Source organism: Lactuca saligna, chromosome 8 (genome assembly GCF_052625555.1).
Source record: "Lactuca saligna cultivar CGN05327 chromosome 8, ASM5262555v1, whole genome shotgun sequence".
Classification (NCBI taxonomy): domain Eukaryota; kingdom Viridiplantae; phylum Streptophyta; class Magnoliopsida; order Asterales; family Asteraceae; genus Lactuca; species Lactuca saligna.
Genome location: NC_136424.1, coordinates 13,476,506 through 13,548,594, shown reverse-complemented (window position 1 = coordinate 13,548,594; position 72,089 = coordinate 13,476,506). Strand labels below are relative to the sequence as shown.

General features: G+C 34.6%; 3 protein-coding genes, 1 non-coding gene and 1 pseudogene across 4 annotated transcripts; 4 read left to right on the top strand and 1 right to left on the bottom strand.

Annotated features, from left to right (window-relative positions):
* The first annotated feature begins 34,731 nt into the window (after positions 1-34,731).
* Positions 34,732-38,570, top strand: LOC145008587 (coronatine-insensitive protein 1-like). Its single transcript, XM_078967174.1, has 3 exons — positions 34,732-35,501; positions 36,004-36,475; positions 37,514-38,570. Exons 1-3 carry the CDS (start codon positions 35,017-35,019, stop codon positions 38,330-38,332), a joined length of 1,776 nt encoding a protein of 591 aa, XP_078823300.1. The 5' UTR covers positions 34,732-35,016; the 3' UTR covers positions 38,333-38,570.
* A 314-nt stretch (positions 38,571-38,884) lies between these two features.
* On the bottom strand, positions 38,885-41,800 carry LOC145010718 (laccase-4-like). Its single transcript, XM_078969231.1, has 4 exons — positions 41,584-41,800; positions 41,109-41,505; positions 39,982-41,028; positions 38,885-39,424 (listed from the first exon to the last, which is right to left on the bottom strand). The coding sequence occupies exons 1-4, from the start codon at positions 41,674-41,676 to the stop codon at positions 39,294-39,296; spliced, it is 1,668 nt and encodes a 555-aa protein (XP_078825357.1). The 5' UTR covers positions 41,677-41,800; the 3' UTR covers positions 38,885-39,293.
* On the top strand, positions 38,916-38,988 carry TRNAR-CCU (transfer RNA arginine (anticodon CCU)). The gene has a single exon. It is a non-coding gene; the product is annotated as a tRNA-Arg (tRNA).
* Positions 41,801-59,279: 17,479 nt separating the features above from the next.
* On the top strand, positions 59,280-62,800 carry LOC145011724 (separase-like). Its single transcript, XM_078970454.1, has 8 exons — positions 59,280-60,019; positions 60,351-60,406; positions 60,636-60,709; positions 61,300-61,402; positions 61,513-61,623; positions 61,727-61,981; positions 62,095-62,440; positions 62,532-62,800. Exons 3-6 carry the CDS (start codon positions 60,699-60,701, stop codon positions 61,760-61,762), a joined length of 261 nt encoding a protein of 86 aa, XP_078826580.1. The 5' UTR covers positions 59,280-60,019; positions 60,351-60,406; positions 60,636-60,698; the 3' UTR covers positions 61,763-61,981; positions 62,095-62,440; positions 62,532-62,800.
* Positions 62,801-64,642: 1,842 nt separating this feature from the next.
* Positions 64,643-66,093, top strand: LOC145009410 (uncharacterized; annotated as a pseudogene).
* Positions 66,094-72,089: the final 5,996 nt, after the last annotated feature.

The window sequence follows — 72,089 nt, the reverse complement described above, 5'->3', positions numbered from 1 at the left end:
TATTTTGGGAACAAATTCCGCAACACTTTTATATAAAATATTACTCTGATTTTCAAACAAGCATAAACAAAATCACTACTAGAAAAATAGCCTTTTACGACGCTCATTGCGCGTCGTAAAACGCTCAGACGACACACAAATGCGCATCAAGGAAGGCCCTGTCATAAAGAGAGACGACGCGCATTTACGACACGCATTTATGACGCGCATTTACGACGCACGTTTATGATACGCAATGCGTATCAAGGAAGGCCCTGTCATAAAGGAAGACGACACGCATTTGCGTGTTGTAACCTTACGACGTGCGTGTTTATGACACACAATGCGTATCAACGAAGCCCCTGTCAAAAAGGCCATGTCATAAATGAAGATGACACACATTTTTGCGTATCATAATTTTAAATGTTAAAAAACGTATTATTTATAGATTTACTAATTTTCAAATTAAATTTGAATTTAATGTCTCATAACAGAAAATAAAATACTATATACAAAAAATACAATCCATTGCATAAAATTTATTGTCATACAAATAATCATTCAAATAGTAGACAAATATGTGTACATTATTATTAAGAGGTTTTCCCTAACTATATAACCTAGTACTACATTGTTATTTCCTTAGTTAATTTGTGTACATTATTGTAAGCAAGTGTGTATTGAAGCACCTTCCATGTAGTAGTACCCCCTTGACCAATGCTAGTATCAGAAAATAAAGCACCTTTCTGCACAAAAAACAACAATCAGTCAACAAAGAGTAAACATGTGACAACCCGGAATTTCCATTCTGTATAAACAATAACACTTCAATAGAAGTTATATCAGTCACAGTAAACTTTCAGACTTTTCCGTATAAGTTTGAGTAATTTAGGGTTTACACTTCAGGAAATATCAGGAGAGTGAATGCACTACAGTTTTGTGCAACACTGTTATTCCAACACTCTATTATATTAGAGATCATTTCAGGAATAAAATATTTTCTGCCAAAAATATTAGGACTATAAGTAGAACTCTGAACCAAATTCATTCATTATTTGCATTTCTAACTAGAGAAAAGTCATTTTCTCTCTCACAGATATTCGGGTTTTTACACCAAAACGTGAGTAACTCTTTCAAGTAGTGTTAGAAAGCTTTATATGTGTTTATAACATGATTTAGAAGGCTAAATCACTAGATTTAGGAGTTTACTCCCCAAGGTGTTCTTGGGCGGTAAACTCCCGAAACAAAGCCTAGACCGTCCCTTGTGTTATGCTACTACCTTAGACTCATATATATATATATATATATATATATATATATATATATATATATATATATATATTAGGGACTCATATATATATATATATATATATATATATATATATATATATATATATATATATATATATTAGGGACAAGAAAAAAAACCAAGAAACTCAAACACATGGGAGTTCACGGCCCAAGATGATCTTGGACCGTGAACTCTAATAAATTGGACCAAAGGGTGCTTTTAAGGCACCTAAAGCTCTAGACATTTGCATAGAATTGTTCCCAATTAATTGAAGGACCCAAAACACTTTGCAAAGTGAGTTTACGGCCATGACATGGTTCTTGGGCAGTAAACATGATTAAAGGGCACCAAAGTGTGCTTAATGCCTTAGGTAAAAGTCTAGGACCTATCCTACATATGCAAGAGACTTGAAAGCATCAAAAACACTTTTCGTTAAGAGTTTACGGCCGCAAACTCTAAATGAAATGGCCTAAGGGCCATAAACTCCTCAAAAGAGTGTTTTTATACCTTAAACCCTTCCAAGAATTGAACCACCGAGTTGGAATAATTCTAGGGATCATTTAGAACTTCAAAACACAAAATACCACCAATGTTGGGAGTTTACGACCGTAAAATCAAGAGTTTACAACCGTAAACTCCATGTGTGATGGTATATGGAGAGTAAACTCATATATGGGGTCCTTTGGAACCCTAAACCCAAGTACCTTGTCCCATAAGGGCTTAGATGCAATCCTTAGGGCTTAAAACACTTATATAAAGTGTTTATTATGTTCTAGGATGTCTTAACATTATCAATTAGTAATTTAAGACTAATTGAGTGCATATATGTGTTATTATATGTTCATTAGGATCGTAGTGTGTGTACAAGTCCTCACTTGACACCTAACAATCCTACACCGTCCAGTTCATCTAAACTACCATCTACAGGTGAGTTCATACCCCTAATCAATGTTTTAAATGATTTTAAATGCTTTAATGGGGGAATACAAGTAGAAAACATGTTATTAAATCATTTATATGTATTTTATAACTGTGTTTTCATTCAACAGATTTCACATACTAAAAAATGTGATGCATGAAATGGTTTTATATCTTAAAATAACTTGATAACAAAAGTATTGGTTTTGAAATGTTTATTAACATGACACCAAGTCACTCTTAATTATTACTCAAAACTCCTAGATACCTTGCAAAACCATTACGTTTACCTTCTTGAACAACCAACTACCTTTCAGTAAATTATCATAGGGATAATTTGAAGATATCAAACATTATTCCTATTACAAGGAATCACACAAGAGTTAGTTCATTCATGAGTCTACACCATTACATTACCTGATACATGGGTACATATACATATGCTTACCTGATACATGAACATGTTTACATATACTTACCTGATACATGAACACACTTACATGAATACCATACATGAACATTGTTACATAGATGCATTATCCTGTATTCATTTACCTGGATACTCGTATCTTGACTCGCGAAGATGATATATTAGTACTTTCTGTGTAAATTATCTTTCCTATCCCGGTACAATGGGATATCTAGGCGGGACTAACTATTCTGAATCCCACTGATTAGCACTAGTGGTTGATGACCATCTACGGAGGTCTTAGGTTACTACATATACTAGGTAGATTGGTATCGGAACTAACCATTCCTCCATCCTGCTGTTGCAACAGAGGATGAGATGAAAATCTTCGGATGATCATTAGGTTACTATTTATATTAGGTAGATCGATATCGGGACTAACCCTTCCACCCATCTGCTGCTGCTACAGAGGACAAGTGGACAATCTTTGGATGTTCATTAGGTTATACTTTTCGCTTATTGCGATGTTGTGTTACTCATAGTACCCAGTGACAACACTTATATTAGTACATTTTCCTGTTTACTTTATTTTGTGATACTTTCACATAAACGATGAGTTAGACTAAGTACTTTAGTACTAGTTAATAAAAGGAAAAACTATCATTTTACTTACAAAACATTCGAGTCTGGGTTGAAGACTACATTTCATAATAATAGAAAATAAGGGATTTTCTAGGGCTTTTCATACTTATATCAACATTTTCATTTAAAGATTTACATGACTTTTAAAAAAGCTTTTCAAAGCAAGTCAATGACACTTAAATACTTATGAATTCACCAGATTTAAAGCTGATACTCTCTTTCAAAATAACTTGTATTCTTAGGTCATCAGTAGACAGGTACGGTGGCCAGGTTTTGAGAAGACGGAGCAGACAAGTCTCGTCTTTTATTTTGATTATATTTTTGGTGTCTTATTACAATGAAAGAACACATATGTATTAAAATGTTAGTTATAATGCAATGGATGATGTTGTTGCTTGTTTACTTCTTTACACTGTTGTGATACTGTACATGACGTCCTCCACCCCTGAACGTTTCCGCCGTTCGTGGTTTTGGGGTGTGACAAAACATTCTTAAAAATACTATATGAACCTTCTCAAGTGATGCACATGGACCAAGAATACCCTGAATTACAATTTACAATTTACAACAAAAACAAGAACTGATTGAGTGAACCTAGAAGAATAAAATGCTAGGTCAACTTAGCTAAGTATTGAATCCATATGTAATGAATACAATCACAAATGCAAGTGATTAATGTCATTAATGGAATAATTTGTTGCCCTTGTCTTACCTTTATTAGTACCATATATCATGTCTCATTTCACCTCCAAAATCAACAAATTCAAATATCCATGATTTGGACCTAAGAACATGGGAATACAAAGATACAAATAATATTTAATAACATTGTCCCAAATATAAACACTAAGAGATGGTGATAGAAGAGAGCGAAAAATGTTATCATATCTCACGAGGGATGTCTTTCTTCCAACATGTGTTTGTTATTCAACTTGTAACTTATTCGTATGCGCATAATGATTGCTTTCTACCATAACAATCAACATTCATCATGTAAACGATATTTAAAAAAAAACACACAAACATTTCATTCCATGATGATTTATTTATAAGTTACCTTGCCATGTTGAGTGTTGGTAACTCGTAATTTTTGTGTTATTGAGCCGTTACCATTTGCAGGAAGAGAGTTACTGCTAGCAGGTTCCAAATGCAACTAAAGAATTTAAAAAATAACTTTTTTTACCAAAATTTGTTATAAAATAATAAATAAATAAACATACTAGGTGAATATGTCTAATAAATCCGTCATTGGTGAAGGTGATGAAAGGCTGCCTAATGGAGTAACTGAAGTTTTCATATTATTATTATTATCTTGATTTATTGATAATCTATCATTATGTAGTGTACATGAACCATTTTGATGAGTAGCTAAATAAACATACCACAGGGTTCCGGGTTTCATGTCAAATTAAAAAGACTTCACCAACCTGTGTGTTGCCTGTAAACACAACAGGGTATTGCCTGTAAACACAACAGGGTGCTCTTCTTCTATAGTAGTGTTTAATAGCTAAAAACATTAAAAAAAAATGATTATTACTAATGTATCAGGATTCTATAATCTATAGTAGTGTTTAATAGCAATAAAGATACATGATCAAAATTAATTACCTCATGGAGACATACACTTGAATGCAAAAAGTGTAAGAATAACCTCAACAGAAGATGCTAAATCGAGAATATTGAAATCAAAGAGAAGGTAGGAATTAAAATATAATAGAAAAAATTCTATAATCGAGTAGATTTTTCAGAATGTGTGTGTGTGAGAGAGAGAGAGAGAGGGAGAGGGGGAGAGAGAGAGAGAGAGAGAAAGAGAACTGATCACCAAGTTGTGCTGCAAGAACTAAGACAATCCCCTATAAACTAGAAGAGTTTGGACTTCAGCAGCAGTTGACTAAGAAAATAAAGAGAAATCAATAAAAAAAGATGTTTTTTAATATTATGTGAATAAATGAAATAAGGTGAATACCCGAATTTTTCCTTCTGGTGGCAACTGTTGCAAGCAGTTAGCGAAAGCTCCATTATCGCCATACTGAGAAGTGTCTTTCTTTGCAGATGCAGATAGTGTAGTAGCCGCTACATCCGCGGTGTCGTTTTCCTGTTAAATTACAAAAATACCCTTGTTTGTTATTTGGACTTTAGGAAAACTGCAATTAATAAAAAGATGAAAGTTTTACCTTTGATGTGTAAGGTTAAAAGGGTACTTGTTGATTGGAAAATTGGAATGAATGTTGTTGCCAAAAATAATACAAACAATATGTTATCCGTGGTACTTGTTTGTTTGGAAAAGGTATTGAAAAGTTCATAGGTTATTCAATTTATAATTTGAAAAGTACCAAATCTGTTAAAGTCAAATTTGAAACTTTTTTTTAGGGGAATTAGATCTTGAAAATGGAGATATGTAGCAATATATCAGATCGAAAACAACACTTCCATGCAAAAGCTGCAATTACAGATTCCTCTACATCTGGGGCATTTCCAATCAGCCAATGCTGCAGCTTCTTCCGCATTCTCTCCATATCTGATTCAACGGAAAAAATCAACAAAATCCAAACCCTAAATCCCCTCAAAATAGCTTTCTTTCTCAATATATATATATATATATATATATATATATATATATATATATATATATATATATATATTTTAAAATTATATATTTTTGAGAAAGAAAGGTATAATTATTGTTGAAATTCATCTTCTGCAAGATAACAGAGGACCTGTTCTCGAGAGTATTGGGGCAAGAACTGTTAGACAAATTGATACCACAAAGGAACATATTCGGTTGGTTGGGCTATCTGCAATGCTTCCCAATTATGATGATGTTGCGTTATTTATGCGAGTTGAATTAGAGAAAGGCCTGTTTTATTTTGACAATAGTTACAGACCTTGCCCACTTGCTCAACAGTATATTGGAATTACAGTAAAGAAGCCATTGTAGAGATTTTAGTTGATGAATGATATCTGTTATGAAAAGGTGATTGGAGTGGCTGGAAAGCATCATGTGCTTATATTTGAAAAGAGGATGGGCCCAGTTAGCCGAGAAAGCCTTGAACTTGTGAAAAATGATAAACAACAGGATTTGGAGTGTCCAAACCCCACTACGCCAATTTTACGGGATTAAAAATGACATTCTGATGAAACTGGAAAAGAAGGATCTGGCATGGGAAAGATATTATGATCTATCATCATAGGAGCTGGGAGAGCTTGTTCGATCCCCCAAATTCGGGTGAAATCTTCACAAGTGCATTCACCAATTCCCAAAGCTTAATCTTGCAGGACATGTTCAACCAATCACCCGCACCATCTTGAGGGTGGAACTCACTATCACTCCTGATTTTCAATGGGAAGACAGGATGTGAGTAGTTCAATTGCTGTTGCATATAAATAAATATCACAAACAAACAAACTACTCTCTCAATACCTTGGCTAATAATATTACCAACTTTTTTTTGAATATTTAGTTATATCTTAACAGCAAAGCCTCCATTTGTAGCACCCTTATTTTGTACACCAGCACATCAAACCAAATTAACAACACTTATAATCAGATTATTGAAGCAATAAGAGATGAAATACAACTTGTTATTAAAGAAAAACAAACAACTTGCCTTGGTCTATATGAAGTCATTGGTTGATTCCGCATGAAGTTTCTACTGCGAATAGGAGCTTTTCTAGCAGCTTCAACTGCTAGAGGGAATTGGTTACCCCGAAAGCTAGATCTCCTCTGAGAAAGAACACCCTGATAATTTATAATTATAAACAAAAAGGGTCAATCATCATTGACAAAAGCATTTCTTTCATGACTAAAAAATATGCTATGTTAATATGTTATGAGTTTTATGACATGACAAACACCTGTCTAACGGAGGATCTTGTGTCCATATAGCAGTGTAACTTCATAGATTTATCTTCAACATCATTGTTTGTAAAATTATGATTCTTATTCTGCATCAAATCAAATTAGAATCACAAAACAGTAAATTTAGGAGAAATCTGAAAGAGGAGATGCTTACAGGAACTCTTTGTTTCTTGGTTTTATTGGTGCGGGTGTCGGATCCAGTCTTGGTCATTTTAATGACACCATATTGAGGGTGGAACTCACTATCACTCCTGATTTTCAATGGGTATATGGAACCATTTGTATCCTTCATCACAATCAACTTCCCACCAAAACCAAAAGTAACCAAGGCATGAGGAGGTTGACCTGTAGATGACCACATATTAAGATCCATGATGTGAGTAGTTCAATTGGTTTTGAACTCCATACCCCTTCTCTTCAACCTGATAAGTGAATATCATAAAGTAGTACCCAAGAACAAATTATTAATCTTGTTTTGCTGTAAATAATGGAAATGATAAAAGTTAGGTTCCAAGAAAACATACAAAGCTGAAGCATTTCCTCATGGTTTCACCGGAAGCAAACTGCACCCATAAATAAAACATAAATCGTATGTTGTTTATATTATAAACAAATAAAGACTAAAATAAAGGCATCAAAGTGAATAAAAAAGGGGAAATTGAAAAGTAGGAGTAGTTGATACCATAAAGTCAGATTGCTGCTGCTAATCTACTACAACACCCACTTCTGACTTAGGTCTGTGACCATGAATGGAAGAAAATGCAATTACAAAAGTCCCACGGCTCCACCACTAATTTTTAGACTGTTTGCCATGGATGCAGGATGCAATATGAATACCTAAAAATATACCTAAATCAAACACTCCTATGTCCCAATTGTCAGAAGCCTTTTTTGGCTACAAATAGTGCACCACCTGTTACTTTTAAGAAATCGGTTGCACAGCAACACCAATAGCATCGGGATTCAATGAAGAAATATCATTCATCAAACAACACAAACACATATGTGGCGTATAAAGAGAGCGTGAAGATTTGTCCATGGGAAACCACTAAAAAAATAGAAAAACAGATGATAGTGACATCAAGCAGCAGCAACCTTCTTCTTTTAACACCCCATATCAAATGTCCTCAAGAAATAATAAATCTGGGAGTGGGATAAGAACAAATGGTTTTGAGACTGATGTGGCATATAAAATTTGGAATAGAACCAGAGATTTGACTGTAGTTGAAACTCGAAATATGCTAATGAAGAAAGCCCAAAAGGAGATTCGCAGATGGCTTTGAGAAAATCTAGGTTAAATTTGGAAGAAGGTAAAAAAAAAAATCAAAAGCGAATGGCTAGAGCTTAACAAGTTTGTCTCAAAACAAACAAAAGTCCTGCCTGAATAGCTTCCCATATGGCATAACCGTATGGTCGAATAACCATGGTACCACGAACATGGTCGTAATCAGCGAGCTCATCCTCGGAAATGACATCGAGGTACCACACATTGAAATCTTGGGAACGAGGCATTATGCAGCGATGGTCGACGATTGAAAATCGATGATCGGTGTGAGCAAGAGTCGATCAAAACCAGGGAATCGATTCAACATGGAGAACATATTGAGGGAGGGTTATGTTATACGAACTCGAAACCCTAGTTCAAGCAATATTCGATTTTGTGGCCTTATGAATGTAAAGTGTTCGATATCTTGTGAGAAATGAAGCGATAGAGATCGATCTATGGAGGATGTGGGTCGTTCTTTGAGGGATTAAAAAACCCTGGTTTCCTAGACTTTGTGAGGATAGGGTTTTCTAGTTTTTAGATTCCTGCAAGGTATTAAGGAGTGGCGGAGAAGTGGATCGGAAAGAAGAGAGAAGGAGGGAGAGGGAAGAGTAGACTGCAAAGATGAAAGATAGAAAGAAGGTAGAATACGGGTTTTTAAAATTTTGGGGATTTCATTTCCCCCTCTACTAAATGCGCATTTCATTAAAATTATAAAGCAACATGTACAGAGGACGCACGTTTAAAATAAAGTGCCCTCCGTGTTTTTAATTTCTTTTCTAGAGACACTAATTTAAGGGCACACAATAATGCGTGACATAAATCCTTAAATTTTTTGAAGAGATGACACTTTTTTAATATCACGCTCTTTTGCGTAACATAAATCAATGAGTGTCGTGGTTTGCGCGTCGTAAAAGGGTCTTTTTCTTGTAGTGAATCAGTCTTTTCTGGCTGTGAAATTGGGGATGTCACAGTATCCGTCGATTAAGGCATCGAGTCATCGACTGTCGTAGTGTCGCACACACACCACTCATCTTCTGGTCCTCCGGTTGTCTCACACCACTTGTTGTCATTACTCCAGTTTATGACTTTATATTTATGACTTTATGTTGAATAATTAAGACTTTATCACTTCATTTTATTTGTATTTTTTTAATTTTGATTTTAAAATGTGTTGCTTATTAAATGAGTTATACGGGCTGGGTTCGACCCACGAACCCATATACTTATACAGGTTGGGTTGGGTTGGGTTGATGTTTTCAACCCACCAACCCGTGACCCGCCAACTCGAACCCAACCCAATTATCAGGCCTAATTTTGACCCAGTCTTTCAGCCTCCAAGTCCCTTTGCCGTGTTGAGTGAACTTAACCCCTATTATGAGCATCTTGAGCTTGTAGTGGTGTTTTGTGTGCCAAATGAGAAGTTAATGCATCAAACGGGTCAAGGAAGGAAACAAACGTGTAGATCTAGGATTATCATCTTCTTGGGAATCTCCAAAAGGTATAAAGCTTCTACCTTTTGTTTGGATTGTTTAGATCTTGTTTTGGTTGCTTTTTGGTGTTCTTCTTCTCCCAAAAGTCCCAATTTTGTGCATGCTTTGTTTTGGACATATTGAGATGTCCTTTCAGACCTTAGGATGGGTCCTAAGGCATAAAAATGAGGTTCCAATTTTTAGAAATGTCCCATGTATTTGGTAGAAAGGTCTTAATAGATTAAGAAATTATATTAAGATCATTTAGACATCTAATGTCATTAAGTTTGAGACTTTATGACTCTAATGTGCCTTTGGACCATGGATCTGAAGTTTAGGCTTAAGTGCTTAAGCAATTAAGCACTTATCATGATTTTGGTCTTTATGAGGGTACACCCCGTGTAAGTTGTTATACGCCCTGCATACGGAGTCAACCACCCTGATGGTGGTCAATGAGAGGCGAAGTACACCCAGCATACGTCCTCTGTTTGGATTTGGGACTTGGGCTTCGGGTATTTGGTCATCTGTTCGGCTTTGATACTTAGGCCCTAATGAACTAATTAGATAAGTGTGTTTTGGGCTAATTAGATTATCGGGCCTTTGGCTAAGGCCCAACAAGGAGTTGGGCCCAATTTTCCAAATTGGGCTAAGTGTGGATCTTGAAGTAATTTGGGTCTTTTGGATCAAAATTTGGGTTTGGTTTGCGTTTGGCTGTGTAGGACCATCTAGGATTTTATGGTTGGGATTTTGGCTTGTTGGATATTCTTGGGTGAAGGCCATGAAAGGGGTTAGGAACAATTTGGAAAATTTGGCCATCATCAGACTTAAGGAGTTTATTTGATATTGGGCCTTTTGTCATCTACTTTAGGCCTTAGCTTTGCGCCAAGATTAAGGAAGGGTAAAAAGGTCTTTTACCTAAATTAGACTCATCGTTTGATTCAGTGGCTAGTTGTTGATGGATTGTCACTTTGGTATCTGTTAGAGTGTGTGTGATACTGGATCTGCAGTCGGAGATTATTCATGGAATCAGTTGCTGATGGGGTGTTGTTTTGATGCTGGCAATCCGAGGATCTGGTAGCCAGTAACGAGAGATCGTTTGTGTCTTCGGTGGTGCGAGGTGATTTTTCCTCACTATACTTGTGGGTTGAAGGCACCAAGGCCGACCCTTTGGATTGTTATCCTGTTTATAGTATGCTTATATGTTGTTATGATCTGTTACGTCGGTATCCGAGTAGATAGGATGTTGCTATGTTGTTATGATCTATTATATTGGTATCCTGGTAGTTAAGATGATGTTATGCTTATTGATCCGTATGATCTGTGCTTTCTTGTTGACTGATTATGTGTTTATGAGTTATGTATATGTCGTCATGTGTGTGTGTGGTTTGGTTGAGGCGGTCATGTTGTGTGTTGGAGGCTAATAGACCTAGGATGGCCCATATAGACTGAAGGCCTGTGAGGTAATCTAGTCATGTCGAAGGCTCGGGAGCGGTCTGGATAGGTTGTAGGCCCTGCAAGGCGGTCCAATGATGCCGAAGGCTCGGGAGCGGTCCGGATAGGTTATAAGCCCTACGTGGCGGTCCAGTCAGGCTGAAGGCTCGGTATGTATGTTGTTATATGTATATGTTATATGGTTGGGTATTGGTACTTTGGGGGAACTCACTAAGCTTCGTGCTTACAGTTTTGGTTTATGGTTTCAGGTACTTCAGTGGATCGTGGCAAGGTGAAGGCATGACCGTACACATCCTCGCATTTTGGACTTATGATTTCTGGGAAACTCTAATAATGTAAACATTTTGAAAACTATGTTGAGAAAGGTTTTGATTTTAAAATAATGTTTTGAAATTAATGAGTTTTATAAACACTTCCATAGGAAAAGGATTGTTTTGAAAAGTTTAAATTTTATGAAAATTTCATGGATGTTACACACGTCAAGGAGGAGATTCGTCAAGTTTATTCCTCGAGCGCCTCTCGTCCTTTGCGCGTTTTATAATCACTTGTTGATTATAAAAGGGGGAGAATGAAAAGATGGTATTCGAAGCTTCTCATGTATTCGTTTGCGGTTTTGAAGACCGATGTTACTTCGAGGGGGAGTTGGTCTTGATCGCGCGAGCTCGTTTGGAAACTAAAGCGGGACATCCAATCTTAACTTTGAGGGGGAGAATGTTAGGGTGCAAAGTTCTCATTAGATGTGGAGTGTAGGCTTACCCTCTTGTATATATAAATGAGTTGAGTCTTTACTATAATTAGGAAGTAACTCCCATTATGTAAGAGACCCATTTGGAAAGTTAGTTTAGTGAGAGAAAAACAAACCCACTTGTATTATTACTATTCTAATAGAGCTTAAACATGATTATTTACTCATTGTGCTCTTGATTCTTGCATGATTCACTTGATCTTTACTATTCTGCACATGTCATCATAATTAGGATCACTAAACACACCCCTTTTTACTTCGTAAAAATATTATTAAAAAATTCAATTTCATTTTCCTTTAAAAAGATTATCATTTCCTCAGTTTGAGTTCTAACACATGCAAAAGTATGCCCGAATCCCTCAAATCAAGGCTCTGATACCAACTTGTAACAACCCATAAAACAGTGATAAATTTTTTCATTAAAAGACTATTGATTTCATTCATTAATTGTTTCAAATACCATCACCAATTATAATTTCCAAGATATCATAGTAAAATTATTCAAAATATAGAAATCACGAGGGGAGGATACCGTGCCATCACGTCGGGCCCTTCCCTTTCGAACCGGAAGTACATGAAACCATAAACATATAGTGTAAGAATAAATCTTAATGAGTTCCTCAAAGTACCACATACCAATCATACAACTGGGCTTAACCCTGGGTATATTCGAACCCAATATACATCTATAGGCCCGGCCATGGGGCCTCGCCCTAGGGTGTATTTCAACCAGATCAACACATATATGCCCCGCCCTTGGGTATCTTTCAACACAATCATACAATAGTGGGCCCTATCCTGGATTTATTTCAACCCGAACATATGATAGCGGACCCACCCTGGGGTCTATTTCAACTCGAACATGCAAACACATATAGGTCACATAATAGATATCATCCTACATAACACAATGATGGGCCAACATTGGTGCCTTCGACCCATGGATATAGTGAGAAAACTCACATCTCAGATGGATAAAAAGCTGAAACAACATACTGCTCCAAAACCAACTATACTGGTCACTTTTATAAATAACAATCACCAAAAATCAGAATACAACTCAAAATACTCATAGGTCATACTTGGTTAAAATCCTGGTCAAACTCAAAGTCAACCAAGTCAACCAGGTCAACTCGGTGAGTACGCTAGGAATACTCAACATGTATGCAGAGCGTACTATGCGGTTGACAATGAGTCGAGGTGCTGACCATGTATGCGCAACATACCCTTTGATACGTCTAGCGTACACGGCTGCCAACCTTTCTTCCCATTAAGAGCTTAATCCTTAAGTTCTTTCATCCAAAATCAAGATCTAGCCCTTGAATGATATCCTTAACCATAAGGTTTCCAACTTTATGATCTTGCATGGCTATTAAGTGCTCGAACTAAAAACCCTAACTTCCCAACTCATTAAGACAACCTAGATCATGCATGGAAGAAAAACAATATTCTAAGATCACATTTTTATGACTTATCACACCCTAAAACATTTGAAAGGAAACTCAAAGGTCTTGTAGTATTCCATACTCACAAGGATCAAGATTTGTGACAAAAATGTGCCAACTTTAAGCTAGAACTAGATCTTAATGAAATATTCATCAAGGTTGGAGCCTTATACCTCCAGAAGATGCAAAAGGGAGAGCAGTTGCTGAATCCAAAGTCTTGAGTGAAGCACCATAACTTCAAGGTTCTTATTTCACTACCAAGAGCACCAAAATGGCACAAAAATGACTCTCCAAGTTTCAAAATACACTCATACACTTTTAAGGTATCGAAATGAGGGCAAAGAGGGATGGATACTGGAGTTAAGAGAGAATATGAGGATATAATGATGTTTAAATAGGGTCCAAACCCAAAAAACTAGGGTTTACACCCTGGCCACGCACACCCAATGTACGCATACATGGCCCAATATTACAAAAATATCATTAGGGACTAACTTTTCAAACAATTCACAAATCATTGGTCAATTTGGAATACTTAAAAATCAAGATGTTACAAATAATATAATTTACAAATTATTTAATTGAATAATCCAAAGTAAATAGTTACCGAGGTCGAATCTTCTAAGAGCGTGTTGTCAAATTTGGTGTTTCAAGTACTTTATAATTAAAAAGAACAACTAATCTAAAACTAAAACAGGATGTTTAATTTCGAAAAACTTGAGACTAAAAACAAATTAAATAATTTTTACCTTGCAATAGTTGAAAATAAAATCAAACGAATAACAAGTGGAATAAGATTAATAATAGGTGGAATAAAATAATTTACGGGGCAATAAATATAAAAGTATAATTATACAAATAAAATAATTTATTTTATTTTTTCCTTGAATTGTAATGGATAAAATAGCATAGATATAATTCCAGTTTAAATATTAAAATATAAGTTTAAATCGTTAGGCACTAGGCATATCATAAGTCATTATAATTATGTATGTTACTATATTAGTTTATAATTACAATAACAGGTTCAATACAAATATGATACATATATGCCTTCCCATTGAAAAAGTGTAATAAAACAAGAATATTAAAAATGATTCAAACAAACAATAAAGTAGAACTATTCTAATAAATAGATGTTTTATAGTTAACTATATATCAAGTAATGTAAAACAAAACTGGACAATCAAACCCTCATATTTATAATTTATTTGCGTCACAATAAAGGCTTTTACAAAATCATTATTATTAAAAATCTACTAGATTTTTGTGTTTGGAAAAATCTGTTTTCTAAACCTTTTTTTATAGTAATGTAATACCCTCTTGAATGACCATTTATATTCGAAGTACTTAGATCGTTTTCCAACATTTGCCACAAGTTGACATGGTCAGATGGTAACACGCACATCCAAACATGAAACATCTGTGTTAATCGAAGGGAAAATGACTCACGACGATAGCAAATTTTTTGATTTTTTATTTTTTTAATCGATAAACGGAAACATGCTCACAATATTCCAGTTTTAATGTTAAAATATAAGTTTAAATCGTAGGCATATCATACGACTTTATAATTATGTATGTTACTATATTAGTCTCTAATTACAGTAACAAGTTCAATACAAATATGAGATGCACAATTGATGTGTTCGGCAAAACTAGTTGGTAATTTGTAGTGGGTAGCAGGTAGCTTGTAGCTTTTAACGTTTTGTTAAACGCTACATGAAATAACATTTAGATTTGAAACGTTTTGTTTAAGCTAAACACTAGAAACTTGTAGTGTCGAACGATGTTTTCTGTCCAAATATAACGTTCTGTCAAACGCTAAAAGCTAGAAGGTTTCAAATACTCACAAACGATTTGTGCCGAACATACCAATATATGTCTAACAATTGAAAAAATGTAATAAAACAAGAATATTAAAAATGATTCAAAGAGACAATAAAGTAGAACTATTCTAATAAATAGATTTTATAGTTCACTATATGTCAATTAATATAAAACAAAACCAGACAATCAAACCCCCATATTTATACTTTATTTGCGTCCCAACAAAGGCTTTTACAAAATCATTATTATTAAAATTCTACTAGATTTTGTGTTTGGAAAACTCTATTTTCTAAACCTCTTCTTATAGTAGTATAGTACCCTCTTAAATGACCATTTAAATTCAAAGTACTTGGATCGTTTTCCAATATTTGCCACAAGTTGACATGGTCGGACGGTAAGACGTACACCTAAACATGTAACATATGTGTTAATCGAAGAGAAAATGACTCAGGACGGTAACAAACTTTTGATTTTGTTAACGTTTGATTAATTTTTTTTTTTACATCATTTACCATTTAACTTGTTGTCATTGTCATGATATACCATTATGATCGGTTAACATAAGTTTAACCGGTCAAAATTAATTTTCTGGCAAAGCCTATGAGTTTTCTGGCCAAACATAAAATTTTCGATGAACAATATGATTTTTCCGGGCAATTTGAAAACACACATAAACACAAATATGAAATCTAGGTTTTTTAGGGTGTGTTCCTTATAATTGATTTCAAAATCAAGGTTCGAAGAACTCACAATAATCTAGATCCGAACCCAAAACCTGAAAATCAAACCCCCTATAATCTAGGGTTCGTTCATTACAAACGATTTCAGAAGAAATTTCTTGAAGCTCTTACCCATAAACGATTTCAGATGTGTTGTGTAAAAAAATTGTCATCATCTATTTTTATTTATGGATATCACGACTTATGAACACAAAAAACTCAAACCTTCAATTTCAAGGGTTGTGTTTTTTGGGTTTTCAAGAACAAGAAGAAACGGTTCGATCATTGCAGCTTTTTGGTGGGTATTCTTGAAGCTCGAAGACTTATAAACACACATAAACACACACACACACTCGTCGATTTCTGGGTTTGTTCTTGAAAAACACAAACAAGATGCCATATTTTGCTTTGATTTCTAATGAACTAGATGTGTCTGTGTTTTCTTGAAATCATTTTTATATAAAATCGTTTGGATCTTTAAAGATGTATGTTCCAACCAAAATGTTTTTGGATAAGTGAAGACGAAGAACACACAAACATGTCTAAGACAAATCAATTTCTGGAACTTGAGGATTTTGATTTATGGGTTTTGTTGGACACGATAAAGATGAACACCTGCTTGTTTTCTCAGATCTGACCATGGTTCTAAAAAGTGTGTCATGCGCGAGGCGTGGTGTAGCCGATACGAAAACGTCCAAAGGGGGTTTGAGAAGTGTGACGCCAAAATAACGTGTCCAGGCTCTATTTATCGCGTTATGGCGCGAGTTTTTATCAAGGCACAAGTTTTTTTGTTTTTTTTGTTTTGTTTTTTTTATCGGACCTAAAATATACGAGTTTTTATTAACTTTTTTCTATTAGATATTAATACAACACTTCTAAAAGCTTCATATATTTGATAAAATTCAATAATTATATGATTTATATCTTTTAATGTATATAACATAGTCACGCATTGAAAAACATCATGGTTTGCCAAGGCTTGTCATGGCTTAACTTTTACCTTGCCGCCAAACTACGTCTTACGTTATTTAGAACATTGGATCTGACATACACTTTCAACCCTTCGCTTTTTGAACCTCAACCCTTCATTTTTTGGACCTTTAATCTAACTGATGAACACACTTAAGAATTTTTTGTGTGTTCTTGAATATTAACCCATAAATTAAACATGAACGAAGACTCGAAAGCTAAAATCTTTTACGAAAACAAACGAACATATGGAAGTGAGTGTTCTTGAAATCGTTTTGAGATCTGAAATTATTCCTAAAATCATTTGGTCGAATACTCGCCGGAAACCTTCAATATTCAGTAATAATGATATCTTTTGAATAACTACAATAAGTTCAATAGTACATGGTATACAATAAAAAGGAAAGTGATCTAAACGAGAGTTTGTTACCCTTAGAAGTCATTTTCCCTTAATTAGGTCTCTTACTATGTAAAACCAATGTGAATAGCAAAACAAACTCTATAGTTACCATGTTAGTTTTATTAGTTTTAATAAATTTATATCATTAATTATTTCTCCTATTAATTAATGATTTTATAGACCGTTTTATGCTGTGTAACTATATATCAAACATATATTGATTCCTATGCATAAAAAAACAAAGTAGTATGAAAAAAATAAATACTACAACTTTTGATGATTTTATAAAACATTTTAAGTTGTGGAAATTATATGTAACTACAACATTATAACATTTATATCAAACAAAACTTATTAAACACTTATAAATCATTCAAATGAATATTTAAAAACCAACATACATTTGATATATATATATATATATATATATATATATATATATATATATATATATATATATATATATATAAACATTGTTATAAAAAATTGTGTTGAAATAACCATTGATATGACGAAACTTATTTTTTCAACTCCACTTTAATCACAAATATTTTCAAACATATGATTATTTAATCAAAACTTATTTATATACTACTAATATAGCTACAGTGTGTATAATAACTAAGTGGAAAATAAAAGACCATTGCACAATAATAACCAAAAGTTTAAAAAAACTTTTGAATGTAGTGGAAAATATAAAAGGCAAATTACATTAAATTTGAAATCATAATTACATATAAATAAATAAACTATTGAGTTGTAGTGACAGTTTTAAACTCTTGATTTCTGCCGAATAATGTAATATAAATATTGACAATTATATGTTATAAAAACAATATTATAAGTATTTATCATTGAAATAATAATATTTATACTGAGTTGTAACTAATATTATAATAATTTTAAGTATACGATAAGAAAAATATAAAATTTGTGTTTGAATCAAATTGAATTAAGTTTTTGATTTAAAATTATTTTTAACTATACTTAAGTTTAACTAATTTATAAAAATTTATTTGAATATTTTTTATTTCCTATATTATTATTATTATTATTATTATTATTATTATTATTATTATTATTATTATTATTTCAAATAATAATAATTTATTAATATAATATAATATATTCTTTAGTTTTACGTTAGTTTAAACAACTAATACTTTTTACTAATTAAAAACTACTTATTTGTAATTTTCAATATTATATTCAATAAAACTACCATAATTTTTTATTGTACTTTCATTTTTTCCCTTAAAACTATAAAATATTGGAAGAGAATGAACATTCCAAATAAATGGTAATTTAAACTTCAAAACTATAGTAATTGTTATGTATGCGAGCAATCTTAAAAACAATATGTTAAGAGTGGGTTAGGGGGAGGAGTGTTACACTTGAGGTATATATTTTGATCACTTATATTTTCTTATGAAAATATTAATATTTTATTTATTTTACTTTTCCTTTACGATAAAGAATGAATAGGAAAAAAAAAGAAATTGACAACTATAATAAGATAATTTATTTTTATTACTATAAAAACATTTAAAATAGGGTACATCCATATAATTTTTGGTAGAACATAAAGAATTCATTTTTATAACACACATAATTATTGGTTTTCAACATTAAAGTCATATCATATTAAAAAGCATTCGTTCTAATTCGTCATTATCACCAACAATTTTGAATAATAATTGTAAACTTCTTTCATCAAAATCAATTATAAAAAACTTTATCGATGATATTTATAAAATAAGTGATGGAAACTAACATAGTATATACATAGCTTAAAATACAATATTATGTTGTAACTAATATTATAATAAATTTAAGTATACGATAAGAAATATATAAAACTTGTGTTTGAATCAAATTGAATTAAGTTTTTGATTTAAAATTATTTTAAACTATACTTATTTTTAACTAATTTATAAATAATTTATTTGAATATTTTTATTTCCTATATTATTATTATTATTATTATTATTATTATTATTATTATTATTATTATTATTTCAAATAATAATAATTTATTAATATAATATAATCTAATATTTAGTTTTACCTTATTTTAAATAATTATTACTCCTTATTAATAAAAAACTACTTATTTGAAAATTTTCATTATTATATTTAAAAAATAACTATCATAATTTTTTATTGTACTTTCATTTTTTTTCTTTAAAACTATGAAATATTGGTAGAGAATTAGTGGTCCAAATAAATTGGTAATTTGAATTTCAAAACTATAGTAATTGTTATGCATTACGACCAATCTTAAAAACAATATGTTAAAAGTGGGTAAGGGGAGGAGGAGTGTTACACTTGAGATATATTTTGATCACTTATATTTTCTTATGAAAATATTAATATTTTATTTATTGACTTTTCCTTTACGATAAAGAATAAATAGGAAAAAAGAAAATTGACAAATGTAATAAGTTAATTTATTTTTATTACTATAAAAACATTTAAAATTGGATACATCCATATAAGTTTTGGAAGAACATAAAGAATTCATTTTTATAACACACATAATTATTGTTTTTTAACAATAAAGTTATATCATATTAAAAATCATTCGTTCTAATTCGTTATTATCACTAACAATTTGGAATAATAATTGTAAACTCCTTTCATCAAAATCAATTATAAAAAAACTTCATCGATGTTATTTACAAAATAAACGATAGAAACTAACATAGTATATAAATAACATAAAATACATGTTGAATTGTGTTCTCCTGTACATCAAATATATTTTCTTAACCTAAATAAGAGAGAGAGAGAGAGAGAGAGAGAGAGAGAGAGAGACAGAGAGAGAACATAAAGATACATACATGTTAACAAAGTTATTTGCTCTAACTTATAAATAACTTAATGGTTGATTTGCCAAAGGCTCATGAGAAGTAATTATCAATCCCATTTCATCATCATGTGATTATAGAAAGATGCATAACACATAAACTTAAAAAATGATTTCAAATATACATTTACAAATATACCTAAATTTGAACTGTGACAACCGTCAAATTCTGGTCAATCCAAAGTCAAATAAAGTCAACAAGTCAAACCGGTCAGCTCAACTAACCCTTGTGTACTTGGACTTACGTTCAGTATTTACTAAACAACCCACTATTCTAATAAGAGAACATAAATCGAAAAGTACGTACAACTAGATCTCTTTAACCTAAAAACTGTAGTACGTGGCGAGCCAAACCGATAAAACAATGTTGCATACTCATCAGGAGTGTGTAAGATCCTAAAACAAGGTTTAACAGTGTTCACAAACCTTGCCTTGCGAAGCTAGACACTCACAAATGCCACACTCGGAACCTCTCTCAATCGTGTTCACTCTATCTCTCTCTATGTCAAATCTCTCCCAAATCTCTCCAAGTATGTGAAATCTCTCTCAAATATCTCTCTGTATGAGAAATCTCTCCAAGAATGTCAAATCTCTCCCAAATCTCTCCAAGTATGTGAAATCTCTCTCAAATATCTCTCTGTATTAGAAATCTCTCCAAGAATGTCAAATCTCTCCCAAATCCCTCTAAGTATGTGAAAACTCTCTCAAATATCTCTTTGTATGAGAAATCTCTTCAAGAATGTCAAATCTCTCCCAAATCTCTCCAAGTGTGAGAAATCTCTCCCAAATCTCTCTCAAAAGTTTCCCGTAACTTTTTGGAATCATTCGGGTCATTCCGACCCTTAACCGTGTCAAAATCGGCTCAAAACGGGGCGAAAACGAGAAAATTGGACATTAGGAACCGAAGGTCCTCTTAGGGACCAAGAGCAAGGAGGAGCCGAACCCTCCTGAGCCGAAGGTCCTCTCGGGGCTGAACCTCGCCCAGGAGGAACCGAAACCGAGAGCAAGAAGCAAGAACCGAAACCGAAAGTAAGAACCGAAACCTCCTGATGCGGAACCGAAAGTACTGTTCATCCAACCGAACCGAAGGTACTGTTCACTACTGTTCACTACAGTACGTTCGATTCTGGCGTTCTCGCCTCTTACTCCCAAACCGAACCCCGCTTTCTCTCGCTTCTCGCTCTGTCTCTTCGCGCCTTCTGTTCTCTCCTCCCCCTCTCGGTTCCTACCCTCTCCCTTCTCCCCTCTCGGCTCCTTCCTTCCTTCTTCTTCCCTCTCGGTTCTGCCTCCCTCTCTCTCTCGGTTCAGCACCAGAAGGCCGAGCCTCGGCCAGATTTCGCATATTTGCCACTTTTAGCCCATTTTTGATATTTTTGACATTTTAAGCCCGTTTTTCATGATTTTAAAGCGGGATTTTCTCCAGAAATTATATTTTAACATTATAAACTCTAAATATTCATAATTTAAACATATTTTGATGAAAATCATTATTTAAATAATAAAAATCAAATGGGTGAATTATTAAAGGTGGAGTGTTGACTTTGCCTTATCCAAAGTCACAAGCAACCACCTCACACCCACTCTTTGACTAACCACACCTCTCCACCTTACCTAGGTCACATCAATGTCTTTTCCACTCAATTATCCCTCTTCCCACGTTTTTGAGGGCTGATTATTCATCCTCTCTCCTCATTTCTCTCATTTGCCCTCATTTCACTAAGAATCAAACACCACTTTTCTCTCAAACTTTTCCCACTCCAATTTCGAGATTCAAGGCTGATTTTCAAGTGTTCTTCCACTCTTAGTAAGTATAATTCATCCTCCTTATGATTATTTCACTTCATTCTACTCAAATCATGAATATCTTATGCAAATTCCATCATATTAACGTTAGAGCTTCGAATCTTCAAGTGATTCTTCAAATGTTCTTGGGTTGAACACTTCTCTTCTTCAACAATCATCTACTGAAATCACTCAAGGTGAGTTCATACCCCTACATTTTCATGTTTTCTCAAGTTTTCAGGGGGGGAATACAAGTTAAAACACTAAGAACATATCTAAATTTTTCTAACAGCCTTCATCAGAAACGTTCAACTCCATTCATGGACTGTTTTGGGCATCTTAAACATTTTTGTTTTCAAAACTGTACAAGGTGCAAATAGTTCAAGTTTTTAGATTTAAAATGGCTACTTGCACATCTCCATACGATTTTTCTACAATTTATGGTGATTTTTACAAAACTGCCTATCATTTCAAACAACAATCCGGACCAGTCTGTGATTATGGACTTTTTCACCCAAGTTAGAGGTCATTATAAATTGTGATAAAAATTATGAGCAAACTAGACACATTTTGTGAACTCTCAGAATTTACGGATCTAGTTTTCGACTTCGTATGATTTTTCTATGATTTTTCCAAAACAGGGCAGAATTGCTAAATTTTGCCAACAGCATGTAAATATCATAACACTTTGTATTATGTTGAGCAAAGTGTATAATCATAAGTTCTAATATTTGAATGTGTTTCCTTGCTAGTTTATCATTATGAACTGAAACTAAGTCATTCATATTAAATATTATTCATTCATTTTAGAACATGTATATTAAACTATAAGAAGTATAGTTGATAAATTCACATCACTAATACATTTCCATAAAAGAATTCATACACATTACATACATTTTAGATAAACTATAATAGGTATAGTTTATGATACATCACTCTACGCACTCGTACAAGAAGGGTACATTCATACAAGAAATATTTATATTCACACACATTTCACGTAAACTTGTTATCCTATATTGTGAGTTTCTCTATTTTTCTCTCTCTCTCTCTCTCTCTCCCCGTACGTCCGAGTGCGGGATATAATTCCTGGTAGTTATAATCAGAATCTCCTTGAGGGAGAACGTGATACTTGTATATAGATCTATATTGGGATTGACACCCCACACCTTGCTGCTAGCTACAGTTGGACCTGTAGGTCTACGGGTGACAAATGTCATTTTATTTTTCGCGACACTGAGAACGTCGTGGCAGGTTCACATAGTCATAGTATGATTATAACGGCTCACATAGGGAACAATCCATAAGTTTACGGGATTTTATTTTTAAAACCTAAATGAGTTTTATGTCGATTTAAAATCACCTTTTATCTCTATGGGTACAAATGCAAAGTGTCGGGTCTCTATACAAAGTTATTATGATATTAAAACTATACTTCCTCTAGAATTGTTAGACTTCAACTATAGTCGCTGAGCGTATATGTTTGAGTCATATAAGAATTTAGTCTTGATTGGCCTAGAATTGGTGGTGCCCGCCTCATCTCCTGTTCCTCGTTGGGTTGTGGACCTAGGGCAGACCCACTATATTCAACGTTTTATCTCATTTAACCCTTTATATAACTTTTATACGCTGGACGATTATAGAGGAACTCTACGGGTTACTCTAGGGTTCATTAATGCATCATGTAGGATTATTTCTAATCACACTTAACTAAGAAAATATTGGATTTTCTGGAAATCAAACTCTATCGATTTTACAAGGAAAAAAACGGGTTCTACTTCAAACAAAACTCTTATGAACTCACCAACCTTTGTGTTGACACTTTTTAAAACTACTTGTATTCTCAGGAAATCAGTGAAACAGGAAAACTTCATCGCTTTGAGGATGGGACGCTAAACCGTCAACAATTTATTTTGTCATCATAATGTAATTGCTTTTGAAACATATAAACATATACTTTGGTGTAACTTTTGCAATTATATATATGGTGGTTGTTTTTACTTTGAGCACTATTATACACGTTGTTGTGATACTGTACATGAAGTCCTCCACCCCCAGACGTTTCTGCCATCCTTGGTTTGGGGGTGTGACAGATTGGTATCAGAGCATTGTTTATAGTGAACTAAGTATATCGAACCACATAAGATATACAAACTATAAATGCGTTGGGACTAAGGTCTCTGATTTTAAGATTTCAAAACCACTATACCTTTAAGAATAAATAACTTTTGTTAAAAGTATACATGCATGCATACATACTAAGGTCAGCATCATTTTAGGACAAAACAAAAGTAATGATTGTTGTATATCACAGGTAAGCCTGGGGATGTATGATCAGTCTTGGGAATGGCATAGCCTGATCAACTATGCTGGTCCGAGGAGTGATTAGCATATGCCCAAGAATGGTTGTGATGTGGCAACAAGTCTAAAAACTTACCAACACTACCACAATGAAATACCATAGGGGTATTTTGGCATTATTAAAATTTCATCTGCGAGAACTAAATAGATCTTTATCAATAGGTCAATAGTTGCTTAGTGGATACATTAAAATTTTATGTATCCAAGACGTCATAGACTTAGAATCTGTGGATCTTTGCTCTACTTCCTGTTCTCGTTGGATTGGGGATTTAGAGTTAGGGTCGCTTATTCGAAGGTCTATCCTGTCCCGAATACATATAATTAGTATGCACTAAACAATTTGTTGAAGTACCTGATAAAGATCATCGTATAATTAGCTAATTAGTACGTTTGCTTAGTTATTTCTTATATCCCCATTTCTCGTGAAGATATCATGGCTGGATTCCATCCACACGACGACCCGTACTACCCTAACCGCGACAATACCAAATGGCTCGGAGAGGAGCCAGAGAATGATTTCCCAACCCCTGGAAATGGTCACCAAACTGAAGGCTATGTTGATGGTTCTGACTCCGACTCTGAAGTGGAGAACTTAACCCCGATGACTCTTGTTCCCAATCCTAACCCTTGTTCAACTTTTCAAGGCCCGACGCCTCCTTGGGTAGAGTGCTTGGAAACCTGGAGCGAAGAACAAGACCAACATACGTCGTTTAATAGAGAACGAAGTTTCTACAACATAAACGAAGGAAGCTCAGCAGATACAATTTTTCCAATCCTGGTCCATAGAGTTGCCCGAAACGAGATTCTGGGTAGAACAACTCTCCATAGTATCGCAGAGGTTGATGCAAATGCAAGAATACATACGATCCGCACCAATCGCCTTGAGCACACTCGTGAAAAATCTAAGAGAGACCACAAAACCCACTAACTCGTGAAGTTCATTCATATGGACTTCCTTTATGAATAACATATAAGGAATTCTTAAATCGAAGAATAATGCAGGAAAAATCTAATTCTCTAACAACTGACTTGTCTGTACTAGTAGAAACTTACCATCTGATCATTTTTCCTCTTTGCAAACTCATGACAGAACGATGCCACCAAGGAAAAGACCCAGACCTTCGGGCAGCACAGCGCCACCACCTCCGACGCCACCTCCCCAGTTTGATCCCGAAATGTTCCAAGCTACGGTAACAGCAGCCGTGGTAGCTGCAATGTCACAAATTGGCACAAATAGCACTGGTGGTGCTGGATCTGGAGCCACAAATCCTAACCACGGGGATAGTGCAGGACGCACAAGGGAATGCACTTACAAGGACTTCACAAATGGCAAACCTGATTCCTTCGATGGAAGTGGGGGTATCCTCGCACTAATTCAATGGTTCGAGAGGACCGAAGCAATCTTTGAAATTTGTGCTTGCCCCGGAGCGAGCAAAGTCAAGTACGCGACATTCACCTTCACCGGAAGAGCTCTCACTTGGTGGAACGGCAAGGTTAAGTCGCTTACGCTTGCAGTGGCTAACTCGTTAAGTTGGGAGGACTTAAAGAAGATGATGTTGAAGGAATATTGCCCAAGAGGTGAAGTGCAAAAGCTGGAGCAAGAACTATGGAATCTCAGAATGGCAGGCTCCGACCTTACAACTTACACCAACCGATTTTGTGATCTAGCACTCCTTTGTCCCGCTATGGTCACCCCGGAAGACAAAAAGTTGGAGCGTTACCTCTGGGGATTGTCCCCCGAAATTCAAGATAGTGTGTTGGCCTCAAGACCAACTACCTTCGACAGCGCCAAGGAGTTAGCACAACAACTCATTGACCATCATGCCAACCATGAAACTAGGACAACCACCCTTACCCAAGCAAGAGGAGGGAACAACGAAAGAAAGTTTTGGGACAACAAGAAGGACCAATCAGCCCAAGGCCTCACTAAGAAGCAACAGATCCTTGCTGTTCATGCTGCCATAACCCTCACCACGCCAACTCCCATGAAACCATACGCTGGAACACTTCCAAAATGCAACAAGTGTAACTTCCATCACACTGGGGCTTGCCGAAAGATGCATTGCAAAAACTGCGACAGAGAGGGGCACACTGCTCGTTTCTGTAAGGCACCAGCACGACCCATCAACCAGGTACCCGGCTCTGGAGTAAGCCCAACCTGTTACGAGTGTGGAGAAACGGGACACTTTAAAAGGGAATGCCCAAGGACAAGAGACGCTGGTGGTGGCGGGAGGATGTTTACAATCACCGAGAGAGAAACCACTCCGGAACTGCCCGCAAATATCAGTACGTGTTCCTAACATCGACATTTAAATCCCGAATTTCTTTATATGCTAAATCTAGCATCGATTAAAGCATGCATAGTAGTAATCATGTGGCATCGGGCAAGTTATTCCTCACCATAATCAAATTCTTGTACTGCGAAAAGTTATCCCCATCTTTCCTCTAAATTCCTGGATCCCCATTCGAAGTGCAAATTTCGGGACAAAATTCCCTTTAACGGAGGGATGATGTGACAACCGTCAAATTCTGGTCAATCCAAAGTCAAATAAAGTCAACAAGTCAAATCGGTCAGCTCAACTAACCCTTGTGTACTTGGACTTACGTTCAGTATTTACTAAACAACCCACTATTCTAATAAGAGAACATAAATCGAAAAGTACGTACAACTAGATCTCTTTAACCTAAAAACTGTAGTACGTGGCGAGCCAAACCGATAAAACAATGTTGCATACTCATCAGGAGTGTGTAAGATCCTAAAACAAGGTTTAACAGTGTTCACAAACCTTGCCTTGCGAAGCTAGACACTCACAAATGCCACACTCGGAACCTCTCTCAATCGTGTTCACTCTATCTCTCTCTATGTCAAATCTCTCCCAAATCTCTCCAAGTATGTGAAATCTCTCTCAAATATCTCTCTGTATGAGAAATCTCTCCAAGAATGTCAAATCTCTCCCAAATCTCTCCAAGTATGTGAAATCTCTCTCAAATATCTCTCTGTATTAGAAATCTCTCCAAGAATGTCAAATCTCTCCCAAATCCCTCTAAGTATGTGAAAACTCTCTCAAATATCTCTTTGTATGAGAAATCTCTTCAAGAATGTCAAATCTCTCCCAAATCTCTCCAAGTGTGAGAAATCTCTCCCAAATCTCTCTCAAAAGTTTCCCGTAACTTTTTGGAATCATTCGGGTCATTCCGACCCTTAACCGTGTCAAAATCGGCTCAAAACGGGGCGAAAACGAGAAAATTGGACATTAGGAACCGAAGGTCCTCTTAGGGACCAAGAGCAAGGAGGAGCCGAACCCTCCTGAGCCGAAGGTCCTCTCGGGGCTGAACCTCGCCCAGGAGGAACCGAAACCGAGAGCAAGAAGCAAGAACCGAAACCGAAAGTAAGAACCGAAACCTCCTGATGCGGAACCGAAAGTACTGTTCATCCAACCGAACCGAAGGTACTGTTCACTACTGTTCACTACAGTACGTTCGATTCTGGCGTTCTCGCCTCTTACTCCCAAACCGAACCCCGCTTTCTCTCGCTTCTCGCTCTGTCTCTTCGCGCCTTCTGTTCTCTCCTCCCCCTCTCGGTTCCTACCCTCTCCCTTCTCCCCTCTCGGCTCCTTCCTTCCTTCTTCTTCCCTCTCGGTTCTGCCTCCCTCTCTCTCTCGGTTCAGCACCAGAAGGCCGAGCCTCGGCCAGATTTCGCATATTTGCCACTTTTAGCCCATTTTTGATATTTTTGACATTTTAAGCCCGTTTTTCATGATTTTAAAGCGGGATTTTCTCCAGAAATTATATTTTAACATTATAAACTCTAAATATTCATAATTTAAACATATTTTGATGAAAATCATTATTTAAATAATAAAAATCAAATGGGTGAATTATTAAAGGTGGAGTGTTGACTTTGCCTTATCCAAAGTCACAAGCAACCACCTCACACCCACTCTTTGACTAACCACACCTCTCCACCTTACCTAGGTCACATCAATGTCTTTTCCACTCAATTATCCCTCTTCCCACGTTTTTGAGGGCTGATTATTCATCCTCTCTCCTCATTTCTCTCATTTGCCCTCATTTCACTAAGAATCAAACACCACTTTTCTCTCAAACTTTTCCCACTCCAATTTCGAGATTCAAGGCTGATTTTCAAGTGTTCTTCCACTCTTAGTAAGTATAATTCATCCTCCTTATGATTATTTCACTTCATTCTACTCAAATCATGAATATCTTATGCAAATTCCATCATATTAACGTTAGAGCTTCGAATCTTCAAGTGATTCTTCAAATGTTCTTGGGTTGAACACTTCTCTTCTTCAACAATCATCTACTGAAATCACTCAAGGTGAGTTCATACCCCTACATTTTCATGTTTTCTCAAGTTTTCAGGGGGGGAATACAAGTTAAAACACTAAGAACATATCTAAATTTTTCTAACAGCCTTCATCAGAAACGTTCAACTCCATTCATGGACTGTTTTGGGCATCTTAAACATTTTTGTTTTCAAAACTGTACAAGGTGCAAATAGTTCAAGTTTTTAGATTTAAAATGGCTACTTGCACATCTCCATACGATTTTTCTACAATTTATGGTGATTTTTACAAAACTGCCTATCATTTCAAACAACAATCCGGACCAGTCTGTGATTATGGACTTTTTCACCCAAGTTAGAGGTCATTATAAATTGTGATAAAAATTATGAGCAAACTAGACACATTTTGTGAACTCTCAGAATTTACGGATCTAGTTTTCGACTTCGTATGATTTTTCTATGATTTTTCCAAAACAGGGCAGAATTGCTAAATTTTGCCAACAGCATGTAAATATCATAACACTTTGTATTATGTTGAGCAAAGTGTATAATCATAAGTTCTAATATTTGAATGTGTTTCCTTGCTAGTTTATCATTATGAACTGAAACTAAGTCATTCATATTAAATATTATTCATTCATTTTAGAACATGTATATTAAACTATAAGAAGTATAGTTGATAAATTCACATCACTAATACATTTCCATAAAAGAATTCATACACATTACATACATTTTAGATAAACTATAATAGGTATAGTTTATGATACATCACTCTACGCACTCGTACAAGAAGGGTACATTCATACAAGAAATATTTATATTCACACACATTTCACGTAAACTTGTTATCCTATATTGTGAGTTTCTCTATTTTTCTCTCTCTCTCTCTCTCTCTCCCCGTACGTCCGAGTGCGGGATATAATTCCTGGTAGTTATAATCAGAATCTCCTTGAGGGAGAACGTGATACTTGTATATAGATCTATATTGGGATTGACACCCCACACCTTGCTGCTAGCTACAGTTGGACCTGTAGGTCTACGGGTGACAAATGTCATTTTATTTTTCGCGACACTGAGAACGTCGTGGCAGGTTCACATAGTCATAGTATGATTATAACGGCTCACATAGGGAACAATCCATAAGTTTACGGGATTTTATTTTTAAAACCTAAATGAGTTTTATGTCGATTTAAAATCACCTTTTATCTCTATGGGTACAAATGCAAAGTGTCGGGTCTCTATACAAAGTTATTATGATATTAAAACTATACTTCCTCTAGAATTGTTAGACTTCAACTATAGTCGCTGAGCGTATATGTTTGAGTCATATAAGAATTTAGTCTTGATTGGCCTAGAATTGGTGGTGCCCGCCTCATCTCCTGTTCCTCGTTGGGTTGTGGACCTAGGGCAGACCCACTATATTCAACGTTTTATCTCATTTAACCCTTTATATAACTTTTATACGCTGGACGATTATAGAGGAACTCTACGGGTTACTCTAGGGTTCATTAATGCATCATGTAGGATTATTTCTAATCACACTTAACTAAGAAAATATTGGATTTTCTGGAAATCAAACTCTATCGATTTTACAAGGAAAAAAACGGGTTCTACTTCAAACAAAACTCTTATGAACTCACCAACCTTTGTGTTGACACTTTTTAAAACTACTTGTATTCTCAGGAAATCAGTGAAACAGGAAAACTTCATCGCTTTGAGGATGGGACGCTAAACCGTCAACAATTTATTTTGTCATCATAATGTAATTGCTTTTGAAACATATAAACATATACTTTGGTGTAACTTTTGCAATTATATATATGGTGGTTGTTTTTACTTTGAGCACTATTATATACGTTGTTGTGATACTGTACATGAAGTCCTCCACCCCCAGACGTTTCCGCCATCCTTGGTTTGGGGGTGTGACATGAACATTGGTTAATATCTAAAACTTTACATGCATCCAATTTGAGTTTACATGAATTTATATTTGGAAAAGTTATAATTGTTTCTTACATCCTTGGAACTACTCATATAACTCTTCAAACCCTACAAATATAATCTATCATTTTGTGTTGACATATATTCAATATATAATCTAGAGATTTCTTATATAGGCTAAATATTTCATTTAACTCATCATTTAAATAGCATGATTTGAAGAGTTTTAAGAGTTACAGATCATAATATTTCACTTAATCGTAAATTAATTTGTATAAGTTGAAATGTCTTGGGAGTTTCAAGTGCATGAGGTTCAAGAAAAAATGGTCTTGGAAGTTTCAAATGCACGAGGTTCAAGAAAAAATGCTTGATTTATAATATATATATATATATATATATATATATATATATATATATATATATATATATATATATATATATATATATATATATATATATATATATATATATATATATATATATATATAGATGCTACTTGGGCTCACCTGAGGTCATCTCCACTTTCATCCTTGTCCTCGTCTTCATTTGCTGAATTTGGGATGACCTTTCCCTTTCCTATATTATTACCGGTAAGCTCATATTTAAGTATCATATTATGTCAAATTAATTTTTTTTTTTTTTTTTCATTTTTAGTTGTAATCATGGTTCTAAAAAGCTTGTTAAGACTTTAATGTTTGTAATTGACATGACACCTTATATATATATATATATATATATATATATATATATATATATATATATATATATATATATATATATGTATATATATATATATATATATATATATATATATATATATATATATATATATATAAAAGACAAAATTGCAAAATGGTCCCTGTGGTTTCTTATTTTTTGTGGTTATGGTCCAAGCGTATGAAAAGTTGCAGATTTGGTCCTTTTCAACAAGTTTTATTGTGGTTTTGGTCCCTCACCCGTTAAGTTTAACTGGTTGGTTGTTAACTTTTTTAAAATGACAATTTTACCCTCAGGGACCATTTTCGCAGTTTTGTCTTTCACCATACCATAAGGACCATTTTTGCATAAATTCTTTTTTATTTTATTGAAGTATTATATATTAATGGATATTATTTTTAATATATAATATTATATATTAATAAGTATTGTTTTATTGGATTATTAATTTATTATAGTTGATTTTTTTTAATTTTTTTGTTAGACTAATTTTTTTTATTGAGTTATTATATATCAATACGTATAGTTTTTAATATATAATATTTATATGATAATTAATATTATATTATTGGATTATTAATTTCTTTTAGTTAATTTTTTTTATTTTTTTTAAATTATTTTTATTGGATTATTTTGTTTTAATTTATTATTTTCTTCATATACTAAATATTGTTTTATTGGATTATTAATTTATTTTAGTTAATGCTTTTTAAAAAAAAATTGTCGAAGTAATTATTTTTTATTGAATTATTATATATCAATACACATAGTTTTTAATATTTAATATTTATATCATAATAAATATTATATTATTGGATTATTATTATCTTTTAGTTAATTTTTATAATTTCTTTTTTTTAATTATTTTTTATTGGATTATTACTTTTAATTTATTATTTTCTTCATATACTAAATATTATTTTATCAGATTATAGTAATAGTTCTTGTTAATTTTATTGGTTCCACCACAAAGTCATGGGATACGCAAAATCATCGTCTCTTATCATCGAAATCGTTATGATCGTTGTCGAACACTTTCATGTAATCTAGCTTACAATGAGAAACCATTGGGAAAATACCACCACCATCACTCTATCACCACCACTACTTATGAATGTTATCGGGGTTTGTTACGCATTATGTGAGATATGAAGTATTCCAATGGATTATGAAGAGGTTATCGCAGGTAGCTACCAACAACGCTAGGTGGAATAGGGTATGGTATCTATTGAACCTCTGATGAAGGTGTTTGGAGGTGATACTGCTAGGGGTGTTCGTTTGGATGGATCGGTTTGATTCAATCCAATCAAGTGAATCCAAATCGATTTCGGTTTTCAAAACATGGATCCGAATAGTCCAAACTAAATTCAAATCAGATCCGATCCGATCCAATTACAATTCGGTTGGATCGGTTTTTATAATTCGGTTTTTAAAAACTAAAACATTTTAAAATGACATAATTATAACATTACTGAATTTTACACACAAGAAGCAAAAACAAATTATTTAGTTACGATTTTAAATTTATAAACAACTATTAAGAAGCTATATTATATTTTAATATTTTATAGATAAAAAACTTTTGAGAGAAAATGCATATTAATATATTTTATTAGGTGAAACTTTTTGAACATATTTCAAAAAATAAATTACAAAATTAATAAATACTTATAGATATATATTAAAAATAAATAAATAATAAAATGTTATTCGTTTTTTTTGGACTATTCGATTCTTATTTTATAAACCATAATCAATCCGAAATCCAGAATAATAATTCGGTTTTGTCGAAAACCAATCCAAAAATCCAAATATCCGAACAAAATAGTCCAATCCAAATGGTCCAATTGGACAATTTGGTTTTATCCAAATACTGAACAACCCTAGATCCTGCTAATTTTTTACGATGATAAGTGACACTTTTACGTATTTCGACTACTTTATGGTGAAACTAATAAAATTAAAAAAATTAATAGTATACATTCAAAATAAAATAATAATCCAATAAGATAATATTTATATTAAAAAAGTAATAAATTAAAAGTAATATTTCAATAAATTAATAATTCGAAAAAACAAATTACAAAAATTAATAATCCAATAATGTATTATTTATTATGATGTCAATATTATATATTAAAAATAATATTTGTTGATATATAATAATTTAATAAAAAAGAATTGCTCTAACAAAAAGAAATTATAAAAAGAATCAACTAAAAGAAATTAATAATCCAATAAAATAATGTTTTGTAATATGTAATAATCCCATAGTATAATATTTATTATGATATAAATATTATATATTAAAAACTATATATACTGATATATAATAATTCAATAAAAAAGAATTACTTTGATAGAAAAATTAAAAAAAAAAATAATTAACTAAAATAAATTAATTATCCAATAAAACTACATTTAATATATGAAGAAAATAATAAATTAAAAGTAATAATACAATAAAAAAATAATTAAAATTTACAAAAATTAACTAAAAAAAAATTAATAATCCAATAATATAATATTTATTATGATGTAAATATTATATATTAAAAACTATATGTATTGATATATAATATTTAATAAAAAAAAATTATTCCAATAATTTTTTTTTAAATCAACTAAAATAAATTAATAATGCAATAAAAAAATATTTAATAATATATAATATTATATATTAAAAAAAATATCTACTAATATATAATACTTTATTAAAATAAAAAAAATATATGCAAAAATGGTCCTTATAGCATAGTAAAAGACAAAACTGTGAAAATGATCCCTGAGGGTAAAATTGTCATTTTAAGGATCTTAACGGATGAGGGATCAAAACCACAACAAAACTTGTTGAAAAGGACAAAACCTGTAACTTTTCAAACGTTTTGACCGTAATCACATAAAATGAGAAACCACAGGGACCATTTTTGCAGTTTTATCTATATATATATATATATATATATATATATATATATATATATATATATATATATATATATATATATATATATATATATATATATATAATCGTTAACAAACAACCATTTAAGGTTTAACATTGCCTACCCTACTCACTACGAATCATAACATTTCGGATACTATTTTAAAACGTAGTCTTTGGCTATAATCCTTATTTTCTGTTTTACCGTGTTTTCCTTTCTAGTTTGTACTTTCTAACTTTATTTATTTATTGATATTCAGCTTTTCAAAAAAATAAAAAATAAATAACACATTAACCTTTTTAGTAACAAGCAAAAATAAATATTTCAAATTCTTATCTACAAACAACATTAACCTTTTTTAAAGATTGATAGTTGTCTGTGAAAAAAAAGTTTCTCTCTCTATCCACTTTAGTTTTTGGCAAAAGAGTAAAAAAGGTTTCTCTCTCTAACCACTTGTCTCTCCCCAATTAACATTTAACACCTCCATCACCCACACTCACTCCAACGATCTCTCCAGTTGATGATTCGTGGATCTCAATCATCCCCAATTTGTATTTATTAAACCGATATTTCTTTATTGTCTCCATGAATATCGACTATTACATCTCATTCATCAACTTGTTTTATTTTAATTCAATCATGTAGTTGAAAATCTTGAGGTAAACGAAGCTTCATCACTGTGTGTTTCGAATCTAATCATGGAAGATCGGAGTTACAACTTCCACAGGATTCACGGCATGTCGGACGTCGTTTTCGAATGCGTGATTCCTTACATACACGACTCCCGTGATCGGCAATCAGTCTCCTTGGTGTGCCGGAGATGGTACGAGTTAGATGCGCAGACTCGGAAGCACGTTACAATAGCGTTGTGTTACTCGTCAACGCCGGAGCAGCTATGGCGGAGGTTCCCGTATCTGGAATCGTTGAAGTTAAAAGGGAAACCACGCGCCGCCATGTATAACTTGATCCCGGAGGATTGGGGCGGGTTTGTGACGCCATGGGTTGAGGAATTTGCGAGATCTTTCAGATGCTTAAAGGCTGTGCACTTTAGACGGATGATTGTGACAGACGACGATCTTGAGGTACTCGCAAGAGCTCGTGGCCATGTTCTTCAGGTTCTTAAGCTTGATAAGTGCTCTGGCTTTTCCACCGATGGACTGTTGCATATTTCACGTTCTTGCAGGTATCTTATCTTTCAAACTTTTGCTCTTGTGCATAATAATTTCAGTTTCAATCTTATCATGCGATTTCATCTTCTTTTTTCTCCCCCAATCTGCTTAATCTGATCATTATCTTTTCAAATACTAAATGTTTTTTATTATGTATATGTGGATCATTTGCACAAGCCCATGTCATGATTATTGTGTAGTATCTGTCTTCTGATATATTGTTTTTTAACAATTTCATTTGGATTATTCGAAACTTTCTTTGTGTAGCAGTTGTTACTTGTTATTGCATTTAATGTCAACATCGAGTTGGTTGAAGTTTTGAATACTTGCTATTTAATTATGATGCTTGTAATTAGAAAACTTTCTCTTAAAAGACAAAATATCGATGTGTTATATATATAATACTTCTGTCATCCATCAAAACCACAGCATTCGACAAAACATATATATAGAGTAAGCTTAAGAGAGTTTCAGACTAATTGTCAAATGTCTAAAATACCCCTGAAATTATTGCAGGAACTTGAAAACCTTGTTTCTTGAAGAGAGCCAAGTAACAGAAAAAGATGGAGAGTGGCTACATGAGCTTGCTTTGAACAACACAATGCTTGAGACATTAAACTTTTACATGACAGATCTTTCACAAGTAAACTTTAAAGATCTTGAACTCATAGCTACAAAATGCAAGTCTCTGGTTTCAGTCAAAATTGGGGATTGTGAGATCTTGGATCTTGTTGGCTTCTTTCGGGCAGCTGTTTCACTACAAGAGTTTGGTGGGGGTTGCTTTAATGATCAAGCAGGAGGGTATGGTGACGTGGCATACCCTCCAAGATTATGTCGTTTGGGTCTAAATTACATGAGTAGTTCTGAAATGCCAATTGTGTTTCCCTTTGCATCAAGGCTCAAGAAACTTGATCTCCTTTATGCTCTTCTTGACACAGAGGATCATTGTCTCTTGCTCCAACGTTGTCCCAATCTTGAAGTTCTTGAGGTAATTAAAAACTAAAATCCTTTTCGTTTTCGTGTTTGTTTTTTATTTTTCTTGAAAAGACCCAACTTGAGAGTCACGACAAAGATGGTAACTTTTTCAAGATAATTAATAAAGTTGTGACTACTTTGTCATGTATTTAGAAAACCCTTCAACAAAAACACAAAATAAAGTGATCTTGTGGACTAAAATCGATAGCATAACTTTCTTGGTGTTGAGTTGTCCATGAATTGGGACGTTTTCTTTTGAAAGGACCCAACATTAAAAGTTGCATACAGATGGTAACTTTTCAAGCAAATTAGTAAAATTGACTATTTATTTTGTCGTGTATGTAAAATACACTTCTTAAGTAACAAAAGCACAAAATAAAAGCAATCTTGTGGACCAAAATTGATGCTTGGTGTTTTAAATTTTAATATAATCTAGAAGAGAAATTGAATATCTTTTTCTTTATTCCATTTTCCTACTCTATTAATATATTTTTAATCTCTTTCTTTTAATTTTGACATTTATAACAGTAAAAAAATAGATTTTTTAATTTTAACATTGATCATAGAAACAAAAAAATAGAAGTCATTCTAGAATATTCTAAAAACGTCACGTATCAAAGATCAATAACTTCGGTTTCTTGGTAATGATGCAATTGAAAAAAAAAAAAAAAAAAAAAAAAGGGTCTTTTCGTCTTTGTTTTTGTCGTTAAAAACTGTAAATTTTTCAAGAAAATCAATAAAATCTTCTATTTTGCCATTTATTTAAACATACCTTCAACAAAAGCACAATAAAAAGCAATAAATTCAATAACATTAGTTTTCTACTTTTCTTTTGTTCTTGGTTTTGTGACTTATCCCGAAAAGATCTACCTTTCCATGAAAATTTGTAAAATTTGACTATTTTGTTATGTATTTAAAATTAAAATACCCTTCTCAATAAAAACACAAAATAACGCAATCTCGTGGAGTAAAATCAATAACATAAAGAGTAAAATGTTGTATTTTCTCTTGAGATGTATTTATTTAACTTGTGTTTTATGTTGATAAACAGACAAGAACAGTGATTGGAGACAGGGGACTTGAAGTTCTCGCAAATTCATGCAAAAAAATAAAACGATTAAGAGTGGAACGAGGAGCAGATGAACAAGAAATGGAATACGAAGAAGGCGTCGTATCTCAAAGAGGCTTAACAGCTATAGCCAAAGGCTGTCTACTCCTCGAATACATCGCCGTTTACGTCTCCGACATCACAAACGCCGCCCTCGAATCCATGGGCCTCCACTTAACAAACCTCTCCGACTTCCGTCTCGTCTTGCTCGACGGAGAAGACGTAATTACCGATTTACCCCTCGACAAGGGTGTTCGATCTCTACTTAGCGGCTGCCGTAAACTCAAACGATTCGCTCTGTATCTCAGGCCGGGAGGGTTGACCGATGAGGGTTTGACTTACATCGGTCAATACAGTCAACATGTTCGATGGATGTTGTTAGGGTATGTTGGTGAATCTGATAAAGGGCTTTTAGGGTTTTCGAAAGGGTGCCCTAGTTTACAGAAGCTTGAAGTGCGAGGGTGTTGTTTTAGTGAACATGCACTTGCGAATGCTGTTTTGGAGTTGAAATCGCTTAGGTATCTTTGGGTTCAAGGGTATAGAGGGTCGCAGAATGGGTGTGATTTTTTGGCTATGGCGAGACCTTTTTGGAATATTGAGATAATTCCTTCTAGAAGGGTGAATTGTGGGGAAGATAAAGTGGTGGATCATCCTGCTCATGTTCTTGCGTATTATTCTTTTGCTGGATCAAGAACAGATTGCCCTCCTTCTGTTATTCCATTTAGAGAGATATATAAAAGGAAGATTAATGGAAGAAGATGATGTGTATTTGATATATTCGTTTTGTTTTTATGTTGTGTGAGAAGTTGATGAGAGAGAATGAGCATGGTATTATGAAATTATGGGTTGGTAATTTGGTATTGAATATGTGCTTATAAGGAGTGTAAAGTTATTAGGCGTTGTAAATAAATAGTGTAAAGAATAACACGATGTGTAAATCCTTTCTGGCCATATCTTGTTCTTTGCCATGAATATGAATATATGATCCCAAATTAGTTAATTATTGCTTTTGAAGATGGACGCCGAAAAAATAGTAGTGTTAGAATTTTCAAAGAGATGGTTACATTTATATGTTGTGTGAGAAGTTGATGAGAGAGAATGGTTATATTTATATGTTGTGTGAGAAGTTGATGAGAGAGAATGAGGATGGTATTATGAAATTATGGTTTGTTATGAACTTATGATTTTGATCATTTTGTATTTGAATATGTGCATATAAGGATATTTATTGTTTCTTTTGAAGATGGAAGCTAAAAAAAAAAAAAAAAAAAAAAAAAAAAAAAAAAGCAGTGTGAGAATTCAAAAATTAGTTAATTCTCTTTTGTATTCTAAAGATAACAACAAGGCGCCTGTAGCTCAGTGGATAGAGCGTCTGTTTCCTAAGCAGAAAGTCGTAGGTTCGACCCCTACCTGGCGCGTTTTTTCAATTTTGCTATTTTATTTGTCTCCAGAAATTTTGTATTTAACCCCTTATACAATTATATAAATTACATGCGGTTTCTTCAAATCAACAACAAACACCTAGAAAGCAATTCTCACACACCAAAACAAGTTTCGAAAACATGGAATCAACCACTAAGATCACAAAATTATGAGTTCCATCTTTATTCTTCTCCTTTCACGTGCCAAATTGTTTGTATCAAGACCTCACACTCTACACTTGAATAAATTTTGTATTCATAATCACATGAATTGTCACAGTTTCTCAAGGGAATACAATTTCCTAACATGTGGGAAGATCCTTTGGTGGCGGGATAATCGACTCATTTGGCCCATTACCATTATCCACCAAAAACGCCATCTTAAGACCCCATGTCGTGTGCACCTCGAGATGACAATGCAAAAACCACACACCTACAACGAAGGGTAAAACCATAATTTACTTCTACCATATACCACAATTAATATTAAAAATTAGGGAAAAATGACTTAAAACTCCAACGAAGTTTCCAAATCATTCAAAAAAACTCAATCATGTTTTGTCTGTTTAAAAAAACTAAACGAACTTAACCTTCTGTCTAAAAAGTCCAACAAAGTTCTAAACCGTTCAACAAAATCCCAATTTGTTTTGTTTAAGTTCGTTGGAGTTTTTTTGAACAGACAAAACATAATTTGAGTTTTTTAAACGTTTTGGAAACTTCGTTGGTCTAACAAGTCATTTTCCCGATACGGTAATAAGCCAAGTCATCTAGTTCTTTTATTTGACTTTCAGGAAAGTGTACCCTAGTTAGTCTTTTTAGACAAAATGTTAAGTTCGTTGGGTTTTTTAAAAGACAACATTATGGGGGGTTTTTGAACGGTTTGGAAACTTCGTTGAGCTCGTAAGTCATTTTCCGTAAAAATTAAAACCTAGCTAAAATGTGTCTTAAAGTATCATGTTGAATTGTAAGTTTTTAAGTTTTGATATTTACCTGGATTATCAGCCTTAAATCTTATAACAATCCATCCGGCAGTAGGTACGGTGAGGGTGTTTCTCTCAACGGGATCGACTAAATTGAATTTCTTTGGATCATTCACTGGATCATAGTTCCCTAACCCCTTTGCCACCACGAAGAAGTTGAACCCATGAAGATGTATCGGATGGCTTTCGGGTGCTATAATCCCATTACCTTGAATCACAACTTGAACAGTAGAATTATACGCTAACCTATAAACTTTTGTACCATTAGTCGTTTGTATATTCGTGGGCCCACTGCCAGTATAGTTATAAGGTGTCACCGGATTTCCAGGAAAATCATCGGTGAAAACACCACTTGTGTTAAAGTAATGTGCTTGAAGGAGAGCTGTGTCCGGCATCACAAAGGTAACATTATTGATGCCCGCCACAACTCTGCTTCCATTAACACAAGTGGAACATGGGTCGACTCCAACACCAACAACAAAGAATAAAGAGTGGTCGATTTTCAGAGGGACAAGAGCAGGGTATTTTGGGGAATTCAAACTTCTAAGAGACTCAATGAAGGAGTTGGTGGCCGGAGTAGCATTTGTCGCCGGAAGGGTGGTGAGGGTAAGCGGTGTGTAGGGTTTGGTGGTTTTGTAGCGTAGGGTGGCTATAGCGGTTTGGTTGTCAACCGCCACAATGGTGTCCATGAAAGGGGAGATGGCCATCAAGTACTTGCCGGATTTTTGATCGGCGGTCAAAAGGACGTTTGTGGTTTGACCTGGAGCGGTGTATATGGTATCCGTTTTGAATGGCTTCACGTAACATGCGTCAACTTCAACAACTGTAAATTCATGCTTTGCGATCTTGAAAAACACATCTTCATTCAATGCAGCGTTGATTATACGTAACAAGTATGTCTTTCCAGCTTCAACATGCAACGTGAATCCAGAAGAACTACAACCAGGAGTTGGCCCCGGATAGCCGTTGATGGTGTGTGCATCCGATACATTAGGCGGCATACCCGTTTGAACCCACTGGTTCATAACATCATCGGCATCGGATTTCCACCATTCTCCTACCAAAAACCAATACAAATTAACCATCGTTTTTAGTTTTCAAAATCGCTCAAGATGTAGAATTAGGTTCAGTTCTTACCTAGCACGATGATTTTTTCATGATCGGGCTTAGGGAAAGGGTAAGGAACGCCGTGTTTAGGTAAAATGACGATAGCACCGTGTACGGTGGCTCTTAGCCATGTGATATGTGCATGCCAAAGAAGCGTACCCCTTTGTCCGGTGACATTAAACTTGTAGAGATAGCTTTGGTTTGTTTGTATCGGACACTGTGTTATATACGCCGGCCCATCGGACCACCCTGTTCGTAGTTGCCGGACTCCATGCCAATGTATAGTGATGTTGTGTGGCACCTTGTTCACAACTCGAACGATCACTCTGTCGTCTTCCCTAGCGTATAAAGTTGGCCCTGGAAACTTTCCATTTATAGTAACGATGGGTTTACTTTCACACAACCTAGTCATGTTCTTCATCACAACCTGCAATTTAGTATAAACAGGGACTTACTTGGTGCACCAATTAAGGATCTGGATATCAGAAACAGGAAACGGGCTTACATTGAACTTGTAATGCCAAACCTTAGACTCAATTGTGGTCGGAAACAAGACCATGGCTAGAACCACCAACACTGACTGAACCCAACTCGCCATTTTTTTTTTTCCTAACTCGAGCTTCAGCTCGATCTTTTTCTAGTTTCTTTGTAGAGTCGATCGTAGGAGGCTTTATACAGGATGTCAATGAAATTAAGTGATGTAATGTCGTTTTACGATGTTAGGTGAGCAAAAAGTACAGATGGAGGACGTCATTTGATCAAGATTATATAAGCACCATTTGGAATTTTATTTTTGCATTTTCATTTGCCCAAGAGACGACAGATGTTGAAATAAAACTATTATTAAAACATACTTCCCACCTTAATTGGATCAAAATTCTTAGTCCATGCATCTCATAATTCTAGTTTATTGTTTAATTTGGGTATGCCGCGACAGCGACCTGTGGTGGGTGGGCGATAGGTGATCATGGCGGTGGTGGTGTTTGGATGTTAGTGTCGAGCTTCGAGATGAGAGATGGCTTTCAATTACAGCAGAAATCCAGAAGGGTAAGTGGCCACGGATGCTGGAATTATGTTTGGATGTTATTGAATTGGTTGTTAATTTAGCTATAAGATGCGACATGATTTTCGTGATTAATATTGATGGGTATTCTTCATCTTGTTCGTTTGACGCCATAGATTTTGACCTTCTGGATCAAGATGATTGCTTCCAATAGAATAAACTTGTGTCGATTGTTATTAGGCATATAAATTAATGAAAAGGAAAGACAATGTCGATCAAATGGAACCGCTTTAATTACGTCATGCATCCAACTTTCCATTTGGTGTTAATGAAAAAATGAAATTGTTCATTCCTTTATATAATTTCGAAAAAACCATCTCCAGTCGTCTTCATACTGTTGCCGAGTTTTTTCGCAAATATAGGGGATGTTTTTGGCTCTACGCCCCTTTCAAATTCATTTGTAAACTTAATCACATTAAGGCCCCTATAAGTTTTACTTTTCACCTTTAATTTTTAAAAAATGTAAATATAATCTCCTTTTATTTACAATTATTATTTAGTACAACACAAAACCAGTATATAAATAAATATTATTTTTTATATATTTTTGTCATTCTTTTTCCTGTTTGACATAAAAGTCATCATTCTTTTACAAACTGACAATCTAATAAATTATTATATTTTGTTCTCACTTACTATATCTAACTAAATTTTGTTCTCACTACAATGTTGTTGAGTGACTCAAATCTTTGGCTCGACCCCTCACCCTGCTTGCACCACAAATTGCTAAGCCATTGATTGACTATTTTCAATATGAAAACTACTAATCAATTTTAAATACATTACGTAATTAACTACACATTCTTTGATACACATTTGTAAGCAACTTACCTAACTAGTCACGTAACTATTCTATTTTAATGATATAAGTAACTTTGTTAAAATTTATATATAAAATTATTAAACTATCATTTAATATTAAAAAAAATAATAAGAAACAAATATTAAAAAAATCATAAAAGTATGATTAAAGAAAAGATTTATAAAAAAATATGATTAAAAGATAAAATTTACAATAAAATCTTTTTAAAGAAAAAAACTTGGAACATCTTATTAAATATAATATTTGTGGATTATATGATTTTCTTATAACAAAAAAATTAAAAATAAAAATATTTTACAAATCGATATATATATATATATATATATATATATATATATATATATATATATATATATATATATATATATATATATATATATATAATTTTAAAGAAATAAGATGCAAAAAAAAAAAAAAAAAAAAAAAAAAACTTCACCCATATATAGAACTAGTGATCGATCGCTTTTAAGGTCGCAACTTTTTAGTGTATGTTATAAGGAAACAAAATGGTTTGGAATTCAAAAGATATTGTTTTAACATACGTTAAACATCTTGAAACTCAATTCTTTGTTGAGGATGCTTCTATAGCACCCACTATCTTGTTAATACATGATTTATACAACAATCCAAGATAATCTATGAGACTTTCTTCGGACGCCCCTTCAACCGGAATTATTTGGAAGGACCAATCAACCAAGGTTGAACCATCCCCATAATCTATTAGTTTGAGTGAATTTACGGATCCGTCCAAGCCCACATTGCTAGCCTCCATTCTATACACGTAGCTATGCAACAATGGGTCCATGGAAATTAGTCGTTCTTTGATCCAGGATCGATCACCGTCATCTTGAGGAAACATAAAGCCCGAAACTAACCGAACGTAGCCAGGGACACCCTCGACTCCTTGTAGGTGAGTGCATGTTTCGACCATAGGCATCCATTCAGGCAGCCGTTTAGTTTGCGACACTATGGGCCATACTTTTTCTATAGTTGCATCGACTATGCCTCCGACTGAGCCTCGCCATGGGTCTCCGAGCCTATTTTCCTGGCATATATGTCAGATAAGATCTTATATAGAATTGGTTAATTAGATGATTTAAATTCATTGATAATCATATTGTAGAACGAAAAGAAATACATACCATATGTGGTGAAGCTTGTTGAATTTTTAGATAATATTAACATTTCTTGGTGGATAAAGAGTTTGCATCTATCGGTATTCCTAGATTCTACCAAACAACCTAGAACTTAGTGTAAGCTTTCTTGGAATGTTTCTTGAAATATAAGAAAAGATGCCATTGGTTGATAATTTCAAGGATTAGTTACGATAATTCTTAGGCAATGTCAATTAATTTCAGATAATATTCATATATTTTCTTAAGGATAATCACAAAAATAACCGACTCAAGATGGCATAATATCTAAACTTAGTATGATGTTTAGAGATTTTCTAGAATGACAATGTTTTCCGAAATTCCACATTTCAGACTTGTGTTGTTAAGTTAATTTGGATAATACCTACTTCATTGTAAAGATCTTTGAACTATGAAACGAAAACACTTTGTTGTCAAACCTCCAAACATGTCATTTTTGTATCTTTCGACAGTTGTGACATAGATGATCACTACTACAAAATTGTCCCTTTACCTACAACAGATTATGTAGGTAAATTGTAGGTAAAACGGGTTACGTACAGATTGACTACGGAAACAACTCCATAGAAATTTCCGCCAATAATTTCCCTATGGATTGTTTACAGCTACTTTTATCTACGGATTACCTACGAACTGAAACCAATTTTACTACAAATTACCTGCATAATTATTATCTACAGATTACCTACAAAATATTCGCTATGAATTCCCTACAAAAATAGCACCTGTTGATTTCCTATGATTATTTACTACTGATCACCTACTACATTTCCAATGTAACAGGCTTTTCTGCAGCAAATCCGTCACTAAAATGTTTTAAAAAAACACTAATAATTGAAATATAATCCACGTTTTTATTCCTAGACATTAAAAGGAAATCTCCAGAAAAATTCTAAAACTTTAGGCCAATTTATGAAAAAGTCTCAAACTAAATTTTATTTAAAGAAAAGCACAGAATATCGGTTAAAACTTCGAAAAAAACTTTTTCGGCCGGTTTCGCAAATTTTTCTAGTATTCTGTCCTTTTCGTTAGTTTGCTCAAAATTTTGGACTTTTCCAAAAATTACGTAATAACCAAAATATTTGGATTTTTTTAAAAATTAACATGAAATTAATGGATATTATTATTAACAAGTCATTTATAAGCATAAATAATATTTTTATTATAAAAAAATGAAATACATTTGTTGCTAATTTATAGGAATAAATTGGTGGTTTAACTACTCTATTACTTCCTGACCACTCAAACTCTCTACATTCTTCCTATGCAATGTTGTGAATATGATGGTGAGATGAATTTAGTTAGCATTCCTCTAATGTTGGTGTTCCTCTTATGTTGTTTAACCTAACTACAAACCAATATTCATACATTACATGTTAACAAGCATCGGTTAACACACATCTATAAAATGTGAAAAGTGAACTATGAATGATAATTTATACCGAAACAAGTGAAGGGTTATTATTTATATAAATTGTCATTCAAAGTTTACTTTTTTTTACTCTCGCTAGATGTGTGTAATTTAATGGTTTTTACCGGGTAATGTTTGAAGGTTAGGTGATAGTTATGTTAAAGAACATAATGAAAGATCTATATGTTTGTGTAATGATGTTTTCTAATAACACATGATCATATAGCATCATGTCTGATAGAAACTAGAAACTTATTGATTGTGTATTAATAAATATTATCAACTCTTATATTGGTCACGCCTACAGAGTACTTCTCAGTATGACACCCACAACGATATATAGGAAGAATATAGAGACTTTGAAGTGGTCAACAAACAATAAAGAAGTACATAGTCGATCATTCTATTCCTAGAAATTAACAACAAATGTATCTCCATTGTTTATAATAAAAAAATCATGTTTATAAATGATTTGTTAATAATAATATCCATTAATTCCATAGTAATTTTCAAAAAAGTCTCAATATTTTGGTTATCGGGTAATTTTCAGAAAAGTCCTAATATTTTGAGCAAACTAATGAAAAAGGACGGAATACCGGATTAATCTATGAAACCAACAAAAAAGATTTTTTGGAAGTTTTAGCCGGTATTCTGTACTTTTCTGTAAACAAAAATTAGTTCGGGACTTTTTCATAAATTAGACTAAAACTTTAAGATTTTTCTGAAGATTTCCCTACATTAAACCCAAAGTAATATTCATATTCCCATACATTAAACCCAAAGTAATATTTATATTCAACCATGAGATTCAAATGGATTACCATAGATGAGAAAAACACCCAATTTATTAAACCTAAAATTATATTCATGTTCAACCACAAAATGCAAATGGAAATGGATTACTATGAATGGTTGTTCGTCTGTCTCAAAAAGACAAAAAATGGATTTCAATAAATACAAGACAACATTATATTGCTTTCCAATTCACAAATGGATTTCAACAAATACAATAAGAGAGTGTACAACAACAATTTTTCTGTAAACCTCCATCATGAACCTGAAAATAGATAGTCACTACCTTCTTTCATCCAAGTCGTTGCCATCACCAGAAACCTACACCATCCGACTCTCTACACCACCAACATCACCACCCTAACACCGTTAAACAACCAACACCAACCACAGCTGCCATCTGCATAAACCACCACAAACAAAGCACAACCAACACCTACCGAAGAACCAGCCGACAACACCATTTCCACCGCCATCATGTCCATCTCAGGAAACACCGAACATCACATCCCCTTCATCAGAACCAAACCACCCTTATACGTGTAACAATTGGTAAAAAATTGTCAAAGTTCGTCGGTCAAACCACCGTGAACTGTTATGTATTAAGGACCAATTGTGTGTAATTTTATGTTTATGATGTATATTAAAGATGTTGTATTTATAATTACGTTTTGAACATCTCAAACTGCTCAAACCATCAATCGTTAAAGATCGAATCGAAAATCATCAAAAATTAATTCAATTGGTGACGTTAAAAATAAATGTTTGAATTAAGTATATCTGAGAGTTGTGGATAAGGAATTTGAACAGACAACGTTCTCTTGATTCTGTAAATATAAAGAACATCCAAAACAGAGATCGTATGAAAATTTTACACCTCTTTAAGGTTATAAAAATCAATATTTATCTCATTTTTCCTAAAACGAACTATATACTGCTTCATTTGGAATAGCTACAAATCTCACAAACTATTTATGAGCATGTTTTTGAATTTAGACTATGATATATTATTTTATTATATTTTTTATCACATTTTTAATCTCGACCAAAATCAGATTCGTAAAATCTGTCGAATCTGGAACAATTAAATGCAATACTTTAAACGTTAATTCACACAGCTCGGTATATTGGAATTTAAATCTGCCTATGTTTATGGAATCACCTTGATCGAAACAATAAGCATGCACTTTAAAAAAAGGAAATCGTATGACGGCACAAGAATCGAGAAATCGGGATTTACATCACAAAATGAATTATACATATTTATTTTCCAAAATATCTATCATAAACACCATAAAGCCAATGGAGACTTTTGATTTAGCAGTGGAACCTTCAAATTGAAGCAAAAGGGAAAACCCTTCCTTCAATAGTGTTACATCCCGATGTTGAGGTATCTTCAATTATAAGCCTAAGTATGATTAAATATTGCATTTTGGTCCCTGAATATAATAAAGAGTATAAAATGGCCCATAGTGGCAATATGGTAATTCTGACCAGGGTTAGTACGCTGAGAAAGTGTAAAACTCTAATTCTTAGGATTTGCTTCATATATAAAGATCATTATCTCTCATTTCTCATTCCCTCACTAGCCTTTTTCTCTGAAAATCGACCCCAAGCAAACCCTAGGTGAGAATAGTGTATCTTGAGCCCATTGGTGTACTTTGGTAGTGTTCTTAAATAATGAGAAGGTGGTGAGCAGAGCTTGGAGCTTGGAAGCATCTTGGATAAGAGATTATCTTATTGTTAGCAACCTACAGGAGGATTTGGGTTGAGCCAGTATTCAGGAGCAGTGTACTGATCAATTATTCATCACACTATGAGGTGAGTTTTCCTCATTGTACTTACGGGTCGAAGGCACCAAGGTCGACCCGTTGAATTGATATTATGGTTTACTGTATGTTGTTGTGTTTTAGTGATCTGTTAGATCTGTATCGTGGTATATAGGATGTTGCTATGTTGTAGTGATCTACGAGATTTGTATGATTATCTGTATATAATAGTTATTGATTGTTATGGTGTATGTTATATATGTTGATATGTGATGGTGTATTGGGTTGAGGCGGTCCTGCTTTGTGATGAAGGCCAAGATACCTATGGTGGTCCAGATAGACTGAAGTCCTACAAGGCAGACTAGTCAGGCTGAAGGCCTAGAGAGCGGTCCAAATAGGCTGAAGGCCCGATGAGGTGGTTTATGTAACACCCCGACTCTCAAGTATAAATTTTACGGTCTTATGTTTTCATTTTGAAAGGTCTACTCGATGATTTGGGTGTCGTGACTCGTTGAGTAGGAACAGATTTGGCCGCGTGTCTTAATGAGCAACTCAACGAGTTGGAGGACACGACTCAATGAGTTGGAGTTGGAGGATGAAACCCTAATTTCTGGGGTTTTACACCCTATTTAAAGTGTCATTGGCCTCCCTTACAGTCCCCTTTGAGCTCATAAATCCTAAATCGTAATTACTTTCCATATTTGTGTATTATTAAGCTTGGAAGGAAGATCTTGGTGAGAGGAGCTTGAAGACTAAGGAGCTTGGAGCAAGGAATAATTGTGGATATGAATTCTACTCCATTTTAGCATCACTTGAAGGTAACAAGTCGTTGCCTCGAACTTCCTTCTAACTAGATCTCTTCATGATTGAGATTAGGGCCATTTTATCATGCTGGTGATTAATTTCGGGTATTGAGCATGATCTGAACTTGCAACTTCAGATCTAGGCTCATATTGGTTCTTATAGTCATAAAGGTTCAGCCTTTAGCAAGATAATGTCTTTTCCTCCATTAGAACCTCTTATTTAGCTTGATTTTGTCCCTTATCACCTTGCATGTACGTAAAGTTTGCAACTTTATGTTGGAAGTATGCCCTAGGAACTCAGATTTGCAATGTGGAGCTTTGGGATGGCTTATAAAGATCTGAATGGAGAAAGGACTAAAGGGACTCGATAGGTTGCATGGTCAATTGGGCGAGTCCAGTGGAGATTAGCGTTGAGGGTTTATGCATGAACTCGGCGAGTCAGCGAGACGACTCGACGAGTCAGTTAGGGTTTTCTCGAAAATTAGACACGTATGAACTCGACGAGTCGCCTGGGAACTCAGCGAGTCAACTAGGATCTTCACAATTCTTCGAGTTTTGGAAGGACTTGACGAGTCAGTGAGTTGTACTCAATGAGTTGGGTCAACATGGACTGTTGACCCTGAATGTTGACTTTGACTTTGACCAAGGGTTGACCAATTTGACTTCTGGGGTTATTTTGGAAATTTGGGAATTTATGGAATTGGATCCTTAATGGGTGTAGGTACGGGTATTGGAGTTGTATTTGGAGGAGGTTGATATTATCATTTATGAGCTATTTGAAAGGTGAGTTGTCCTCACTATACTAACAGGGTCGAAGGCACAAATGTCGACCCTTTACGAATTTGTATCTGGGTTATTGCATGATATGCTTATTGATTTACATCCTGGTAGTTAGGATGTGATATTCTTAGTGACCTGGTTAGGTCGGTATCCTGGTATATAGGATGATGCTATGTTAGTGATTGGTTAGGTCTGTATCATTATTATAGGATGTTGCTATGATTAGTGATCCTTTAGATCGGTTTGACTGTTATATATGCTAGTGTATGATATTTATGTGCACATGTTTGTTTGATTGGAGGTTGGGTTGAGGCGGTCCTGCTTTGTGCTGAAGGCAACATACCCAGGGCAGTCCGGATAAACTGAAGGCCCTTCAAAGGGGTTCAGTCAGGCCAAAGGCCCAGCGAGTGGTCCAGATAGGATGTAGGCCCTGTGAGGCGGTCCGGACATGCCAAAGGCTCGGAGAGCGGTCCAAATAAGTTGAAGGCCTGCGAGGCGGTCCATTCAGGCTAAAGGATCATTATGCATGTTGTTTGCTTATATGTTATTGAAATGTTTTATGGTGTTGGTATTTTGGGGGTAACTCACTAAGCCTTCGATCTTACATTTATCGATTATTGTTTCAGGTACTTCTGATGATCGCGAGAATGAAAAGGCGTGATCGTACAGCTCCTCATATATCATAATTTTTATGATTGATTCTGGGATACTTTGACATTATACTATTTTGGAAATAAGTTTTGTAATAATCGTCTGTGACAACCAGAAATTTCTATCTTGTATAGCTATTCAAATTCAATCAAAGTCATACTTGTTTTTGCTATCTTCTAGCCTTGTTAAGGGTTTGTTTGAGTGTTCTAAGCCTAGTACCTTCAAGTATAAAGTGTTAGGAAGTATAATCTAGAGTTCAATGTGCAACATAAAGGCTGGAAAAGTCCAAGTATTGGAGTTTACGACCGTAAACTAGGGTTTACGGCTGTAAACCCTTGGTTGGCCGTGAACTCCTCCCTCATATATGATATTTCTTCATTTTCATCACTTTTTCCCACTACAAACTCAAGAAACTCAATTCTTTCTCAACTATCATCAAGCTTTTCACCTTGATCTTCAAAAATGTAAGTATTCCTTCCATCGATTAGTTGATACTGGAATTATCTAGTGAAGATCCATGTTTTCATCCATGAAATATCTCTTTTGGATAGATCTCCAAGACTTCTTCACTTTCACCAAGAACACCTACTGGTTTTTGGGCCGTGAACTCCTTAGAAGCATTCAAAAGCGTGAGTACCTCTTTTATTTTCTAGTTGAGCTTAAGAAACACCTGATTCCTAGCCCTAAATCATCATCAAATGCATGAAATCCAAGGGTGTACGGTCATACACTCATCATATGGCCGTAAACCCTTGTTCAGTGCATATTTAGGCCTCAAACTCACCTCATGTCCCAAAATAGGATCATGAACACTTAGTGGATGCTAGTTAGAGCCATAAAAAACTCTTTTTGCAAGTTTTTCCATGAGAGTACGGCGATACACTCCATGATCTTACACTCAATCCCTATATACCACCTAGGTCGTAAACTCTTGGTCGTAAACTCTTGGCCATACACACCATTGTGTGGCCGTAAACCTCTTTGATGCAATCATTTGTGATTGTAACACTTCAGTAAAAGTGTTTCCTAGTCCCTAAGTTGGCTACCTTGCAACTAGTTGCTTATACACTAATTATTTACATATATGTATCGTTATATGCTTAATAGGATCCGTTTGTGTTCAAGACTTCACTTGACACTTAGCATCCTATGTCTGTCTTTCTTTCCATATCACTCACAATGAGGTGATATCATACCCCTAACTTACATTTTAAATGATTTTAAATGCTTTTATGGGGGGATACAAGTTGAAATGTTATAGTTATTATGTCAATCAGATGTGATTAATAACTATCAAACAAGTTGATTTCTTATACATCAAAACTGTGTTATCAAACAAACTATTTCAAAACCATTTATCAAACTCTTTTATATGTTAAACTCTTTATTCCCTTTTAAACGTATATATTGTCAAAATCATGTCTATTAATATATAGTTATATAAATAAGATTAAAAAGGCTTAGGACTGCTAACTTACTTTATTTCATGTTCCTTATTTGGTTGTGGACTTAGGGTATCGGTTGTTTGTCCGAAGGTTGTTTGAATCTTAGTTATATATTATGTATATATGTATAGATATAAAAGTTTCTTACATCAATTCAATGCCTTTGCATATTAAAGGTGTACAAACATACTCGATTATTACAACCACGTCACTAGTAAACTATAATAGGTATAGTTTCGGAGATTAATATTCATTATTGCTAGTACAATGAAACATGCAAGAGTCAGTTTATACATGAGTCAGTTCAAAACATACTATAACGAGAAACAGAAAGAACATACTATAATGAGAAACGAAAAGAGCATACTATAATGAGAAACAAGGAGGAACATATTATACACTATACAATGAGAACATACTATACACTATACATAGAGAACACACAATACACTAGAACGGGCAGAGCATACTATACAAATACAATAATACTATAACATTAATGTGAGCCACTAATTCATGGCATGACATGATACTATTGTGTCACGTTTTGTAACCAGAGTCTCCTGGAGGGAGAGTGTGAATTTGTGTATAGATCTATACTGGATTGACCATCCTACACCTTTTTGTTAGCTACAGTGGGACTTGCAGGTCTACGGGTGACGAATATCATAACATTTCGATGTCTTCGAGCGTCGTGTTTTCTACTAGTCGATCAAGTATGGTGACAATCATATCCCATTATACCTTAGTTAACAATTGGTTTAAGGTAGTTAGTACAACGGTAGTTACTATATACAATACTACGGTACATTATTATTTTTACCATTGCATTCGCATTGTGATCTTCTCACATAAACGGTAATGTAAAACTATATTTTGGTAATGATAGTCATACCTGAGAAACACTCACTTTTACAAACAAATAAACATTCAGAACATTCAGGCCTTGGTAGAAGGACACAATTCTAGTAGAAAATATAGGATTTTCTAGGAGATACAAACATTTACTACAAACACTTACTACAAACATTTACACCTCCACTTCCGTCGAAGGACTTGGGTTTTGCAGTCATGAAGTCCTTGTAGGAACACTCCTTTTGATGATTCTGACTTCCGTGTTGCCGCTGTGGGTCGGTTCCACCTCCAGTCCCACCAGATTTCACTTGTGCCATTGCGGTAGTCACGGTGGCTGTAACTGCTGCCTGGAACATGACAGGGTCGAACTGAGGGGGTGGTGGTGGTGGTGGGGGTGTGTCGTCGTTTATTATGATGGGTCTTGGTCGGGGAGGCATCTTGTTGTAGAAACAATCAGAAAGAATAGGATGGTAAGTCCTCGAGATACATGAAACAAGATATATCTCATCCTGATAATAAAAAACTATTCCACCAAGCGATAAGCACATAAAGGTTACTAACACAAGTAAGTTGTTGCTTAAGAAATAAAAGGTAGCAACACTTGGAATGAATCTGTATACTGAGTTTTGCTCTAGCTAAAATACTCCTATAGTATTTTATGTTGAATGTTTTTGTTCCTGGTAAGTTTCAGGCTTGCTGTAACACCACAATCACTCACAAGCACATGTTGGTAATGTCTCGAATGAATATAGTTGATCAGGCTATATTGATCCTAGACATGATTACATAACTGCCAAGTTTTAACCGCAGTGTCCCAACATCAAAATATTGTTGGTTTGTTCTTCCTATGGCACAGATTCTAGTACGCAAGTATACTTATATACTTTTTATAAAAATACTTATATTTTTGAAAGCATACTTTTAGTTTAGAGAACTTAGGCCCTTAGTGTTTATAGTTGTATACCATGTAAGGTTCAGTATACTTAGTTCGCTATAAACAAGGGATCTGATACCAATTTGTCGCACCCCGAAACCAAAATGGCGAAATCGTTTTGGAGTGGAGGACGTCATGTTTAGCATCACAACCACTGTATAACAGCAATCATAGTAACACAACCATTACAATGAATATATATATATATATATGTGTGTGTGTGTGTGTGTGTGTAAAGTGTTTACATCAGTTTGGAACTTGTTTTAAATACACCAAAAATATGTAGAATATAAAAACATGACTCTTATTGCTCCGGCTCCTCTAAATCCATGAAGTACATGTCTACTGATTTCCTGAGAATACAAGTAGTTTGAAAGAATATCAGCATAAAGCTGGTGAGTTCATAAGCATTTAGTTTTGGTAGAAAATGTGTCTTTGATCCTTTTGAAAAGTGTTCCTCAATAAAATCCTATATTTTTCTTATGAAAAGTGTGTTTGAAAACCCATTCCTTCCATGACTTCCAGATTCATACGAGGTATGTAAAATCTAAGGAATCATGGAATGAATATGAATATCTAATTGTAGAAAATAAACCATCGGTTTTAGAGATGCCGATGTTATATTGAGAAAATCCCATATTTTCTCTAAAAACAATTCTCCGTCCTAGAGGTAGAGATGCAAGTTTAGAAATCCATGATTACTATCAGTATATATAAAAGTAGTTTTATTACTTCATATAAAACAAATGAAGAGTAGAGTCCGTAAACCAAAGTTAGTTTATACTTATTTGTGAGTCGTATAACCATACTTGATATGACCTAAAGACCTTTATAACGTTCTTTAGGCGTATAAGCTAAATGACATTTGTTCACCTTAGGCATGCCTGCCTAACTGTAGCTAGCAGTTTAGGTGTGAGATTGTCAGTCTGGAATAGATCTATTCATAAATCTCACGCTCTCCCTCCAAGAGACTATGGTTATACTGAGATAGGATTTAGCCATGTACACCTAAGGGTACAATATTGAAGTAGAGCCTCACAATTCTGTATAATCTAGCTTACTAGCTAGAGACAATATAAAACAATGATTATCCTTGAATAATACTACTTTATACTCATGAGAAAATATATAACATAAACTAAACCTGCCATAGTATATACATATTCACCCATGAAATCTGATTTGGTAAAATCTGCTTAGAGGGTTATCCCAAACTATACCTACTATAGTTTATTAGATATTATATAGAAAATGCTTTGTAAAAACCTTTATGAGAGCCATGTAGTTAGATTTCCAAAATAAAAGTTTCCCTTATGCTCAACATATTACAAAAAGGGATAAAATATCCGAATATGTTATTAAACGTGGAAATCGTTAGATTGTATTAATAAGTTTAAAACTTAATAAAATACTTTGAGCTTGGCTTGTATCCCCCCTGAAAACATTAAAAACACGGAAAATGTAGGGGTATGAACTTACATTGAGTGGTTTGATTGAAGGATCGATACAGAAAGCTAGATGTTTAAGTGAAGTCTTGAACACAATTTGATCCTAATTAACACGTAATGACACATAAACGAGTCAACTGAGGGTATTTCACTACTAGATGTGATGGAGAACCACTATAGGGACTTGGAACTACTTGCACTAAGTGTTAGAACCTTAAAGGATTTCATGAGGGAGGTGTATGGCCACCTTAAAGGTGTGTGCAACCATGGGTGTGCGGCCCAAGGGGTGTGCGGTCGTACACTCATGATGAAAGGTGACTTTGTGGTGTTTTCAAGTTCCATACTTGCATCCATGAAGTGTTCTATGTATATACTTGAATTTAGTGCAAGTTAAGGGTCCTAGAAGTGGGTTTAGGGTCCTAGGGTGTGTGTGTGGTCGCATACGGGAGTGTGCTGCTGCACAAGGGTGTGTGCACCCGTACACAGGTGTGTGCGGTCGTACACCCCACATGAAGATGTCTAAAATGTCAATTCCAAGGTGCAATAAGGCTAGGGTCATGTCTATCTCGAGTATGGAAGTCAAACTCTCACTTTGGAGGGTGTTTCAAGAGTGTGCGGCCACCTTAAAGGGGGTGTGCGGCCGCACTCACTCCCAAACACGAAGAACATGACGAATATTGCACACTTAAGGCTTACATAGAGTGGTCTTTCATGGATATCAAGTTAGAGGATGAATTACTCACGTTCTTGAAGCTTAGGAGGGTTCACGGTTGAAGAAGCTTTAGAGAATGGTGTAGTGTGCGGCCAAGGAGTGAAAGGGATGAAAGGAAAGGGGTCTACCTTTTATATAAGAGTGGGTGTGCTGCCAGGAGGTGGGTGTACGACCGCACACCCATGTGTACGACCGTACACTCCTCTCAAAGGAGTGTATGGCCCGGTTTTGCTACAATACGCCCTGCTGACTCATGTCTAACCTCAAACTTGACTATACCCAAGCTTAGAACACTTAATTGAACCCTTAAATAGCACAATAAGTCAACAAAACAAGTTTAACATTTATTGAATTGGCTAAATGTACAATAAGAAGGTTCCGGGTTGTCACATCCAGTTTATCAGGGGAAAACCCTAGCTGACTCGTCAAGCTGGCTCATGCACTCATCATGTCCCCCTCGATAATTTTTCATTCAGACGATTTAAGCAGAAATAAGGTCTCAAACTCTAGATCTAGCCTCCCAAGGCTGAAATACCATGTAAAGTTGCGAGCTTTACGCCCGTGCATGGCATCTAGGGATCGGAACGCCAACATAAGCTCAATATAGGGTTAAATGCATAAAATTTTGCCTCTAACTTAATAAAGCTTGGATTTTTTGGCTCAAAGGACCTCATACAGACCAAATCTAATGTTTCAATATCATGTAATGCTCAAGTGACTCGATAACCAAAAGATGGATGGGAGAAAACCCTAAAACTCCTTAGAAAGAGATACAACAAAAGAGATGGTCAAGATGGTAGCTTTTTACCTCCAAACAGAAGCTAACACTGAAGAACACTGGATCCAAAAGTCCATCATCATTCCAAGACGTGTTGCTCTCTAATCTCCTTCCAAAAGTGCACAAGAATAACCAAATTTAACCTCTCTCTTTCTCCCACAACGAATGAATATTGTTTAGGGTTTCTCACAGAGTTCTAAGGTGACAAGAGAGGCGGATATGAAGGCTTAAAAGGTCCTTTAAATAGGACACAAACCCTGAAAATTAGGATTTTCTCACTCAACAACTACTCGTCGAGTTGGGGTCCTCCAACTCGTCGAGTAGACTCTAAAAATCACACAACCAATAACTCCTCTACTCGACGAGTTGCTCTAAAATTATGAAAGTAAATTAACTAAATATTATACCTGGAAGTCGGGATGTTACAAGTAGAGTCGAAGTATAGTCTCTATGTTCTCGGATGCAATATACTTTATTTACTCATTTTGGTTATGTGAAGAGTTGACGATGGAATGGTGGCAGACATGAGCCTATTGACTCGTTTTGAAAACGGAACAACCATAGGTTGGGAGTTTGGGTACATAACATGGTAAGCATGAAGCTTAGCGAGTTCCCCAAAATACCGCACATATCTCATTAGCCTCTTATGACTATACTCGAATAAGAACCTCCAGTCAATGTGTCTCGGTGGAACCCTCCGGTCCCACAGCTCGAGTGGACCCTCCGGTCCTAACTCAGTAAGCTCAGAATAATACACAACATAAATCATAAATACATAATGCAGGATATCACAATACTCAATATAAGCACATAAGATCATCCGGTCACATAAATATTACCGCACTAGGTAAGTATAGTGAGAAGACTCACCTCGTAAGCAAGCAATCAAATAATCTCGTACACGAATCTCCGAACTAGCCTCCGCCTAACACATAGGATAATTTTCTCTAATTAACACTTAATCACGACTCTAAATAAACTAAGTTATTTTCTCTCTCAGCTCTTGGAATGACCAAAAGACCATTTTACCCCTCCATGGTCCCCATAATTTTGTCTTGACCAAACCCTAAACTCAACAAAAGTTAACACTCGAGTTAACAGTACATGTTGACCCGACTCGCTGAGTGCATCTATGCGACTCATCGAGTCCCCATTGTTCCTTCAGAAATGTCACGAAAACCCAACTTAACTCGTCGAGTTGTCTCGTTAACTCGCCGAGTTACCCATGTCCAAACTCATCGGGGAAAAACCTAGCCGACTTGTCGAGTCATCTTATTGACTCGGCGGGTCCATTCAAACTGTTTTCTCATTCAGACGTTTTAAGGTAGATCTACAACTCTAAACTCCAGATCTAGCCCCCCAAGGCTCGAATGTCACGTAAAGCTGCGAGCTTTTACATTCATGCACGACATATGAGGCTCATAATGCCAATACAAACTCCGGCAAGGGTTAGATGCACAAAAGCTAGTCTCTATCTCAATAAAGCTCAGATCTTTGGGCTCTCAAGTCCTCCTACAGTCCAGATCTGAGGTTTCAACCCCATGATATGTTTAAACAACTCATTGTCTCAAGACAAATATGGGAAAACCCTAAAAACCTCCCTAAACTAAGATCTCACAAAGGAAGGTCACAATGGAAGCTTTTTACCTTTGCACTAAAGCTAATCACTGAAGACCTCTGGATCTACAACGCTTCCTTGATTAAACACGCCAAGCTCTCCAAATATCCTTCCAAAGATGTACAAAACTACTTAATTTAGCCCTCTCAATCTCTCTCTCTCTCTCTCTCACACACACACACACAAGTCAATATGATCGATTAGGGTTTCACACAAAGGAGTTGAATGGCTGGTGAGGCGAAAATGAGGGCTTAAGGCCCTTTAAATAGGACACAAACCTGGAAGATGAGGGTTTCCACTCACAGCGTCAACTCGCCGAGTTGGTCTCTGCGACTCGTCGAGTTGGTTGTAAAACCCACGTGGTCCAATCGAATCTACTCGATGAGCTGGGCATCCACTAGTCGAGTTGCTCAGTTTACTCATAAATATAATATATAAATATTATACCTGAGAGTCGGGATGTTACATCGGTAGAGCGACGAAAGGTCGCAAGCTATTGTTTTGTATGCATGAATATGTATTGTGGTATATGATATCCTAGGTAAACTCACCAAACATAGACTTACAACTATTGAATGACTGTTTTTTAGGTTGTTTTTTCGATCTTAAAAAGACTCTAACGTGACTTTAATCACATTAGATGATTTAATAATGTTTTTCGATTTCCGCTAAAACACTATTTTATGTTTAAATAAATGTACGGTAATGATCTTTTAATGAAAATGAGCTTTGGAATTATATTTTATATTTTTAAAAATGAATTTTTTTTGTTAAATATCGAGACGTTACATTAAAGGTTAAAACGAATAAGATAATTTGCCTTGATAAAACATGGGTAACAACCAAAAAAATCAACTTGGTGATTAAAATGAGAACATGTATGCCAAACAACTAAATCGATTTTTATATTTTCCCCCTCTCGAATTTTTGCTATGTCTACAAGTATAAATGGAAAGAAACAAAAGAAAAAGATAACAGTTAACATGGAAATATATGATTTTAGATGTTGAGTTATTGCGATTTATAAGGAAAGGATGTAATTATGCAACTGATTTTACGGTATCGTGACAAAGATAATAGAACGAGCGATTGAGCATTAAATATTTCGTTCAATATATAGATAGGATTATGTAATTATGTAATTTATTTGGCGGGCGAATAAAGATTTCGTTCAATTCAAAAACCAGAACTCTTTGTTGGCGTCCACCTCTCTAACTCCCCCTCATTCTTCCTCACTCCCCTTCTCTCTCACACATACACCCGCTATGGAGGATTCAGCCACCATCACCGGATCTTCCATCCTCTCCAAGCTCCAGTCGTCTTCAGATCTCTCCTCCATCCACTACCTTTTCTCCTCCTACCTCCACCCCTTCACCGTCATCATCAATAAACCCAAGAGGCAGTCCAAATCTTCAAAAATCAATGCCGAAGCGTCAGCTACTATCCAGTCGCTCGCCAAGACGTTCACTTCCTTCCTTAACAAAGCCCTAAATATTATCCCCACACGCCTGGATGAAACCCCCAAAATCGAATATTGTTACGCCTTCGAACTGTTTGAAGTGTACACGATTTGCCTCAGTTGTTTGGAATCTGTTTTGTCGGTACTGTCGTCTAAACCCCTTTCCGTTCAGTTCCATCTGATTCGGTTGATACATTGTTATGAAGACTGGGGCAGATACGAAGATGCACAGAATGAAGTGTTATCGGAGCTTGAGTATATTGGGAAAATATCGGGTGAAATAGGTGGGAATCTAAATCGAGGGTTTATTCCAGAATTAGGGAAAGGGAATGGTGACAAGGACGTTGCCGTGCTGATCATGGATGTAGTTGCGACGCAAGCCAACTGTGTTTTAAAAGGTCGAAGCAACTAATTTCTATGGTGAATGAAATCCAACCGTGGTTGAGGTAAATGCAAACTTGCTTGCATTTTATTGTTTAGTAACAATATGAACCGCTATACCCTATTTCATTGAGCACAAAAGCTAGTGTTGACTTGGTAGATTACTCTGATAATAATCCACTGCATTGATTCTCCGCCTCCACGCTCTCCTATCTGAATTCAACAATAATCAACTTTCAACAACACCAAAGAATTGATGTAACCTTGAAGTAATTGTTTTCTGGGTGTAATTAACGGCCAGTACACAATTCTTTGTTTAAATCAACCATATTCCATAGTATTTATGTCATCACCTCTAGTAATTTTATCTGAAATGGTGAGTTGTAAACATGACAGGTTTGTTGATGCGTGTACATATGATAGGCTGCACCAGTTGCTTGCGATTTGTCTGGGTAATTGTACATTGTTTCTGATTGGAGAACTTGCAAGCTTTGATGGGAGTCTGGTCCAAATTTTTTGTGTTTTAACATTGTCATAGTTTACAAAACCAACCATGAATGATCAAATGGAAAGGGTAGTTGGGATGCAAGTTTTAGCATCCATCTCACCAATTTCCTGTTGAAGTTTAATTTGTTTTATGGAAACATTTCTTATACATATTTATATGTTTTCTTTTTGCAGTTTGGGCCCATGGTTTGCAATGTAGTTTTTTCATAGCTGGATGATCAACACTTGTGTTTGCTCATGAATGCAAGGTACTTGTTAAATTTTTTGTTGTGTTTGCTCATTGTTAGTATAAATTAATGTACAATCCTTACAAAGCTGTCTTGAATATACATATAGCTGTATTGGACAGCTTTCTCATAGCTCTAAAGTAGATTCTAGGCTGTCTTTTCCAGCTTTGTATAGCTGTAATATTTAGTACTTTTCAGGTTTGGACTCTCATGTAGTTTTAAAGAGGCCCTGGTTTCAAGAATAGTTTTCCTTGTTCAGTTTCGTGCCTTTTGGAAAATTCATCAGTTTATTGTTTTTTTAAAGGCAATTGTCAAATGCTTATTTCAAATAGGAAAAAGCTATAGATAAGCTTTCATTGGATATATTCTTATACCCATGGATTTTATATATATATATATATATATATATATATATATATATATATATATATATATATATATATATATATATATATATATATGCGTTGAATGATCACGATTTTTAATTCAACTTTAAATGCTGTCTGTAACATAATTTTTTTCATACATATAGTGACACTGAGCTAATCTTAGAGAACAAAAAATTATCAATTCAATATGTTATTAGATAATAAACAAGTGTTGACTTACAGATGCAGTACATATGAAAGGGAAAGAGAGGACGACATGAAAAGTGTACTCACTATAGCTGCAGCTGCTTTCATACTCTCATTTGCTACAAAGGAAAATGTCGAGGTTTATTTTTTCTGAAGCATCATAAGACAGCTATAAATCATGTTTTATGTTGATTGTCTTTTTGATTATTAGTTATATGCTGAGCTTATGTTTGCCTTTACTCATTGCAGGAGAGTACTACTTTTCTTATGCATCTTATTTCAGCTGATGGGATGAAATATCTCTTTCCCTATTTGCACAATGTTGGTATACAGTTATACAGAATCAATAGAATAAAAGAGGTATAGAATATACCTTTTCATACTAATACTACACCCTTGATGTATAAATTATAATTATAATTATGCATGCATCATCAACAATAATGATGAGTTTCTTTTGTAGGCTGCAAAGTCACTCAAATTATGTAATGTCACCTAGCAGCATGGAACCGTGTATTTCTCTTTTGTAAAATGTTTACATCAAGTAGAGATGTGGTTTCCAGTGATCTCTCAGAGGATGCCATAGATGGTTTTGTCATAGATGCATCTGCAGAAAGTGCTTTTCTATTTAAAGCTATGGTTGAGCCAAGAGCACTCTGAGCAGACTCATAATATTCCTACCTTGCTGTACTATATTGTTGATATGCTATCACTTAAGGTTCTCGAATCGGGTCATTTCTAATAAAAAGCTAGCCTACCTCTATTCTTATTAACCATGTTCTTATCATATTGTTATGGTGCCTCACTGTTTGTTATGTTCCTTTATTACAGGGCTACATGGAGCATCATTCTGACATTTACGAGTCAATGATTAGATTTTTTACCTTGAAGAATATTCCTTTGCAAAAGTGCTTGACCATATGCTTTGGCAATCCAGAAGCCTTAGTCATGCACTTTGTGGTTCACCTTTGAGTGATGCATTCATCATGACATTTTCAAATCACTGTAACTTGTCCAAGTCTTTGGATTTTTGGATAAGTTGTTGTATGGAGCACTAGAAGGTTGATTTCAACAGGGTTTGTCCGTCATTTCTACTATTTCCTCCCCAGATTCTTATAAGCCTAATCATATAACAACACATGAAGTCAAGCAGGCTGCCTCTGATCTCATTAACAGTGTATGTATGATCCTTGGGTTGATACAACATATTTTATGTGATTACTGATACATCTAGCATTTACTCACAATTACCTCTTTCTTTATTTTAGGTTCCTTTGTCCAACAACTCATTATTCCTTGTTGCACAACTTTATTATGATTTGAGTGAAACTATGATTGCAAAGGGTTTAATGATCAAGTTACTTGATTTATTCTTCAATCTTGTATATTTAAAATTGCGTTACTTTTTTGCTTTTTACTATTTTATTCCCTTAACCTAGTAAGTTACAAAGTTGTACTTGTCATGCTTAATTGGCTGGGATTTCTTTGTCATTTTATTATTGTCAAAGGAATCAACTACTAATCAGGAAGGATTTGATATTGGGTTTGCTGAATGTTAGCCTTTGTAATCAGGTTGTAGTAACAGTCTTGGTTTAAAAAAGCGTGCTTGATGTGATGATGTGTCTGTTGCATTGCGTTGCGATGGGTTATGGGTAACAAACCTGTGGGGCGATGCGACCTACATGTTGCCAGGCAATGCGTCTGCTTCCAAGCGCATCCAGCGCATTATGCATTGGCGCATCATGGTCTGACCTATTTATTTAAATAATGTTAAAAAAAAGCCCATGCAACTATTAAATATTTCTGGCTGGCTCTACTTCTACCCTAGAGATCTACGTACCACTGTACCAGAATACAAAGAGGCACGACAAATTGATCACACGATCACAGTCTCACACAACAATCTTGTTCTTCTCTCTTTCTTTATCTATTAGTCTTCAACTCCTTTTCCCTCCTCATTCTTGATCGATAGTTAAGTTAGTAGTTAACCTTCTCTTCTCTTCTTCTCTGTTATTCTTTCTACTATCATTCATGGATATTGAGAATGGAGTTGATGCTTCATCCGACTTCAAAACAGATCCTGTAAGAAAGTATAGTGTGCAAGACCCTAACATTAGAAACAATTTTACATGCACTTTTTGTTTGAAAGTAACAAAGGGAGGTGCAAGCTGTATGAAACAACACCTTGTTGGAGGTTTTCCGAATGCTACTAAGTGCCCACAATGCCCTGATCATGTTCGGAAAGAAATGATAGATTATATGAAAATGAAACAAGAAGCAAGGGACAACATTCACATGGTATCAAGGATACAGGACCTTGATGATGACTATTATGGAGATGAAGAAGATTGTATTGAAATAACAGTTAGTAGCAAACTACCTCCCAGAAAGAAACCAAAATAGAAAGGGCCAATTGATATGTTTTTCACTCCAAAACCCGAAGATACAATTAAAGGTAGAAAAGGAGGGAAACAACAAACGATAAATGAGGTGTCGGAAAGAACTACGAGATAAAGCATGCCAAGAAATAGCAAAATGGTTCTATGATGCAGGTAATGTATTCCTTCACAGAAGCTGTTACATTTTTTTTTTTTGATAAACTTGTTATATGTTTATGATTTTTAATCTTATACTCTTATAGATTATAGAATTTGTTTAATGATGTTATTGTTGTGTACTTGTGTAGGCATTCCTTTCAATGCTGCAACATATGATAGTTTTTATATTATGATAGAAGCAATTGGTTAGTTTGGCCCTGGTATGAGACCACCAAGCATGTATGACTTAAGGGTTCCATTGCTGAGAAAAGAAGTAGCCACCGTTACAAAAAAAAAAGGAAGAACACAAGACAGAGTGGGCTCAAAAAGGTTGTTCGATCATGTCTGATGGGTGGCGTGATTCAGTCGTGCAAAAAGATATAATCAACTTTATGGTGAATTCTCCACATGGATTTTTCTTCATGAAATCCATGGATGTATCCGAAGTTTCAAAGGATGCAAACCTGTTGTTTGGCATTCTTGATGACATGGTTGAGGAGGTGGGAGAGGAAAATGTTATACAAGTTATCACAGATAACGCCTCGGCTTATGTTAAAGCAGGTAATAATGTATTTTTTCTAACTTTGTACTTTGTTTTATTTTATTCACTTTATTTTTTAATTAATGTTAATCAAATTTTAACATTTTATGGCTTTGTTTTCATATTTTTAGGAAAGTTATTGGAAGCCAAAAGACCACACCTCTACTGGACTCCATGTGCGGCGCATTGTATTGATCTTATGTTAGAGGACATTGGCAAGCAAATCCCTAAGGTGAAAAGTTCTTTGAAGAGATGTATGTTGGCAAATGGGTACATATATAACCATGTTCCTGTTGTAAACATGATGAGGAACTTTACCAAGCAAAGAAACTTGCATAGACCTGCTATTACTCGGTTTGTGACTCTTAATACTTAACTTATAATTTATGTAATTATATATATTATTCTGTTATGATTTTATATAATATTCCAATGTTACATCTGATAGGTTTGCAACATCATTCATCAGTTTGTCGCAATTTCATAAGCAAAAAGATAATTTAAGAAAAATGGTTTTGTCAAAAGAGTGGGAAAAAAGCAAGTGGGTTAAGGCTAATGACCTAATAGCAAACAAGATTAAAGTCTATTTTGTATCAGACTTGTTTTGGAGAAATATTCTATATTCTTTTAAGTTGACTAGACCACTTGTTAAGGTCCTTAGAATGGTGGATGGGGAAAAAAAGCTAGCTATGGGTTACATTTATGAGGCAATGGATCGAGCCAAGGAGACTATTCAGAAATCGTTTCTCAACAAAAAAGAGGAGTACAAGAAAGCTTTTCAGATTATTGATCAAAGGTGGGAATGTCAACTTCACCGACCCTTGCATGCAGTTGGACATTACTCAAATCCTGGAATCTTTTATGATAACAAAATTAACGCTTCTTGTGAAGAAGTTATGATTGGATTAAATGTTTGCATCGAGAGATTGGTTCCAGATTCTAGTATCCAAGACAAGATAATCACTGAATTAGCTACATATCAAAATGCAGACGCTTTATTTAGTAATAAAATGGCAATCAAGCAAAGGAAGACAAAAGCACCAGGTTAGATTAAATGTTAATTATATTATATTAATATTATAGATTTATAATTATGAAGTTAGATTAACATTTTTTTCAAACATTGTTTCCTACAGTTGAGTGGTGGATATCATATGGATCTTCAACCCCTAATTTGCAAAACTTTGCTGTACGTGTGCTTAGCCTCACATGTAGTGCAACAAGTTGTGAAAAAAACTAGGGAGCCTTTCAACATGTATGTTATGTGACATTAGGTTATTTTTTTTAATTACACATGCACTATGAAATGTCTAATGTGCTTTATCTCTTTCATTGTAGCTTCACACAAAAAAATGTAATAGATTGGCACATAGTAGACTAAATGATATGGTTTATGTGAAGTTCAATCGTTCCTTGAATCGTAGAACCAATAGAAAGGAAAATGTTGATCCTATCCTTTTGAATGAAATAGATGAGAGTAATGAGAGGTTGTTAGGGAGATTAGAGGAGGATAAAGATGATAATTTAGTGTTTGAGGGTGAAGATTTGACTTGGGATGCTGTGGAAAAAGCCTCAGGGGTAAATGAGCCTTTTTATTCAACTAGAGCATCAAGAGATGATAGAGGAAAAGGAATAGTTGGATCTAATGGACTTGGGTTGGTTGACGAAGAGATAGAAGAAGATATTGGCATGTCTGGTGATGAGGAGGGAGATATGGGTATGGAGCTTGGGTTTGACTTTGATGATGATTGATGAGGGATGACTTAGGATCTTTATTTTTTGGTTTCATTTTGTTGTTTGTATAACTATTAAATTTGTTTTCATTTTGCATGACCATTAGATTTTGATTTCATCTTGCATTGATTATGGTAAACATGCATTTTGCATTTTGGTTTTTCCATTATGGTTTTTGCATTCTGTTTAACTAATTATCATTACATTTGGTTACATTACTTATATATTTGCTTTTCGTTTTATATCTTTATTGCTTTTTAGTATATGGTAAACATATATTGGTAATTACTACTTGTGCGCCACACCTACGTGTTGCCAGCGCATCCGCATCTCGCATCGCACATCGGCCTCTCGGACCTTAATCGCATCAGTGCGCATTGCGCTTTTTTAAACCAAGGTAACAGTATTTAAAGAGGCCTCTTCGCAATTTTTGAGAGCTCAAAATCAAGTCTGCCTTTTCTTTTTTGTCAAATGTCAATTATGACAACTTATCCGCATCTGTTTGAAATTTCTCAAACCATAAGTAAGATCATGGTTGTTGAACTTGAATCTCATCATGCTTCCACTCTCCTAAAGTCCACTCTTTGATATTGTTTATATACAAAATAAATCTCTTAGAATGGTAGTCTGAGGAAGTAAATTATTATTTTGGCAGTAAAGTTGTGTTTAGTTCTCAATATGCAGGTAAAATAAATCATGAACTCCGAAAGAACTTTATGTTCTTTCTTAGTTGTAAAAAACTAGAAACATCCTGTTGATTTATAGTCATCATATCTGTTGCAAATGTATATTTTCTATTGGGAACGAGTAATTGGACATTGTTTCATTATTCCATAGGTATGCTGTGTAGTTAATAATGGTTTTGATATTGACCACAATACATATCTTATGATGGTTATGACTTTTTTTTTCTTGCTGACCTCTATTGAGACAATCATCCTCGTTTGCTGTGGTGAATTTTCAGTTTAGTGGGTTACTTAAAACTTAATATTTTCTTGATGAGCTCCCTCTCTTATCTAGGCTCTTTATCATGCAAAAGAAGCACATGATTTGCGTACCAAACTTTTTCAAAAGAATTTTCAATGCTTAATAGAGCCCTCGAATGATATTTTTGATGCCACTACAGAAACCATTCAGAAACACATATATGGCCTTGAGACTTTCCACATGCATTCTGCACTGGCTACATCAGCTTGGCCTTGTAATGAGGGTTCAGGTGACTTTGAGGACTGTATTTTGACTCCATGGAATCTACTTAAAGTTTATCTTGAAAGCACTCTTCAAGTATAATTTGCAAACTCTATTAAGCTTAACTTTTTTTTTAATGTTAATTTTCTGTTACATGTGTGGGTAATGTAATGTAAATCAGGATGGGACCATTCAAGAATTTGTTGGAAATGGATCGGATGCCAAAACTCTTTTATTATGGGGAAAATACATCTCTTTTTTCCAAGATTTTCCCATCTTTGTAATTGGATTCTCTTGTGCTTTAGGTATGTACTTTTATACTTGTGTTTTCTCTCATATATGTTAAAGCTACATTTGGCTTGTTATTCACTCAGTAAGGTCACTTACAAAGCATGGATACCTACAAGTGCCTTGTTGGTTACTTGTACCCTAAAGGCTAAACAAGCTTATAACTATGTTTGAGATAGAACAAGTCTGTCATTTCATTTGCATATGAATGAAGTATTTAGTCCCTATGAGTTGTATATGGTGGAAAACTGGCATCAATAGGCATCCAATTAATAATATCATTTATTTCTTCAGGAAAACTTTATTGTGAGCAAAAACTTTGGGATTTAGTTGAAAGGGAACTAGAAAGTGGCAAGCATATATTGGCTGATAGCTGCAGTCTCATTTCTTGGTTGAAGTGCATATTGGTTTTGGAGGTTATGGTTGACTAGCAACTTGGCGATCTATTCCAAAGCTGTTTCTATTGCACTTCTGGTGATGAACTATTGGGATTATCTCTGTATAGATTTGCTACAGATAAGCTGAAACTTTCTGAATGGAAAAACTGTGTTAGTGATTCTGTAGAAGGAACACAATGTTCTGTGATGCTGTTTTGATAGGTGGGAATTCATCTAACTATTGCTCCTAAATTAGTGGGCACGTAACCAGGAAGCGTAAGAAAAACATGAAGAGTTATACAAAGCAACGGATAACTTCTTGGCTGATAGCTGCAGTCTCATTTCTTGGTTGAAGTGCATATTGGTTTTGGAGGTTATGGTTGACCAGCAACTTGGCGATCTATTCCAAAGCTGTTTCTATTGCACTTATGGTGATGAACTATTGGGATTATCTCTGTATAGATTTGCTACAGATAAGCTGAAACTTTCTGAATGGAAAAACTGTGTTAGTGATTCTGTAGAAGGAACACAATGTTCTGTGATGCTGTTTTGATAGGTGGGAATTCATCTAACTATTGCTCCTAAATTAGTGGGCACGTAACCAGGAAGCGTAAGAAAAACATGAAGAGTTATACAAAGCAACGGATAACTTCCAGAATGATTACCAGATCCTGTAAACAAAGGGTTGAATATGCTCAAAATAAGGTTGACTGCATTGCTACTTGTGAGTGTGAGTGTGTTTCTTATGAAGTGAAGTGTTGGCATTGTCTTCCTAATGAAATTATGAAATCCATGTCGTTGACAAGTGTTATACAATTGAAATGGGAATGCATCCGCAGAAACACATTTTCACTGGGATAGGTATGCATGAATATGATCAAAATAGCTTGAAAACATCAACTTTTGTTATTATTGAAAATTGAAGGTCTTGTACATGGCCAAGAAAATGCTTGGGTGTTGGTGGTGAAACTGAGAGAGAGCACATGAAGTACTCTTAGAGAGCACAACAAAAACACATTTCATCCCTCATGTTTTTCGATTTCAGTTTCTTTCTTAGCCGAGTTAATTGAGAAGAATGTGACCACAAATGTCTTTGCTGTTGAGCATGCATCAATCAATCCTCTACAACATATGTTGGTTTTCACTGGGTAGAAGGTAAGGTAATTGCAATCACATGCTTGATTGTTTTGCTATATTTCTACAATCAGATACATAGTTGCATGTAATCGATTGCCAGAGAAGAGTTTTTTCTCAATTTGGTTTGTAAAAGTTTTTTCTGTGAAACGAAACAATTTTTCCTTTTCATTTTACTAACACGTGATCTGTTTGCTATTTGTTTTTCTAGGAAAGATGGTTGTGATATGTCCTTCATTCCCTAACCAATACCAATACTTGTGTCTGGATTAAAGCTTGCCTTCATACTGTGTCGTGAGGTTCCCGTAATCTTTCACAAGGTTAACAACTATTTCACCCTTTCGTTCTCTTCGTCTCTTCTTGAAAGTTAGATTAAATGAAGCTTCTTAGATATTGATGATTGTGATACTTATAGAATCTTATGATGTTCATGAATAAGTATATCTTACTAGAGAAAGAGTTTGTTAAAATTCAATGGTTAAATGATGCCACAGGTGTCACGGTTGCTTGCTGTTTTGTTAAAATTCAATGGTTAAAATATACAGCTGTTAGGGCATGTTTGGTCATTTGAGTTTGAGATTTTGTTGATATATATATATATATATATATATATATATATATATATATACTCTAAAAGACAATCTTAGATGGATATTCGTATGACAAATTTTCTCAGAGATGTGGAGAATCTATGGTTTGGCCCTTGTTGGAAGCACATGCTTTTGGGTGAATGTTTAGAAAACAAGCAGCTTGAATCTGTACAAAAGAAATTGATGAAGGATTTGAAATGGGTGTGTAAAGTTGATGCATATGAAAGCATTATCAAACTTATAATCGGATGTGTTAGGCAAGAAGAATGGATATCATAATTAATTTTGAAGAAAGGTTGCTATGTTAATGTTGATGAAGATGGAAGTTGTATGGCATATAATTCTATCTCTAGCAAGCAAGGAAAAAACAAAATTGACAACTTATCCAAACTGATATTAAATGCACTCCATGAAAGCATGAGGTCTACCGCATGCCTTGTGTTGCCAGTATATCTTCCACATTTGAAAGACGTTGCAAATTTCAGGAAAAGGAAAAGGATTCTTGTGCAGTCTTCCCTTTGATTGATCCATTAGATGCCTACTATTTGCTCAATCCAGGTGCTGACCTTCCCAACACAGAAGCTGCATTTAAGAATTGGTTTAAAGATCAAAATCTCTAGGCATAATAATTATTTGTTTTATTATTTTGTTGAATTAGGAAAAAAAAACTTCAAAATATGTTTGTAATAATTCAATGCAATGCAGTAGGGGAAGATTGGGAGGTCACCTAGTGTGGCCTTAAAAGTCCATGACCTTTTCATGTACTTTGGCCATGGAAGTGGTAGGTATGTTTTGTTTGTATGAAACTATTTATCTTTGTTTGATACATTTATTTTTGGGTTTTGATTTAGGAGAACAATAAATCCCGGGTGATGAGATTGAGAAATTAGATGAATGCACTGCTACTGTATTAATGGGATGCAGAAGCGGATCTTTATTCCTGAATGGATCGTACGTCCCAAAGGATGCCCCCTTGTATTATTTGTCTGCAGGTTCGCCTGTAATAGTTGCTAACTTATGGGAGGTAACAGACAATGATATTAACCGCTTTGGTAAGGCATTGATTCGTGCATGGATAACAAGAAGATCAACTAGTAGTTCAATGAATATGAACATGAACATAGATGAAGAACATAAAAGAAAATGAAAAGGAAAAGAAAAAGGAGGGAGGAAGCAGAGAAAAACATCAAGAAAGATATCTTGTTGTACAAACAGAAGACCAAGGATTGGGCAGTCCCGACAAGCGTGCACCCTTCCTTACTTAACCAGAGCTTCACCCGTATGTTATGGTGTCCCTACATGCATTACAAACAAGGATTTGTGACACCTACCATGGATTGGATTTGAGGTTTATGTCAAATGAAATGAAACAAGTGTAGACCATTGTTGGCTACCAATACCATTACTTGTATTTATTTTATTTTATTTTATTTACAGAAAATTGATTTTTTTTATTAATTTAATTATCATCGTACAACAAGTAAGATGGTAAACGAGCAACAAGCTGCGCCGCTAAGCCTTTTGTATGGTAAAACTAATTCTTTTAAAGATTACATCCATAGATGTAGAGGATATAATATTGCTATAATAATATGTTGTATTCTATTAAGAAGTTCTACTACATCCAACCCAAGGAAACCAAACGTATCAAATGCAAATGGTATGAACACGTTGATTTTTCATGCACGATTTCTCATGTTTGGTGACTTTGTTTGTAGTAGTTTTTAAAGCTGTTTGTCCTGCCGTGAAACCCCGAACCCTCAAGCCTACGAGAGGGGATACCCATGTAAGGTCCAAACGTGTATTTCTCTCCGACCCATCCAAAAATCAAAATGTCAGCCGGTTTGAGGGTTGAGCTTCTTTCTGCTTGGTCAGTCATGAAATTCAATGGTGCCTCTTTTTTAGCGGAAACCCCGACACTTAAATATGTCAAACAAAACATCCCTAACCATATCATATTTGAACCCTGAAAGTTCTTTACAGTGAACTGCATACTCTCAAATAGTCTAAACATGCCTTGCGACACACAAACATATATTATCAGCTGAGAATATTGGAATCATGAATCGATATTTGAGGATAGTACGATACTCCATAGGAGACATATGTTGGCTAAACCTATCTATAGGGTTAAGTAGAAGAAAATCTTGAACATATGGTGCACGTAAGCCCTGAAAAACAGCTTTCTGCCGAGCCGTCATGTCGAGATGTACTTTTATATCTTGGACAATTTTACGAAAAAGGGCACTCGCCAGTGTATTCTGGGATTTAAGGGGGGGGGGGGGGAGTGTCTTTAGTAGTAAAAATGCTAAGGTCAAAATCCAGAAGCTTGTTACGAAGAGAAGTTAAGGTACAATCATAATCAGAATTCATACCATATATGTCGCTATCCCATAAGATGTCGTCTTGCAATACCCAAGATTGGGCCCTTGAGGCA

What these genes read in the sequence shown, in the direction of transcription:
- LOC145008587 (XM_078967174.1), top strand. Translation starts at nt 35,017, where the DNA reads ATGGAAGATCGGAGTTACAACTTCCACAGGATTCACGGCATGTCGGAC. An exon ending in CATATTTCACGTTCTTGCAG is followed by an intron (nt 35,502 to 36,003) that starts GTATCTTATCTT and finishes AAATTATTGCAG; the next exon opens with GAACTTGAAAACCTTGTTTC. An exon ending in CCAATCTTGAAGTTCTTGAG is followed by an intron (nt 36,476 to 37,513) that starts GTAATTAAAAAC and finishes GTTGATAAACAG; the next exon opens with ACAAGAACAGTGATTGGAGA.
- LOC145010718 (XM_078969231.1), bottom strand. Translation starts at nt 41,676, where the DNA reads ATGGCGAGTTGGGTTCAGTCAGTGTTGGTGGTTCTAGCCATGGTCTTG. An exon ending in TTTGGCATTACAAGTTCAAT is followed by an intron (nt 41,506 to 41,583) that starts GTAAGCCCGTTT and finishes ACTAAATTGCAG; the next exon opens with GTTGTGATGAAGAACATGAC. An exon ending in TGAAAAAATCATCGTGCTAG is followed by an intron (nt 41,029 to 41,108) that starts GTAAGAACTGAA and finishes GGTTTTTGGTAG; the next exon opens with GAGAATGGTGGAAATCCGAT.
- LOC145011724 (XM_078970454.1), top strand. An exon ending in CTACAAAGGAAAATGTCGAG is followed by an intron (nt 61,403 to 61,512) that starts GTTTATTTTTTC and finishes TACTCATTGCAG; the next exon opens with GAGAGTACTACTTTTCTTAT. An exon ending in GAATCAATAGAATAAAAGAG is followed by an intron (nt 61,624 to 61,726) that starts GTATAGAATATA and finishes TTTCTTTTGTAG; the next exon opens with GCTGCAAAGTCACTCAAATT.